This window comes from Carassius carassius, chromosome 33, assembly GCF_963082965.1.
Source record: "Carassius carassius chromosome 33, fCarCar2.1, whole genome shotgun sequence".
NCBI classification, from domain to species: Eukaryota; Metazoa; Chordata; class Actinopteri; order Cypriniformes; family Cyprinidae; genus Carassius; species Carassius carassius.
In genome coordinates this window covers 5,570,598-5,631,545 of record NC_081787.1, presented here as the reverse complement: position 1 = coordinate 5,631,545, position 60,948 = coordinate 5,570,598, and the positions used below count along the sequence as shown (strand labels likewise).

Here is a 60,948-nt window from a genome sequence, read left to right as displayed (position 1 = left end):
TCTCATGGTGCTTTTCTATCATTTTTGGTCACCCTTGACATTCATTACATGGGAAAAGAGCAGCATGAATGCCTGAGTTCTATGAAAGAAAGAAAGGTTTGTAATGGCATGAAGGGGAGTAAAGGAGAAATTTCATTTATTCTTTTAAAATGTAACCTAATACAGAAGTTTAGAATAGCAAATTTGAAGGCCTCTCTCTTGTCATGACGTATGAACGTACAGCACATACCACTATCAAATGATGGTCTCTTTTTTGGGTTGAGCGATGGGTGGTCTACATGTGTGACAAGGGCACACGTGCCTGCAGTGGCTCTCTGAAAGCGAGACATGCATCTCCCACATAAGCACATGCTCACAGTGTCTCCTATCTGACATTTATGCAGCACTTTGCCTCTGCAAATGAGTTAAATAATGTAATAATGAGATTAAATGACAGTGTTCCTATCATAGACCATCCCTGAGATATTCAGCTTGTGCTAAAACAAGTCAGATATTTTCGGAGTAGAGTCACATGGGCTGTTAATCCATCACTAAAAAATTAGCAATCTAGGTCAAACTAAACAGTGGTTTAATTTATTACAATAGCCCCCCTATGAGTGTGTGACTGCTGTTTATTGCTGGCAACAAACTCAAAGAGATGTTAAGCTCTGACACACCAAAAGTGGTCATGATCTGAGAATGCGTGCGGATGTATGGTGTGTATTTTGATACCGTGCTGCGTGTTTCTGAGCTGAAATGCCAGGCTTGTATCACCTTTCACTCTTGGGCCTCATATCCCAAGAGGGATGTTAACCAGTCACATTAGACACTTGCTAGCATGCTGGCGAGACGGGGAGAGACGGGACTCCTGTACCACGCTACCTGCACTCATACATATTCTACACATGGATAAATCAATTTTTTACTTGCCAAGGAGTAAGGGTTGCTGAATCTTAATGATATGTCTTTCAGGACTGTGTGACATCAAGACACCACAAGAAGGAGAGATCTTCAACATGAACACAGGTAAGTTCAAATCAGTTTCTCTTAGGTGGAATGATTTTTTTAAAAGAAGTCCCTTGACCAAGGCTGCATTTATTTAACAGTAAAACAGTTATATTGGTAAATATTATTGCAATTTAAAAAAACAGTTTTTTATTGAAATATAGTTCAAAAAGTAGATTATTTCTATGAGCAATACTCTATTTTCAGCATCGTTACTCCAGTCTTCAGTGTCATCAGAAATCTATCTATCTATCTATCTATCTATCTATCTATCTATCTATCTATCTATCTATCTATCTATCTATCTATCTATCTATCTATCTATCTATCTATCTATCTATCTATCTATATATATACAGGTCCTTCTAAAAAAATTAGCATATTGTGATAAAGTTCATTATTTTCCATAATGCAATGATAAAAATTAAACTTTCATATATTTTAGATTCATTGCACACCAACTGAAATATTTCAGGTCTTTTATTGTTTTAATACTGATGATTTTGGCATACAGCTCATGAAAACCCAAAATTCCTATCTCAAAAAATTAGCATATCATGAAAAGTTTCTCTAAACGAGCTATTAACCTAATCATCTGAATCAACTAATTAACTCTAAACACCTGCAAAAGATTCCTGAGGCTTTTAAAAACTCCCAGCCTGGTTCATTACTCAAAACCGCAATCATGGGCAATCATAAGCTGCCCAGAAGGCCATCATTGACACCCTCAAGCAAGAGGGTAAGACACAGAAAGAAATTTCTGAACGAACAGGCTGTTCCCAGAGTGCTGTATCAAGGCACCTCAGTGGGAAGTCTGTGGGAAGGAAAAAGTGTGGCAAAAAATGCTGCACAACGAGAAGAGGTGACCGGACCCTGAGGAAGATTGTGGAGAAGGACCGATTCCAGACCTTGGGGGACCTGCGGAAGCAGTGGACTGAGTCTTGAGTAGAAACATCCAGAGCCACCGTGCACAGTCGTGTGCAGGAAATGGGCTACAGGTGCCGCATTCCCCAGGTCAAGCCACTTTTGAACCAGAAACAGCGGCAGAAGCGCCTGACCTGGGCTACAGAGAAGCAGCACTGGACCTTTGGACAAATTTTGCATGTCATTTGGAAATCAAGGTGCCAGAGTCTGGAGGAAGACTGGGAAGAAGGAAATGCCAAAATACCTGAAGTCCAGTGTCAAGTACCCACAGTCAGTGATGGTCTGGGGTGCCATGTCAGCTGCTGGTGTTGGTCCACTGTGTTTTATCAAGGGCAGGGTCAATGAGCTATCAGGAGATTTTGGAGCACTTCATGCTTCCATCTGCTGAAAAGCTTTATGGAGATGAAGATTTCGTTTTTCAGCACGACCTGGCACCTGCTCACAGTGCCAAAACACTGGTAAATGGTTTACTGACCATGGTATTACTGTGCTCAATTGGCCTGCCAACTCTCCTGACCTGAACCCCATAGAGAATCTGTGGGATATTGTGAAGAGAAAGTTGAGAGACGCAAGACCCAACACTCTGGATTCCCGACCAAGTATTGAGAGCATAACTGAACATAATTATTTGAAGGTTGCCTTTTTTTGTATTCAAAACACTTTTCTTTTATTGGTCGGATGAAATATGCTAATTTTATGAGACAGGCATTTTGGGTTTTCATGAGCTGTATGCCAAAATCATCAGTATTAAAACAATAAAAGACCTGAAATATTTCAGTTGGTGTGCAATGAATCTAAAATATATGTAAGTTTGATTTTTATCATTACATTATGGAAAATAATGAACTTTATCACAAATTTTTTGAGAAGGACCTGTATATATATAAGCTTGATTTTTCTTGAATCACAGCTAAATGAAATGGCAGCGTTTCCGCTGTAGTCCATACCTATGTCTATATCGATTTTCAACAACAACACATACAAACTACCAAAGTAAACAATTAACCTAAAATTTGTTGAAAATGTATCTCTCACTTCACGCAGGCTCAACAGGACTTGTTTTTGTAGGGCAGAGTATGTGAATTTGTATTCATCTCAGGGATTCTGAGAAAAGCTGTGCAGGGGGTGTTCTTAGTTCTTGGCTGACCTTCTCTGAGAACTGTCTTTTCAGAGTCTGACAAAGATTCTGGCATCCAAACTGCCTTTTTGACATCCAGAGGTATAGCTGTCAAAGAAAAGGAAACCCATCAGACCATGCTAACACCCCACCCCGTCAATCCATGAAATAGTCTCATGGTGTTCTCACTTTTAGGTTCTGCTTTGGTTGTGGCAAGCTTGGATGCAAGGATGCTTACAGCTAATACAAAATAAGATTCCTGCTTTAGATGTGATGGTATTTTATTTCTATTCTGAATAGATATACTGTTCTATCATTTTGATACTCTGCAATATTCACTACTATTCAAAAGTCTGGGATCATTATAAAACTTTTGTAAGTTTTTGTGTCTCTTATGCTGCACAACACATTTATTTGATCAAGCATATAGTAAAAACTGTAATATTGTGAAAATGATTATAATTTAAAAAACTTATAACTTGAAGTTTTTTTTTATTTGTAATTATTTTCAGTGTTACAGAATACAGTTGTGCGGCTTAATATATTTGTGGAAACTGATACATTATTTCAGGATTGTTTTTTGATAATAAGAAGTGTAAAGAGAACATAATTTTAATTAGAAATTAAATTTTTGTAACAATGTAAACTATATTTAATGTATCCTTACTTAATAAAAATATATGTTATCATAACAATAATAAAATAAATAATCTTACTGACCCCAGAAAACAGTTACCAGGGAAAAATATCATTTAATTTTAAAAGTGATTTCCAAGTCATGTAAAAAACTTTTAAAAAGTTAATTTCTAAAGTCAATACACTATACATTTTTGTTTATTCTAAGTTTCATTTCATCTGCTAGAAATTGCCATTTTTGAGCGCAGTCTCCAGTAATATCTATTTACAGGAAAATTTAAATGGAAAGGCATTCATGGAAAAATCATAGACATTTATTGGTCAAAAGACACACTGAAAAGAAATGTTTAGTCAGTCAGCCCACGATACATCCACCCATTCAGCATGCCCAGATACAGTACACCAAGCATGTGCATCACACAAAAAATCCATCCTGGCATGTGAAATAATTTTGTATATTGTTGTGTTGCTAAGAACATTTCACATTGCTCTGCTTGCTGAGTCACAGTTATCAGCAGTACTGATGCATGTGCATTTGTGTTTGCATGTGCTGCTGCGCTTTTCACAGACAGTGGAGGACATGTCCGCAAAAGTGCCACGCTTTCACTCACTCTAACCCCCATGAAGAGAATCCAGAGCTCACCAAACCTATACACGCTCACAGGTATTCAGAACCAGATCACACTCATATTCATATTCATGTTTGCCTGTTTATTATAAGCATTATACATGAGCAGTGGAGCTGAAGACATTGCTGCTGGTGTTTAATGAGACGATGTGGTGAGCAGGAATTCCTCTTCACTCAGTGTCACTCGTTCCACATCTGTGTTTTTTCTTGTGCATCTTATGTCCTATAGCCTCCCGCCCTCACTGTCTTTTTCTCATCTCTCCTCTACTCTTGCTCACGTCTCATTCTTATGCTCACAGCTCCTTAAGGAATGTTTGAGAGCAGTAGCTCTCCTTTCCTTTGTTTAAAGGGAAAGAGCAGCTCATAGCTGCCAGATTGTTGCCATAGTAGTGCACTTCCATGGCAACAATTGTATACTTCAGCAGCCCCCCCCCCCCTACATCTCTCTGACACAGTTTACTCTGGGGTGACCCTTTTAGTTTGAGCTGTGTCATGAACTATAACCTCAGCCACACATATTCTCCATTGTTTAATTAGTCTGCGAGCGGTCGAGGTGCTGCAGGAGCGAGCTAACTGAACAAACTCATTCAGGACAGTTAGTCTGCTGTTCATTTAGCAATAACCCTTAATGGGTAAGGGTTATTACATCAAATTATACACAAAACAAATCAAAGGAATAGTTTTTCTCAGCCTTTTGACTTTTTGAAGACTAAAGTTTTTTTTTTTAATACAGCCTTTCTGCATTCGTTTTCAGAGATGGTAATCGACTGCCAGATTTTCATTGTAAAATATTAAGGGGAACCTCCTTAGGGGAACCTCCTTTATATATAAATCTGTCTTACTTCATGCTGTCATATATTTTTCTGTCTTGCATTCTTTGGTTGTTTTAAAAGCTGAAGCAGTGGTTTGAATAAATTAAGGATGTTTTTTATGCACACATAGTCCACTAAAAACATGAATCACTAATGAGTGAATATCTTCTACCTCATTTTTCTTTTCTTATTTTAACCCATGCAGACTCTGAATCACAATCTAAAGATTCAGGTAAGCAGCCTTTATTATTATTATTATTTATTTTATATTATTATTAATGATTTATTTAAAATTTGCTTAGGAAAAATGTATCTGTTCTTGCGAGTTTTCTCAAAATTCTTCATTCTCAATAATCAACAGTAGCATTCAGTGGTCAAATATTTAGTATATATGGATATGAAACACTTTGAAGTGTTTTGTTTGTCTGCTGTCAGATTTGTGGAGGCCCGGCAGCAGCACCAGTGATGTTCTGAGAAATAGTGACGTGTGCTCTTCTTCTCTGGCAGCTAAAGGCTACAGAAGTGTCAGGCCCACCTTTCAGGATAAAAAGTCTACCACACCAGTACGTTTTGCTGGGTTTACTTCACTCATTGGTTTTTCTCATCCTAACTGTTGCTAGAGGTTTTCCTTCCTCAGGAAATGTCTGTGGAAGTCCATTTGACAGGTTTTATTAATGGCATCTTTAACTGTACCATTCACAACCATGTCTAGTGTTTGAAAACTGCACAAAACAAAGTTATATATTTACGTTTTGCGACCATCTGGTGCAACTGCAAAATTGTAATAAAATTATGTATAAAATTAATGCACAGACAATTTCGTTAATGGTACATTCAGTCAGTCTCTGTTTTTGAATATTGAGGAAACGATGGATGGTTTCTAAGCTAAAGTAAAGTAAAAGACTGCTTCTTAAACGAGAGAAGGTGAACATGTTGGTATTCTTCTCACCAGCAGCAAGTTTAGTTTTAGTTTTCTTTTTGTTTTCATTTTGAAAAGTTGTTATCTTTACTGTTTACCTCACATTACGCTATGGGGGCTGTCTTTTATTTGATGTTATTTTTTTATTTGATTCCTCAGTGTTTGCTAAACGTTTTTGCAGTTTATTAGTAAGTATATAATGCATGTGGCGTATGCCATGCCTCATCTTATTTGTCTTTGTTAATAAACGTTTTATACGCTAGTTCGTCATTGTATCTTACTGTTTTATTGTTGTTGTGCTTTTTAATTAAGAATAACAATGAATCCATCTTTTGTTTTAGTCTTAAAAGGGGAAACAGACAACTTTTTTTGTTTTTTTGTTTTTAAATGTGACTGATCGTGATTCTGATTGAGAAAGTGAAAGTGAAAGTACCCAAAGCCTGGCTTATTTTTCAATTCAATTCAAGATTATTTGTATAGCGCTTTTTACAAAGCAACTTTACAGAAAATTACGTTTCTACAATATTTAGTAGTATCTTATAAGTGGTGACTGTCAGTTTGTGCACATATGACAGGATTTTTCAGAAAAATTTATATTATAACTTATAACAAAAGAGGAACTCCCTTTCACAAAATTCAAATCACAAATAATACTATTGATGAAAAAGAACGGGTTGAATGTTAACCACTTTCTATAAACTATAAACTATGATAAAAGTTAATCAGCATGAATCGATCAATCCTATGTTGTGGCGCAAAAGAAGAAGAAGAAAAAAAAACCATAAATAAAAATATTGCGTCCAAATCATGTGCAAAAGAGTGACCAGTGAGTCTGGAGCCCTGCTGTTACCCAAGTTAATGTGAGAAATACAAATACAAAATTAACATTTAAAAAAGAAAGTAAATACAAGTTTAATAATAAATTACAGGAACAAAACAAAACAAACAAACAAAAATATTTATATATATATTAGTCAAATATATTTATTTATAAATTATTGAATTTACTTAATGAATATAATGAAATAAATAAACCAAATCGAGAAAAATATTTCTGTTTCCTTTCCAGTTGCGGATAATTTCTGAATTCTAATATTATTTAATCTACTTTCTTTCCTCACTTATACTTTCATTTGTAGTGTTTGTGTTCTTCGTTGAGAAACGTTCCAGTTGTGCCTGTCCTAACTTTAACACTCAACTGTTAATCTCAGAGAGTTTATTCTCCAATGCAACCATGTCCACACCCTCTTATTCAATGAGATCAACAGTATCTGAGCCGTGCTCTAATATCCCAATGCCCACTCTCCTCAATCAGGCACAAGAACATAGTGCCCACTCCAACAGACTGCTGTCCACAGAGGACAAAACCTCATGCTCTTTACAAGCAGAGCAGACCTACTCACACCCTCCATCCTGGGAGCTGGAGAGACATGTAGCTTCCGTCTCCATCCGCATTAACCCTAGGCCTCAGATATCAGGACGGCGCTCCCAGACAAGGTCTTTGAGACCCCCTACCCCTCCTAAAAGGATGGACCTTTTGGATAGCCGCTCATTCCCCTGCCCTCCACTGCCACCTACAGCCCCTCCAGTGGTATATGTCACGGATTTCATAACCATATATGCATAAGCTTAATAACAACCTGTCCTACACCATGCTGTACCTTAGCAAACATAACTAATCCCGTTCTCCATTTTGCTGATCAATATTTAGGTTCATGTCATTGTGAAATGAGATCTTTCCTTTTTTAATTATTATTATGCTCAAATGCAACACTGGAATATAATTTTGATCTCATATCTGTAATACCTCTTTCCTCTCTAACGCACAGCCGTCAGCAGCATCTCATCACTACTTCTCTCACACGAGTTGTGCCCAGCTGCTGAATCTCATCTGTGCCACTCTCCTCTCTGTCATTCAGCCTGAGGTGCCAGCCTTCCTCAAACAAACCTATCCCGGAAAAGCACTGTCCTCACAGTCACCACTTATCCGGCTCAGACTCTCCCTCGGTTTCATCAGAGCTGACCTTCACCCTGAGACCCCTTCTCCAGGCCCTCCCTCTCCCGGCCCGGAGCCTCCGCTGGGGCAGTGCCGCTACTCTTCCTGCACTCAGAACGAAGCGTCCACAGCAGTGCTGGAGGAGTTGAGGGTGTGTGGACTAGGCCCAGAGGCTGGCTCTCATACCCCTTCTCCAACCCTCAGCCCGATGAGTGCAGTCACAGTCAACATGGGGTTACACTCCCCTCCAGCTGGCACCGCTCATGTAACTATTCACCGGCAGTTCGACACTCTGTCCCGTCTGTAACTTACTGCTTCTTTCTTTGACCGTTCTTTTCTTCGTACATCTTTTTCTAAAGAGGCCATAACATTTGTTGTTTCAAAAAAGAAGGGTCATCAATTAAATCAATAATTTAATTCTGCAACGACGCAAGGAAATTAATCAAAATTGACAGTAAAGACATAAGATTTCTATTTCAAATAAATGCTTTTCTTTTAATTATCAAAGAATTCTGAAAAAAAAAATTATATTATAAAACTCATAAGAAAAGACTGGAGTAATGACTGCTGAAAATTGAGCTTTGCCATCACAAGAATAAATTAGATAAAAAAAGAAAACCCTGATTTTTTAAATTATAATAATATTTTGTAATATCTATGATTTGACCATAATGTATATCTTGCAGCTTCGGTGAGCAAAAGAGATTTCTTTCAGAAACATTTTAACATTTTTACAGACCCCAAATTGTAGCATATATATATAGTATAATTCCACTTATAATGTTTTTAGCACCAATTTTCTTTTTTTGCATCTCCTGTCTCACCCTTTTTTATGATATGTCCCCTTTAATTGTAGAGTACAAAAGCTTTTTTTCATTCATTTTCTCTTATTTTTCTCCTCTTTGGTTTCATTGCTCTGCATTTTTAGGGGCTGGTTTAACTGACACCATATCAGTTGTCCACTGTTCACATTTAACGGTTTCACCATTTCTTCTCTGTGTAACATCTGGGGTTATACCAATACAAACATATTCTTAAGAAAAACATCAAATCAAGGGTCCCAAGGGTCTTCACTAACACCTTTTGCCATACTGATTATCTGTATTCTAAGATTCACAGTATGTTTTTGTAAAAAAACTTCAGGTGCAGGAGAACATGGTTTTGTTGAGACTTCTTGTACTGTTCCTATGGTATCTCTTTTGGTATAATAACACTTAATATTAACAATTATTTGTCCTGGACATCAATAAATAAATACAAATACTAAAAGCCATTCTACGATAAAGCATTTAATATTTTTTTTGATCTGCCCAGTGGGTGGGCACTGTATTTGTAATGTTTATTTTACTAGTCAATCCACAGATCTTTAGGGGATTTGTTTTCATTGTTTTTATTCCATTCTTTATCCTCTGTCAACTTTCATTATGGCTAACAGATGTCATCTGTGACAAAACGTCCGATCTCAATGTAGTTTATTATTATAGCTAAAGATGTTAACAGGGATTCTCTGTTGTGATATACAGGGCCAGATGACTGTGAACGGGGGTCTGAGTGTGCCAGCAAGTCCTCATAGTCACTTCCAAAGACCCTTCTCTCCTTCAACATACCCCCCTCCTCCTTCTCTGAGCCCTAGTATTACAGCCATGCAGCAGGCTAGACGCACTGGTGAGTACTGATGCACTTCCACATGCTCTTGTGTCAGTGACGTTCACCGTCATTAATAATTAAGATCACGGATCATCTATGATCCGTTGCACCCCTATTAGTTTTAATCAATCGGAAACTCTCACATGTGTAATTTACAGCATAAGCAGAAGGAAAATGTTTTTATTTGATTGGAAAAAGGACATTAGTGAAAGTGAAAGTCGTGACATTTGCCAAGTATGGTAACCCATACTCGGAGTTGGTACTCTGCATTTAACCCATCCAAGTGCACACACACAGCAGTGAAATAAAGCACAACTGAAATAAAGCACATCAACATCTAATTCTGAGTTTGTGAATCAGAATTGGGTCGAATCAGGAAATCTGTTCTGATACCCAGCTGTAATAAGTAGCATAAGCTGTGAACATGGCTTTATTAAATAATCAAAGACATGATATGAGGTAGCAGAGCTATAAAAATACTTATTCCAGAATAGCGTTTTTATTGTCCTGGAAATATCCGTACAGCCAAATGTGTGCCATAAGCATTACAGAACAGCTGTGCAAATGTTCTCTCTGGTCTCTGATAACTCACTGGTGTGATGTGCCAGACTCTAATGAAGTACTAATACGTAAGAAATCGTGAACTGACAGCAGCAGTGTTTTCCACCCGTGTGACACTAAGCGTATCTCGACTGGTCCGCTCTGAGTGTGCGTCCGCCATCTCTCTAATCCCAAATGGTGAATTCCAGGGATTAAGCTCAAATCTGAGCCCCGGAGCGGTTGGGGTGAGGGAGGAGCTGAGACATTGGGATTAGAGCGTCCGTGTGCGTGAGGCTGGCATTTGTCTCTGAACCAGCGCCCATTTTGCTGTTTTTCCCCAAAAGGCTTCCATCTGAATGCCAGACTGTATGTGGGGAGCTGCTTTCTGTGTTTATTATTCTATGCCAGAATACTGGAATCAACATATTTATGGATTATTTCTCCTGATTTGGAATTACATTGTGCACTGCATCCCTGAGCTGGCTGTATTTCTATGTTCCATGGGAATTACTAAAAACACACACACCCCAACCTGACCCTGTCTTCCTCCCATCAGCCTCTGAGTCTAGAACTCCGATCTACGCCAACGTGGATCCTCCCGCACGAGCGCCACAGACTGACAGGAAAGAAACAACAGGGAAATCTCCGCTCTATACTGGATTCAGTCCTGTGGATGAGTCTGGGATTCCCATTGCCATACGGACGGTGAGTGAATTCTGTTCCAGGATGTTAATCTTTTGTTTCCATATTTATACTGTGCAGCTAAGAATAAATATAATCCTTTGGTATTATTGTTTACATTTCTGTCATGCACCCAAGGCAGAGGAGCAAATTATTGTGCAAATTATATATATTTTTGCAACTGCGTGCATTTATGGCAGATTTTTTTTTAACATTTTTATAACATTAAGAACATTTCTACTACAATGTATTCTCTTACCAATTATAATGTACTGTGTTTTAAAGGATTTTCTGATGAAAGTTTAATTTTTGCAGTAAAATAACTGCAAGTTTAGCTAGTATTTAGGCATGTATTTTAAATACACAAATACATAAGAAATACATTATATTGTTACACTTACACTTACATAATTACACCAGAAATTGCAAATGATGCACAAGAAAAAAAAAATATTATGCTTACAAACTATATTTCTAGATTTATATAAATCATTTTAACAAAAAATATTAAAATGGTTTATGATTAATTTACTTTTTAGATGATCATTGTTTTAACCATGTAATAATTTATAAATATTTTCATAGTTAATTTTAAAAGTCTGGATCTGGGATATGGATACAGTAAAATTCTATAATCTACATTTACATTTATCAGACGCTTTTATCCAAAGCAACTTATTCAGGCTAACATTTTTTACCTAACATATGTTCCCTGGTAATCGAACCCACAACCTTACGCTGCTAACACAATGCTCTACCACTTGAGTCACAGGAACAATGAAATGCATCTATAACAATGCATTTGAAAAGTAACAAATATAACGATGAATGCATGCCAGAATGGCAACGAGACAGTTTTAATGTGCTATTTTTATAACAAAAATGACTTTTAGTCTATTTTTGTGTGTGTGTGTGTGTGTGTTAAACAAACCTCTGGCACATAAAAGTGGCAAAAGATGAAGAGACACCTATATGTTACTGGAGAATGTCATACTGTAAACTGTTTAGAATTAATCAACAGCATAAACAATTATATACACATGTTTGCCTAAAAGCTTAGCATTCCTTTTGAGAAAGCTGGCCTCTCTGACTCTTTACTGGCTCTGGAGACATTGTCGGAAGTGCATACCTATAATTGTTCATTCCAGAACTAATCTTCAGTCGGTCTCTGGTCACATGGGACTGGCTGTTTTGATTTGTGTGCTAAATTGCATTTTCCCACACAGAGTTTAATTTAGCCCCAGGGAAACAGGGGCAGCTGCGCTCAGCATCATTGATGGGCCAGCAGACAGACAGTGATGTGTCTCTCCCAGCTTAATGTAGAGAGGCCAATTGCATCAGCATTTTTACAGGAGTCTTATCCAGAGTTTTGGACTCAAGGTCATGGAGCACTTTCGGGTTGCTATTTGTTTGCTCAGCTTTGCATCTGAACATTGGAATCTTAAGCTTTAAGTGCTTGGGCTGCCTGAAATCTAAAAAAATGCTTGCTTTGTGTGTTTTATTAGACTGTTGACAGGCCAAAAGATTGGTACAAGACCATGTTCAAACAGATTCATGTGGTGCCTAAACCAGGTAGGACTGGATTTTTACCGTTATTACTTTAAAAATGCATGCTTTGCATTCCCTGTTAACATATTATGTGGTTATTGGAAGGATTTTTTTAGAGCATGTATGCAACATAGAAAGGGAAGGAACATTTTTTTGCAGACTAGACAGGATTACAATATCTGTTGGTTTTTGTTTATTATTTTATGCTGTAATTACAGATATTTACTGTTTGGTTTTATAAATGCAACGGATATACAGAATCTCTTTGCTATTGTGATTTTAATCATGTCAGACTAGATAAAGCCCTGTATTTTCAGTTTGATTATGGACCTGTCTTGGAAGTTTTTTTTTTTTTTTTTTTGCAGAGAAGGGCATCCTAGGCCCACCTAAAAAGAATTGACAATTAAAGAGCTTTGCTCAGCAGGTTGTGGATTACAAGTGTGTTCATTACTGGAAATGGACTGTCAGGGGGTTTGCCTGAGAGATTTCAGAGGTCACAGGATCAAACCCTTCATTTTGTGTCCTCTTATGTCTTTTTAATTGTCTCACTCCCACATCCTGCTTACAAATGAGTTTGTTTTTGTTATTATGTTTAAAATGCTTTTTAAGATATATTTAATCCATGTTAGTCTTATTTGTTTTCACAGAGAACGAATGGTTTGGGTCTCATACTGCCACAGATCCTGTTACAAGTACTGGTGCAACTATTTCCAAACAAGGTCTCTCTTTGATTCGGTATTACTTTATTACCAAATAATATAAACCAGTAGCAATATGCAAAATATATATTTCTTTTTTTTGGGGGGGGGGGGCAATTTATTTTAGTGTCCTTGTTACATGTTACATGTGACATGCACTTGCCATAGTAAAAATAATTATGCATTATTCATTTTATGCATCATTTATGTATTTTTATTTTTATTGTTTAAAAAAAAGGTAAATATATTTCTGTATAAATGAAAAAGTTATGGATTAATGTATTCAAGATTTGAATAATTAAGCATTTTTAACGCTTTGTAAGTCTCTTATGATTACCAAGGCTGCGTTTATTACATACATCAAAATACATTGTTTCAAAACTGCAGTTTTGTATAAAACGTATACCATATCAAATAAATACAGTCTTGGTAAGCATATGAGACTTTTAAAATGGTGCAGCTTTTAAAAAATGTTGTACAGTATTATGAAAGGTTGTCACAATTTAAAATAACAATTTTCAAATTGAAAATATTTTACAATGCTATTTATTCCTGTTATTGCAAAGTAGAATTTTCAGCAGCCATAACTCCAGTCTTCAGTGTCACATGATGCTTTACACTAAAAAAATCCATAAAAATAGGGTACTGGTTTTGATTTGTTTATTTATCAAAATATTATATTTAGTGTTATATATTTGTTATTATTTCTTTCAGATAAGCATGCTCCACCTAATGCTGTTGAGGCCCATCCTGCACCAAAAACCAGCACCTACCGGCCCATCACCAAGAGTGTCTCTGATAATGGCGGATACGGTTTCAGGATGCCTGCCTCCTCTTCTCTCCCTTCTCATCTACCCACATCAGCATCCACACAGCAGAGATCCAATGAAAGGGAGGCACCACAGAGAGGCAGGAGCACACCTGACATGTGAGAACCACCCATCCATGCTTATTCAGTGACAACATTTCTCAGACAAATTTTTTAAGGATTTTTCAGATATAAAATCAGCTGCTACATTATTTTTTGTTTTTGTTGTTGTTGCAGGAATGAGTGGGGGCCTCCAGACAGAAAGGTGGACACACGGAAATACAAAGCAGAGCCGAGAAGTATCTTTGACTATGAGCCGGGAAAGTCATCTATTTTAGAGCAAGAGAGAGCAGTAAGTAATCAGTGACTTAATGTTTAATACGTTATCATTTTTGTGTGAACTTTTAAAATGACACTTAATCCAATGAAATGAGCTACATACTTTCTGTGAATAGTTTTAAAAGTAACTTAATTATTTATGATTTGTTTAAAGTTGGTTACACAAAGTGTATTAAATTTATTTTACAATTTGAGTTTAGTATTTGAAGGCACAAACGTATTGATCTTGGAATTAATGCCCCATGACTTTATGGGTATAGACAGATCGTAAACCAGATGCCACTAATGAAATACTATCAATCGGCGAATCCCAGTGTCAGCAGCGCTGCAGGCATGAAACACAGAATGCTGATTGACTAAACTGAGTTTCACTGATAATATTCATGGAAATACAACCCGAATTCCGGAAAAGTTGGGACGTTTTTTAAATTTTAATAAAATGAAAACTAAAGGAATTTCAAATCACATGAGCCAATATTTTATTCACAATAGAACATAGATAACGTAGCAAATGTTTAAACTGAGAAATTTTCTTAATTAGCTCATTTAAAATTTAATGCCTGCTACAGGTCTCAAAAAAATTGGCACGGGGGCAACAAATGGCTAAAAAAGCAAGCAGTTTTGAAAAGATTCAGCTGGGAGAACATCTAGTGATTAATTAAGTTAATTGATATCAGGTCTGTAACATGATTAGCTATAAAAGTTTTGTCTTAGAGAAGCAGAGTCTCTCAGAAGTAAAGATGGGCAGAGGCTCTCCAATCTGTGAAAGAATGCCCGTGGTCTTCGGGCTCTCAGACGACACTGCATCACTCATCGGCATGATTGTGTCAATGACATTACTAAATGGGCCCAGGAATACTTTCAGAAACCACTGTCGGTAAACACAATCCGCCGTGCCATCAGCAGATGCCAACTAAAGCTCTATCATGCAAAAAGGAAGCCATATGTGAACATGGTCCAGAAGCGCCGTCGTGTCCTGTGGGCCAAGGCTCATTTAAAATGGACTATTTCAAAGTGGAATAGTGTTTTATGGTCAGACGAGTCCAAATTTGACATTCTTGTTGGAAATCACGGAAGCCGTGTCCTCCGGGCTAAAGAGGAGGGAGACCTTCCAGCATGTTATCAGCGTTCAGTTCAAAAGCCAGCATCTCTGATGGTATGGGGGTGCATAAGTGCATACGGTATGGGCAGCTTGCATGTTTTGGAAGGCTCTGTGAATGCTGAAAGGTATATAAAGGTTTTAGAGCAACATATGCTTCCCTCCAAACAACGTCTATTTCAGGAAAGGCCTTGTTTATTTCAGCAGGACAATGCAAAACCACATACTGCAGCTATAACAACAGCATGGCTTTGTCGTAGAAGAGTCCGGGTGCTAACCTGGCCTGCCTGCAGTCCAGATCTTTCACCTATAGAGAACATTTGGCGCATCATTAAACGAAAAATACGTCAAAGACGACCACGAACTCTTCAGCAGCTGGAAATCTATATAAGGCAAGAATGGGACCAAATTCCAACAGCAAAACTCCAGCAACTCATAGCCTCAATGCCCAGACGTCTTCAAACTGTTTTGAAAAGAAAAGGAGATGCTACACCATGGTAAACATGCCCCGTCCCAACTATTTTGAGACCTGTAGCAGAAATCAAAATTGAAATGAGCTCATTTTGTGCATAAAATTGTAAACTTTCTCAGTTTAAACATTTGCTATGTTATCTATGTTCTATTGTGAATAAAATATTGGCTCATGTGATTTGAAAGTCTTTTAGTTTTCATTTTATTAAAATTTAAAAAACGTCCCAACTTTTCCGGAATTAGGGTTGTAGTTGAAATTACATGATGGCCTTTTTCTATATGCTAACAGAACCTCCACAAACATTTGCCCTGATTGAGCTGAAGTGCTTCAGCAAGCATGTACAGACACACTCAACAGAGCAGATAAATTACGGCTCCAATAGAGCGTAATGTGGTCAAGGTCACTAACAAGGTTAGAGGGACCAATTTGCTCCTGCCAGTGCAGTGAGCATTTATTGTGTGCCACTGCCCTCTGCTGGATAGGAGAGGAAAATAAAAACCAGCCTTTGCTCTGTTGCTATTTTCAACATAGTAATAATAGTTTTGTGCTCTGCTGAACTTCACTAATCAACAGCGTTCACTTGTGTCTTGTCTGATGAAGGCATTCCTCGTTTTACATCTGTATCTGTCACATCCACATGATTATCTCATTTCATCCCTTACTTTCATCTTCTTCTCCCACCTGCTTTCATTTTCAACACCAGACAAGTAACTTAAGGCCAGAGGACTTAGATTTAGAAAATGAGCCGTGGTATAAGTTCTTTGCTGAACTGGAGCTTGGGCGGCCGGTAAGTGTGGCTTTGGTTTGGTGCTGCTAGCATGCCGCTCGTGATCGGTGTGGGGGTGGAAAGGTCAGATACATGCTTCATATGCTGTCAGCCTGAGGTGGACATGTCTGAAATGACTGAGCAGACAATTCTGGACACTGTAACATACAGTGGAGTGGGATAAATAACTGGAGTGTGATAAATGAGAATTCTGCATATTAGGCTTTGATTTGCAGACATGAAACTACTGTTTGCTGATGATAAAATCAGTTGTGGATTAATTTGAGCATATTGCATGACTGTACTAGATTTTTGACTTTTCACTCTTTATGCAAGGTGTGTGTAGTTTAGTAGTCTTTGATGTGGTGTGCTATAGGTTGTGTTTCTATAAAAGGAGCTGTACTGCAGTGTGTAGTGTTTTTGATGCATATTTGCAACTTCATAGTTTGTGGTTGTCACATTGTCGCTCTCGTAGTCATGTGACTTTACTTTCTCTCTTGTTATGTTACTATTTCACTGCTGTTCCCTGCCTCTATCCCATCTCTGGGTGAAGCCTCCAAAAAAACATATCGATTACAATCCAGAGAGCTCGCCTCGATTCCGATCGGAGGTAAAGAATGACTGAAGGAGTGATTAACTGAGTGATTAACTGCTTTACTGACCAACTTAGGGAACGAACGAGAGAAATTAACTGAAATAAGCTAGCGCCTACCTTCTCAAACCATCCTCATTAAGACCACTTAACCTCAATTGTTTCAACTAAAGCAATGCACTAATTGGTTCTTAAGATATGCCACATATTGGACTAAAGTAAAAGAAAAAAGTAAAAGGTTTATGCAAAGAGCAACTACTTGGAAAAGTCTGTAAATCATGTTCAGAGGTGTTGATTAATATTTTGTATTGATTTATATAAATACATACACACACATACATGCATATTTTTTTTTAAAGTGATGGTAGTTGTGTCCCGAGTAATGTATTATACCTTATGCACTTACACTACTTAATATGTACACAACTGTCTAGTGTATAAATTTTATAAGGATATTTTGTAATTTAGCATTACAGTCCGCTATGTAAGGAAAGATGTGACAGTTGAGTATCCATGAAGTATGCAACATAACACCAGTGTTGGGAAGGTTACTTTGGAAATGTAATAGGTTACAGATTACAAGTTACCCTGTTTAAAATGTAATAGTAGTGTAACTTTTTCAATTACTTTATTAAAGTAATGTAACTAATTACTTTTGAGTACTTTTTGATTACTTTTCTAAATTTGTGAAAATTAAAGAATAATAAATGAAAGCATATACATCAACTTAAATACATTTATCTAATAAGCATGTGACGTATTCTGTGTACTAAACTCCTGAAACATTGGTGTTTTTTTAAACTGCTGTCTCTTTGTATATGATGATAGTTTTCTCAAAATAAGTAAAATGCACATGAAGTGACACAGAGCAGTTCTAGAAATTATGTTTATGTGCTCGTGTACTCCTACAGTATATTGAGATGGCAGAGGTTGAAAACACTGCGAGCTTCAGTAGGCCTATGTGTAGTAAATGAAACCATGTCTTTGCCATTAATTTACAGGAGGGGCAGACTGGGAAAAAAATTCAGACTGGAAAATTCAAACTCATACAAACAAATTCATGGACAAAACTATTTTTTGTATGGACCTGACATAAAAAAAGGTTTAAATCTTTAATTTGGGGACATGCAAAGTAATTAAAAGTTCTCTCCTGAACTGCACCTTCACTTCCATTTTTCTCTTCAGTCTCTTTATTTTGCCCTGTTATCCATCTCTCTCATGACTTTAATACTCAAGATTGAACAAAACTATACTTTACAATACAATACTCTACAATACTACAATATCTTTATAGAAAAATCCTAATACTGTACACAAGTCATGTTTTTCCCTTACAAAAATTAACCTTGCTTTTATTAGCCTATATAAAAGTAAAATAACCTTGTTTTGTTTTTTTGCAAATGGATTTGTATTTATTTTTAAATAAATACATTTGTAAAATAATTTTACATTTTTGGTTACCACAGTTAAACAATAGTAACCATTTTCTCTGGATTTATAGTTAAATATTAAAATGTTAATTTTCGTAAGGGTTGTGTTGTTGTCTCTCGTAGCTCCCCCTAAACCTATAAAAAAAAATCTGAATTTTTTTCAGCTAAATTCCTACTGTAACATTACAACAGATAATAATGATGTCCTTTATATAGTATTTTGAGTGATGGCTGATGAGCAACGTGCTGCTGCTTGATTAATTAAATATAAAAACAAAGACAAAAAAGCATATTTACAGATTAAACTGACCTAAAACCCTGAACAGTAGTTCTGCTTCTCTGCTCCAGCTGTGCGCTTCCACAGTCCACTCTTTTCTCTCTTGTTCTCTCGCATTGATTACTCTGATTGATTACATTGATTGAGTCTGATCCAACCCGTTTGGCGGAGGCGCGGAGAGCGCGCGAGTCATGACTAACAATTCATGACTTATTAGAGATTTAATTATCAAATGGCGGATTCGCAAATGATCGCTTTAGTATACAATAATGATATTAAATAGTGGGGCAAAATCGGCTGCCAGGCCACCGGGAATTGTCCAGGTTCTCCCGGTGTCCAGTCCGCGCCTGATTTCCACAGACACGCAGAATGTGCAAGTCATATATTGCATTTTTGGGGCTTGATATTCACAGACACTAGTCCATGTCATGTTTTGATTCAAGTGTACTGACCTACTTTTGATTTAGTTATCCAAAATGTGGCATATTCCGTCCGCGTTAGGCATTTCGTTTTTATGACTGGATTCTACGAACCAGACTGTATTTCCGCATCCCGGAAATTATTTGGGCGGTATGTCTCAGAATTGCCAGTGCAATTTGGGAAAGAAATCAGTTAAATCTGTACGTGGATGTGTGTAAATATTCAAATGTAATCCCCTTTGTAATCGTTAAAAATTTCATAAGTAACTGTAATTTAATTACTCATTTTTTCGTAGTAACTGTAACTAATTACAGTTACAATAATTTTGTAATTAAATTACGTAACGCCGTTACATGTAACTAGTTACTCCCCAACACTGCATAACACACTTAGTTTTCTTATGTTAAATAAGTGCATCAGCTGGTTATTTGAAGCACACTTTTTCTTTTTTGAATTTTCAGTGCAAACACACTACTCACACTATTTGAAAATGGCAAAGAATTGTGCATAAGTATTGGGACACATCTAATGTCTTTTCATAATTTTGATTAAATAGTTACCTGCATATAAGGATGGCATGGTAAATTTTAGTTAAAAACATTGTAATGATCCTCTGATTATTATTAAAATATAATTGCTGCTACTTACAAAAGCAATCGCAGGTGATAGTGTGGGACATGTTTTGTTCAATGTCTTAAGAATCTGTTTAATGCGTCTGCATTTGCTTCTCTTATCATAATTACAGTTCTGTCTATTATTACATCATATATTTATCGTGAGATATGAGCATCTCCTCCTGGCTGTCATCTGCCGATTCTGTACAAGTGTTTGTAGGAGGTGAAGGATCTATGGACATGCCATCTACATCTATATCTATAATGTTTACATAGAAAGGAGGCCTGATTGAAAGAATGCCATGATATAGCGCTATTTTGGTGCATTTTGCACAAATTTGCTACTGCTAAAGATGTATCTACCACATAGTGGTAGTGAATTTGTCTTAAAAATGCTGCTGATTTTTTAAATCGGTTCCTCCTTATGAATTGCTTTAAGGAGAGAACGTAACATAGAGGCCAGTGTAGTAACAGTTATGATTTAAGGAATGCTGTAAATCCAAACAACAAATTGCACAAAATTGTCACAGAGGATTTGCAACCAAATTTTGAGCCTGCTAGTGTGGTATCTGTCACTCAGAGCTGTATTTATGTTGACTAAATGTAAATGTGCCACACTGAGGAGACAGTTCTGGAACTGCATGCTTGGGCTACTTTTAAAGAGGGTTAAAAAAACACAAGGGGCGTCTGCTGCGGGTCTGGAGAGCTGTTCCAGATAACACTGCTCAGAGCTTCAGCAAACAGGAAGATGATTATCTACTCCAGCCATGCGTACAAGGAATTCCCTGCTTTGTTCGACATAGAAACCCTCGTAAGTGATCTTACGCATCTAGCTGTCCTGGGAATGGCTGGGCTTTTCAAGAGACAGCTGGCCCATGTCACTATGTCCAGACATGGAGTTTTTTTGACACTTTTAACCATTGTTGGATTTGTGAAGGAGAGTGCTGGGTGTCAAGGAACCTACTGTAAAATTAGTGTGGATATTAAGCGAGGAATTCACCCTGCTTTTTCTCCTTCATCTGTTGCAGACCTCCCTTTTTCAGCCATCCACACACAGGAGCCTTGAAAGGCCATCATGGTAGGTTCACTGTAAATGCATTGAAATTATTTGAAAGTCACACAAATCTCTACACTTTATTGCATACATTTTTTTTCTTTAATATGTTTAGAAAATATCAAACAAAGTGACATCTGAAAACTGACCTTTTCCTCAAAAAATTTTTTGCAATGATTTTTAACCAGCTGATCCCAAGGTCATTCTTATTGGATGCATGGTGCAGGTCATGACCTTACAGAACTTGTTCTTTTAAGTTTAACATTCAGAAAGTGTCGGACTACTTTTTGTTGTGTTTTATAATATTCTCTTGCTTGTATCAATCACTAAAGTATTTTATAATATAATATAATTAATAAGAAAATGTTATATTATATTTATTATATAATAATAAAATCTAATACTTTCAAATCTAACAAACTTAAATCTCACTTGGTTTGATTTTTTTTCTAATATATTTTGAAGTCACTATAGGTGAGAAACCATGGCATTATTTTCAGATGGAGATTAGGATTATATTTCATTCTAAACCTAGGACTCCCTTTTCTTCGTTGTTTATAACAATTTACATTTTTTATTGGTTAATATAAATCCTCAGTCACAGTGATAACAAGAGACGGAAATCTGAACCTGCAGCCGCTCAGCCCAGGGTTCAGAGCAGTGTGGGCACAACACAAACGTCTGTCAGACTACAAGAGCTACCCAGGAGCAGCAGCACCCAGAGGAATCCCCTCACCAGCCCCAGCTCCCCCACCGCCATCTGGACTAAAGGTAGATGTCAGACAAGCAGCCACAATTGTGCACTTTACAGAAAGAATAAGCAACACGAGAAGGTTCGCAGACAATGTTCATTTTGCTCCTCGCAGCGCAAGCAGAATTTTAAACAACTTTCCCTTTGCATTAATAAAATTCAATGAATTATTTAGTGTTTACAATCTTGTCTCAGTGTAGTGTAGCATATCAATTGCTTGTTGATCAAGATGTCTGATTTCTCTCCAGTTTTCCTCCAGGTTGTAGTATAAACATCCTTACTTTTCACTCCTGTGCGTCAGTTACCTTTTAATGTCTTCTCATGTCTCTTTTTTACCATGCTGCTTGTCGTGGATATCTAAGGTGGGGATGTGAGCAATATGCACACAGCACATTTAAATGGTAAAAATCCAAACCGTGCTACCTCAGAATCCACATATCAAAAGAAAGGGCAAAATGAGAACAGTTTCATGGCTGTCTCAGAAGGCTTCTCCAGCCTCCCTGAAGGCTGGAAAACAACACAAGAGCACCCAGAAGACTGGATGATCTCAGAAGAGACCACATCTAAACTCAAATCCTGGAGCTGTGATGACCTTCTCTCTGATGGGAGGGGAAGGAAAGTGCGGACCCATTTGGAAAGCACCGGCTCCTTGTTGCACAACAGTGAACTAGAGGCATCACAGTGCAGTGACGCCCAAGAGTCTGAGGATCATAGGGAGAGGACAAGGCACCGCTCTGCTCACGATGCACCAGGCTTCCTCAAACTCTACAAAAAGATGCATCACATCAACCGTCAAGAGCTGATGAACTCTACGGTGATATGCTCAGTCAAAGCCAGGATCCATAAGTATGAGAGCAAACAGCGGAAGGACAGATGTACTGGCAACAAGAGCTATAAGGAAGAGGTGCCTAGGGACATGGTGCACAACAGGATTTCTGAATTTGAGAGTCTGATCCAGAAGTCTAAATCCATGCCAAATCTTGGGGATGAGTGCCTGATCAGGGGTTCTTGGAGAAGGGGCAGCAGCCCCAAGCGTAGCCTTTCTATTGAGTCATTACTGGACGAAGAACCACTAGCCAGAAATCCTCCTGAAGGACGCCCTCAATACCCCAAGATAAAAACCAATGTGCCAATCCACATTCAAGTCACCAGTGACCAATTACAAAACTCTACCATGCAACACGACTACTCAGACAGTGAGCATGATGCTGTAGTGTCTGATCTTAGTGACTTCATCCAGATTGAGGGCTCATCCTTCTGTAGCGAGAGGGAGTTTGACGTGTGTTCATTTGCCTCCTCCGAGAGCTTCTGCGGACTGGGGCACCACCATAATTATCACAGGCAGCTTGTGAGCTCTTGCAAGAGCCGCTGTCCAGCTTCCTACACACGCTTCACCACTATGATCAAGCACGAGAGGGCCAAGCAGGACCGGAGGCAACATTTGCGTGTAGAAGAATCTGAGTTTGGTCTCAGCAAGCTCGCCTTCCTGGTCAGCCCAGTGCCTTTCCGCCGGAAGAACCTGTCACCTTTGAGTTGTTCCCGAGTGCCAAACTCCAAGAGCTGTATGTATGAGGCTCTAGATTCGGCCCTGAAAGACATCTACGACCACGTCTGCACTGAGAAGCACAGGGGTAACTTGCCAGACAACAACATTCTTCATAGATTGCTGGTGGAGTTGCTTCCTGACATTCCTGAGAGGAATTCATCCCTGCACGTGCTGGGGAGAAGCAGCCCTACAATTCAGCCTCGCTCTTACCACCCGCAGCCTGACGGCATGTCCAGCCAGGACACTCACCAATCCGAGTACTCACGCCTGTCCCATAGTGCCTCTCACAACCATATAGACAGCAACAACAACCAGAGGAAACACAACTTTGAATACTGCTATCAAGGTGGACTCTACTCATCCATCTCTGGTTTCCCAAATCCCCCTCTGTCCCTCGTGTTTGAGCTCTGCTCCTCCACCATTGCTATGTTCCATCTGTGTTTGTGAATGTGCTTGCTTAGAACAAGGGTGTTCAAACCCACTCCTGGAAGGCCAACATCCTCTAGCCCAGTAGTTCTCAACTTCGGTCCCGGGGATCTACTGCTCTGTACATTTTGTATCTCTCTCTCATCTAGGGGTGGTGTTAGCGCAGTGAATAAGACACATGCTTTTGGTGTGAGAGACCTGGGTTCGAATCCACTGTGAGACACCAATGTGTTCCTGAGCAAGACACTTAACCCCTAATTGCTCCAGAGGCATGCAAGCTCTGACATGTATAGCAATTGTAAGTCTTTGGATAAAAGCGTCAGCTAAATGAATAAATGTAAATGTAAATCTGACACATTCAGTTCATGGAGTTCCCTCTTAACTAGCTGATGATCTGAATCAGTTGCATTAGATAAGGAAGACATACAAAATGTGCAGGTCCCCAGGACTGGAAATGAGAACCACTGCTTTAGAGTTTAGCTCCAAGTTGCTTGCACGTTTTGATTAAGCCTGAAGATATTTATTAGCTGGTTCAAGTGTGTTTAATTGGGATTGGAGCTAAACTTTGAAGGGCAGTGGCCCTCCAGGAGCAGGACTGGACACCCAGTCACAAGGAACATCAGAGAGCATGACTCATACCAACATCTCCTGCCTTATCAATTTTTTTTTTTTTTTTTTTTTTTCCCTTTGTCTTTTATTTCCTCATTTTGTCACATTGTATTTTTGTTTACTTTCTCTTTGATCAAACATTTATTTAAAGTTATTTCCCTACTCCATTTAAAAAACATTGCTGTATTGGACAGACACACGTTTTAAGGTATATATTTTATTAAGTTCACACATTCTCTGGGAATCAGAACACTAGGTAGTGAGTGAAATATAACGCTGTGAAGTTTCACTCTATATAAATAGCATTGGACAGATGACTTGAGCAGCAGAAGCATGCGATCTAAAAACAGATTTGAGATTTTATTGGCTTGGGAAGAAACATTCTTTCTTATAAATCTCAAGTATTTACTGTGTCAAACCTGACATAGATGATGAGATCAGCCTCAGTACCTAAAATTTTAGTCATTTGTTTTTTGGAAAAGATGATTGTTTTATGATTTCTTTATTTATTTTTTAATCATAAAGAAATGCGACACTGTATACTTTTGCATAGTGCACAGTGTTTATAAATGAAAGATTGTTCGGAGCAAGGGGGCTTGCCCACAGTTTGCACAGGTGCCAGCTAACCATTTGCGGGTCTATTATAAATACACATGGTCTATACTGGGGATATGAGTCTAGAGGATGGGTGCAGCAACTTATGAGATGATTCATGGAAGATTATGTACTTCATTATTTTGGAAAATTTTTTTAATATATTTTTAATTTACATAATTTACTTTTTATTGGTCAATAAAATACATTTTGTATTTGTGTTTTCTTGTTTTCTTTTTATTTTGTCTGCATTTTCTCTCATCAAGCCCCAAATCATTGTTTCCTTTGCAATTGCTTGTTCCCACGCATGTACTGTCATAGTTTTGGTTATTTGTGAGACTTGTCTTTGAATCTTTTTACCTCTCTGTTCTTTCTAGATCAGGACACATCCAGAGAATACTCATACCCTGACGTGGGCCGCCACACACCTCAGAGCAGGAAACAAACTTCTGATGTCAGAGAGGTAGGGAATATGCATTACTTCGTAACATGTTCCTGCAAAATTATAGTAGAATCACAAATATTTTATCTGAGCTTTGATCAAACTGCAAATAAACCCACCTCATGACAGCATGTAATTAAGTTTGATTTCTCTGATTCATTCACTTGACAGAAACTGCCAGCCAGAGCAATATATGACTTCAAAGCACAGACAGCAAAGTAAGAACCACTTACAAACCATTGCTGCATTTGATATGCTACAATCATTCAGTTAATCTTCATGTATTATTTATGTCTTTCCTGTACATACTTTCCCCATGTGGAATAGAGTTAACTTGATATTTATTTTCTTCTAGAGAGCTAGCGTTTAAGAAAGGAGAAATGGTGTACATCACTCGGCAGATAGATAATAACTGGTATGAAGGAGAACACCGTGGACACATGGGCATCTTCCCCATTTCATATGTGGAGGTGTGTACTTTAAACAGATAATTAACACAAAAATGAAAATTCTGTAATTTACTACTCACCTTCATGTCGTTCCAAACCCGTAAGACCTTTGTTCATCTTTGGAACATGAATTAAGATATTTTTGATGAAATCCATGAGCTTTCTGACCCTGCATAGACAGCAAGGAAACTACACATTCAAGGCCTAGAAAGGTAGGAAGGGCATTGTTAATTACTCCATGTGATTCAGTGGTTCAAGAGTAGCACATATGCGTGTGGTGCTGCTGACACAGGAGCCCGAGTTCTGATGTAGAACCTGGATGTGCTGCTCCTTGTTTGCAAGCAGAGGGTGACAAACGGCGGAAAAGTCGTAATTAATAGTGAGTAAGTGTTCCCTATTCTAAAGTGTTTTCTTTGTGTGCAAAAAGTATTCTCATAGCTTCATAAAATTAGGGTTGAACCTCTGATGTCACATGGGCTATTTTAATGATGTCCTTACTATGTTTCTGGTTATTTTGAGGTGAACTATCCCTTTAAAAATCCCGCATCCATATCACCCTGGATAGGGATGGGTACCGAAACCCGGTATTAAAATGGCCCCGGGGCTAAATTATGAAAGACCGTAGTATCAGTAAGATCTGACGGTATCGGTTCTGCTTTCGGTACAGGAGGGGAAAAAATTAATTTACCATGTATTTTTGCTTAATAATGTTATCGTGTACATTTTATCTCACCAAACATTTCTAATGTGCGATCATATTAAGACGTTTGTCTGTGATATCTGCAAGATCTCTCATGCGCGCCGTGGAGCCGAGGCTGTCTGTCAGTCACACACACACACCACAACGAGCGCGGCGCACGCACAGATATATGAAAACTCCCGCTTAATAATAAAGAGTGACGATGGCGAAGAGATTTGCTTAATAATGTTATCGTGCACATTTTATCTTACCAAACATTTCTAATTTGCGATATTATTAAGACGTTTGTCTGTGAAATCTGCGAGATCTCTCATGCGCGCCGCGGAGGCTGTCTGTCAGTCACACACACACACACACACACACACACACACACACACACACACACACACACACACACACACACACACACACACACACACACACACACACACACACAACAAGCAGTTTTTTGTGCTGCAAATCCATTTATCCTTTACTGAAATTTCCGCGTCTTCATGGAGAGAGCAGGTCATGGTTGCTTAGCAACGGCAGACTCCTCAGGAGCGCAAGTGCCCGAAGGCTTTGGGGGAAAAAAATCAGAAAGCGACGGGCCTAGCGTTTTCCACGTATTTTTAGACGCGATATGTGAACGGCCCCTTACAGTATGAAAACTCCCGCTTAATACAAAGAGTGACGATGGCGGAGACAGCAAAACGTTCCAAAGTGTGGTTATACTTTACTAGAGTTGATGCAGACAACGCTGGTTATCATAAGTGCAACAAAAAATTTGCATGTAAGGGCAGAAACACAAGCAATCTGTCAAAGCATCTTTCAAAAGTGCATTATGTGCAGACAGAGAAATGCAAAGTTTTCGACCGAGTAACACAACACAAAGTAGCGATAAGAATACCGTTAAAGTACCGGACCGTTAAGCAGTATCGGTAAGAGTAGTAATACCGTTAAAACCTTAACGATACCCATCCCTAACCCTGGAGCCCAAGACCGGTTTCCCACTGAAGCTAAGCAGGGCTGAGCCTGGTCAGTACCTGGATGGGAGACCTCTGGGGAAAACTAGGTTGCTGCTAGAAGAGGGTCTGTGTGGGTCCTAGCACCCCAGTGTAGTGATGGGGTCACTATACTGTCAACAAGCACCGTCCTTCGGATGAGATGTTAAACCGAGGTCCTGACTCTCTGTGGTCATTAAAAATCCCATGTCTTTCGAAAAGAGTAGAGGTGTGACCTCGGCATCCTGGCTAAAATTCGCCCATTGGCCTCTGACCATCATTACCTCCTAACAATCCCCATATCCGCTGATTGGCTTCATCACTCTTGTCTCCTCTCCACCAGTAAGCTGGTGTGTGGTGGGCGTTCTGGCACAATATGGCTGCCGTTGCATCATCCAGGTGGATGCTGCACACTGGTGGTGGATGAGGAGATACCCCCTGACTATGTAAAGCGCTTTGAGTACCAAGAAAGCTATATAAATATGATGAATTATTATTATTATTTTTAAAAGATAGTCTGGTTTAGCTTATTGGAGATATAGCTAATATACTGCCTCTTTTAACTTCTGTCTCTTCACAGAAAATCCCTCCTTCAGAGAGACATCAGCCAGTGAGACCTCCACCACCAGCCCAAAGCAAAGAAATTGGAGAAGCAATTGCCCACTACAACTTTAATGCTGATACTAATGTGGAACTTTCATTAAGAAAAGTAAACATTTTCTTAGTACTGCTGTCATAAACATCTTTCAGTTTCAGCATGTGCTCATTAATCCGCCTCTTAATGTGTCCAACCACTTAAGAACATGTTTTTTGCTAAATAATTATAACTTTTTACTGAATGCTTACAATCTAATGAACTATTGATAAGAAATAAAACAACGAGACAAAAAACATCTTCAAAAAATAAAAGATGGAACTTTTGCCTCAACCATCCACGATTTCTCCATATAGTTGAATACATTATTAATTGGTTATGATGTTGTCATTTTGCACAGAAATTCTGATTTCGATCCACCAAATACCCCACCTGATATCTTGTGTTGGTGTCTTCCAGGGCGAGCGTATTGTTCTGTTGCGGCAGGTGGATAAGAACTGGTTCGAGGGCAAAATCCCAGGTACGAACAAACAAGGGATTTTTCCTGTGTCGTATGTGGACGTCGTTAAGAAGACTTCAGTACAAAGTACCGGTCAACCTCCTGGGCCCAGTATACCCACCAGCTACTCCAGTGACAGACTGAACAGTAAGGTATGTTTTCATCTGCAATACCACTTAAAATGCACAAAAAAAAAAAAAAATACACCTAAAAATGTATCTAAAACACAACTTATTTTACTCATGAGGTTTAAATCATGGTGACTATAGATATCTGGATTTCAGGTTATATACATACACAAAATATACTCTGATCCAGTTAAGTGACTTTATAATCTTATCTGGGTAAATACTGACTTATACTTTAAATACATGATCCGTGCCGACAAACGGTGGCTTTAGAGGCAATAAGCCTCTCATTTATATCATGTTACTCATATTGCCATAACTCATGTACAGTAATATTGGTGCCAACAAGGTGGCAAATATAAAATTAATCCTTTCTCAGATGGAACCTGTCCCAGTACCAAAATAGATCACCTCTGTCATCTTTAGCTTACCTTCGGCTTTTTGTGTAAAATAAGCCTGATTTCAGATTCAATGCCCTTGAGTTGTAATTCCATCTAAAGAACAAAGGCTAAAAAAGGCTAAAGGCTTATTCCTTCGCTTACACGAGATGAGTCCAGCAGGATTATATCAGATTGATCACATGTCCTGACAGTATCCAGTATAGCTAATTAAAACATGGACATGACCTGCTGTGCTATACATGTGCTGCTCGGCTCCTGCTGTTACTGAAAGGGAAGTTTCTGATAAGGTGAACTACTGTGACTGGACTGGACTGCTATAACTTCTTAACATTGCAAACATTGTATCAAAGACATTTTAACTTTGTACTACAGTACATACATTGACCTCATAAAGAATTTGGACACTTAAGCCACACTTAAAAAGATGAATATTATTGCATTAAATAACAAAATATCAAACCAATGTCATTAATTTAAAAAACAATAGTACAAGCACACTTTTTTTCAAGCACTGGAGCTGGTACGATTTTTTAGGTTGGTAATGTTTATGATCAACAAGGTGTTCAGGAAACATTTCTTTTTATCTTCAATGTTGAAAATAAATATTTTTGGGGAGAAGAAAATTCAAAGGAAGTATGAATCTTTTGTGACAATCTGAAAGTCGATCAATTAAATATGCACAACCACAAACATGAACAGTAGTGTATTATTAAAATGAAAACGTATTTTGACACCTTTTGGTTGTCAATTATTAGTCGAAGATTCAAACATGTTTAAACATGGCTTAAGGATAAAAACATTTTGGAGACAATGTAAATTCACAATACACACAATCAGAACAGACAGAAACTGTCATCCTAGGTCATTTTTGTCCAATATCTTTTCATTTCACAGGAGATGAAAGTCCTTGAAAAGCCCCCGGGTAGATTGTATTGTCTTATTGCTGGTTTATAGATGACCTCTTAGTGGCCTTGTTGTTGTTTCCACCTCACAGATCAATACAGACAGCAAGTGTGACAGCATATTCTTCCTTGTAGCTCATGACTTTTGTCTTAGGCATGTTTTCCCACATACTGCACCTGCAAAGCCTTTACAATAATTTGAATATGTGACTGGATAAGGCTTTCACAGTGACAGAGTATCTGCTGTGTGGCTATGTACAAATGAATTTATTTTGATAATGGCCATAAATTATGTGAAATCTAATTTACATGATGTGTGGATTCTCTATATATCTAAACAGTAATGAATCTATGCATAACGGAATCCAAACCCCACACTCTAGCTATAAACTGATCAAATCATCTGGAATTAGTCAGATTTACTGAATAAAAAGTGTTGTTTTTGTACCATGGTTTTCTAGGTGGGATTTTCTTGTAACTATGCAGAATGCTTTTTCATCTATCTTCCTGTCACTTGTATTATCTTTTCCATCAGTTCTCTTAAATTTCTTTTTTCTTACTCTCATCTTTCCTTTCTCCTTTTTTCTCTTAAGTCATCATCTGCACGTACCCTCTTCAGCTCTCCATCCCCATCTGTCCGTCCACTCTCCTCATCCTCTCCCAGTCCACAGAGAGCCGCACACCTTCAGGCCCTCACCAGCGAGTGGTTGGCCCTTACTCTGGGTCTGTCTCCTTCAGGAACCCCTGCCCCAACACCTCCTCCCTTCCCTTCCAATTTCCAGCCATACTATGAAGTATTGGATTCTGCCATCTCCTCTTCTCCCGCCTCCTCCATGCTGGGCTGCTCTCCTGCCCTCACACCCCGCACCTTCACTCCTGCGCTCAAAGAGGGTCACTTCATTCCCATCACCTCACAAAAGTCCTACATGTCCCCTGATCCCAGCCCTTACCTCACCTCTGCCTCCTTCACTCCTTCGCCCACCTCACCCATATTTGACTCCAGCCCCAGGTCTAGCAGTGCCATAGACATCCTCTCCAGCCAAAAAGCAGATTTAGCTGAGAAAGAACTGCAGTTGGTCTCGGATAACAAAGACCTCCACAAACCAGATGGGACAGGCCCCGCTAAATTGCATTGTCCTATTGACTTGGTTGTTTTAGAGGCACACAAATCCCCATTGGACTTTCTTCCACCTAAAGACCCTGAAGATGATCTGTGTGAGGAGTTAGTGTCAATTATCAAGGCCAGCCAATCAAATGGCACGTTCAAAAAAGAGGAGGGATTTTATCGCCAGGAACCAGATATAACAGAAAAGCTTCCCAGACTGTTTATAGAGGAGGAGCCGAATGAAGACAGAAGCTTCTTAAATGAACCATTGACATCAAAAACATTTACTCCAGTCCAGACTGCCCATAGTGAGGGGTCAGATATCGAGGTAGTGCTCGCTGTGTGGTCATACTGCCCAAATGAACAGCCAAAATAGATTTTCTTACAAGAGAAGTGTCATTTTTACTTAGGTTTTTATTTTTATTGGTTACCATTTTTGCTAATGGGCAATTAGTAATCAGTTAATTTAATTTAACAGTCAACGCTCAAGTTGTATATAAGGCTGTTTTTGTATCAGTTGTGGCTGTAAAAAACTTGTTTCTTTTCTTTTTTTTAATCACAGATGTATTGATTATATAATAAAGACTGCAGATTAAGTAACAGTTAAAAATAATATTGTGCATATATTTAGCCAAAATGCTCCTCTCTAGAGTTATTTGCTTCTGGCTTCCTAACAAACTATTGACATAGAACATTACATTTGCCTCAGGAAAGCCATTCAATGACGTCGTTTTGAAGCTTCTTTATTTAAGTCTTTCCACTCAGAATCAAAAGTAACACATACAGTAGTTCACTACAAAATCATGTTTTGTGAAACTTTTAGTCATCAACAAAAAGAAAACAGCATAGATGAAAAAGATATTGTCTCATCAAAATGGAGATTGATTAAAAAGGAGAAATCAATATTGCCAATCCAGCACTATCGTCCACCCCAGTTAACAAAAATAATAATAATAAATAATAAAATAATTTTGACTTAAAACAAATGAAGAGTGATGCTGCATTTTGACTATGAATATTTTCAGTTTCCAAAATTCCAATGCATCCCTCATTTTTGGAATTCTGCTTGAAGTTAACGGAACAAAAAAATGACACTTCACATTTAAACTCTGAAGCATCTGTAGAAGATGATGAACATATTAATTTGGCATGCATAACTGTTTTCATCTCCACACCAGCAAGGTGAAGTTTCCCAGACTGCCTCTCCATGTCTCTCTCCCCTGTCCTCACAGATGTCATTGCCGTTCACACTGCCCTCATCGACTAAATACTCTCCCCCTTCCCTGCGCTCCACCCCCCCTCTGCCCGGGGTTTCACAGTCGCCCCCTCCCTTTGCAAAACTGTTCTCTCGACATGACCTCCGCTCCCCAAAGGTCAAGGTAAAGACAAGGTGCTTGTTAGTGACTGTACTAGCTCTCATGATCCTCCACCCTTCCCCCAGTCTTACCACTTCATAATACAGACACTAACATTCCCTATTAAAGTTAATGTAATTATTAGTAAGTCGTAGACATGTTTAAATCACCCAACCCCCACAAACCAAACCGTATAAAGAATATTCACTCACTCGTGTTAACCCATTTTTTTATAAATATATTACTCTACCATTTGATCAGAAAGAGAACAGTGATATTTTTAAATATTATTACAATTTAAAGGAGCTCCTTTTTTCTTTTAAAAGTTATTTTTTTCTGGGATGCCAATATCTCTAGTCTTCAGTGTCACATGATCCTTCAGAAATCACTCTACTATGCTGATTTACATTTTAATAAATTTTTTATGTTCATAGATTTTTTTTGGGGTGAATAGAAAGCTAAAAAGGACAACATTTATTTAACATTCAGATTTTTTGTTACAATGTTTGACACTTTACTTTTACTTTTGATCAAATTAATGCACTCTTGCTAAATAAAATAATTGCTAAATAAAATAATTAATTTATTTAAAGAAAAATAACATACTGACCCCACTCTTTTGGATGGTAGTGTATATTTTGGTAAATTGTGTTTATTTATGACTGCACATAACATTCATGTCATCTTCTCTTGGCTCTGCTTCTTTCAGTCTGTGCTTAGGCGTGATGTTGTGGTTGTTGGTAAGCCTCCTCGTAGCCCTGTGATGTCTAGGAGGTCCTGCGGATCTCCGGTTAGAGGTCAAAACTTTTCACCATCTCATAGGGTAGGGAGTATGTGCACCTTGTGTGGAAATGGCATAGCTGACTCAAGGGAAATTCAGTTTTCTGTCTTTTCAATGTATCCTTGTACAATGCATAATGTCATTCACTGAATTTGACCTGGGAATTCACTGTTTTGAGTGCAATTCTTTCCATTTTTGCTGCTACAACTGGATATAATGATATTAGGAGTGATACAATATACTGCCATATATTTGTGTCAGCGTATGGTCACGTAATGCTTCCGTACGCAATATCATTCCATCAGTAAAGTATGGAGGAATGCTGAGTCTTAACACTATGGCCTTGTCTGTCTGTGTGCATTAGTGCATTTTATGGTCGAGAAAATAACATTTAAGTCCTAACATCGTTTTAGAGTGATAACATTTTGTTCGGTTTGCATGCTGGAAGTGTCTCTGGAAATGGTTTTCCTGCATGTCTATGACTTCCTGGATCAGTGGTTTTCTGCTGTTTTTGTGTTTTTTTGGCTCAAAGCTGCTGAGAAGATTGGCTTGTTGATGCAGTATTGGTTTAAGCAATGTATAGAGAGTGTTTGGAGTGTCTGGATTACTCGTGGGACTGTCCCAATGATCTTTCCTGTGTGCACAGCTTAAACCAGGTGTACCCCCTTAAGACCAGGCAAGCAGCCTATTCCCCACATTTCCTTCCAAACAAGGGGAGTACAATCCTCGTTTTCAGGATTTAAGGCATTTCCCGACTGTTTCTAAGTCCACCAATCAGACATGTTTTAGAAAATATATTGTTTGATGGTTTAGAAACCCGTAACTTGAGCCCCGGGGGTCCTGGATCTCACATGTATTTAAAAAAAGTGCAATTTCTATTTTTTGTTAACACCTTTAGGCAGGTTTGATCATGTACATGGTTCAGATACAAAGCTGATCCAGGTCTGGCCTCAGGTTTTGCATCAATGGTTCTCCATGAGCACTGTGGTACTCTCAGTATCAGATGGACATAGAGCAGAAAGAGAGATGGAAACATTTAAATGGTCTTTCCTGTTTTCTCTCTTTTCAGTCCCACAGACAAGCATATGTTCATGATCCGCTTCAAGGTACAGGGGAACCGTAAGTATTTCAAATCTTTTTCTGTTTCACCAATCCATGCATTTAAAGTAGATTGTTATTTATGCTAACATTATTCCATTGTGGGAGCTGGTCAGTATTACAAGACCCGATTCTGTAATATAACCTAATTTAGAAAGCACACTTAAATAGCCTTTCCTCTCGCAGATTTCAAGCCCTGTATAACTACATGCCACGAAATGAAGATGAGCTGGAACTGAAAGAGGGCGATGTTGTCGACGTCATGGAGAAGTGTGATGATGGATGGTTTGTGGGTAAGACTGTAAACTCCATTTTCATCAGGTTGCTGGTTACTACACAATGAGTGTTTTAGTGATGTTCATTTATTTGCCACTAGCTGGTGCTATTCTCCAACCCAAAAAATACTGTCAACACTGTCATGGTTCAAACAAGCCCATGGATGTTTGGAGAGATAAATATTGAAATATATACTTTAACATATATACTGTATGATATTTTTTTACCATACAAAGTTGGCCTCATTCCATATTTAATATTTCAGGAACGTCCAAGAGAACCAAGTTTTTTGGAACCTTTCCTGGGAACTATGTGAAGCAGCAATAAATGGACTTTTCCAGTACACGTCTCTGATGGTCCAACATCTACTGAAGAGAGATAGACAATGTCACCTACAGCTTCCTGCTGGAATTAGCATGACATGTTCCAGTCATTAACCTGTGGAAAGTAATGAAACTGATGAAAAGCCAATGGCCTTTATGTCATTTGGTTCAAACATGATAATTACATTCTAAAACCATTTCATTAATTAAAATATTCGGTTGCGTAAATTTTTCCTCATAGCTGAAAATAAAAGAGTTTGCTTGCCTTCTAGTTACGCTGAAGAATTTCGACATAATGAGTAATCAAGTGCCCTATTTATTTATACTCTATTAAGAGGCACATTTTCTTTCATTGGAAGGATGAAATACAGTAGGTGAGGAATGATCTACTGATGGTGCCCCTTGTACACTGGACCTGATGTCTGATCTGATCTAGATTGTATAGACTCAACAGTATTGCAGTGTCATGTTTGTGTCAGGCAGTGGATATTACAGAAGACCATTCCTGCCAGCATGTATCTTTTTAGTATGTTATTAACTCTCTGGTTCAGAAGAATGAACTCCGGTTCTCTAGGGCTCTATGTTCTTCCTCCAAACATTCCTTTTAGCATTTGAAGGATTTTACAGATAAGAGAAAAATATTTTTGATATTTTTCAATCTAAAGAGATAACGTTTTTGAGATTGCAATATCCCGAACAAAAAGCATTTTGGCAAAATGGCCATGTTGACTGTAGTAAACGGACTCCTATTAATGTCTCTACTGCCTATAAGAAATATTTCTGTGTCCTTGCACATCGCTTATGGTTTACACACTGTAATCTATTTATGGCCAATAAGAGTAGCACATGATGTCCTAATTACTAATCTGCAATTGGCAGCCATGTATTTTGTATGTCACCTTCTGATTGGTTCAATTTAAATGAGGAAATGTATGTAAAAATCTATTTTTGTTTATTTGATCATTCAGAAAATGTTTTTTCATTATGATATACTTAATATATTGTTAATTGTTCACGTTCTATGCTTGATCTGTTCAGCACAATGATTACGCTCATATTCAAATGTTCAATTTAAAATATGCAGCGTTTCAATTTTCCTGTGAGACTATGACTAACAGTTTTATTTCAGTCAGTAAAAAGCAAGAAATGTAAATGTGTCAGTCAGTAGAACCATGAACCAATAATATATATAATTTAGCCAATATTATACCTCATTGAATTATACTGTCTCTGTGTCTGTCAATGTGCTTAATGTAGCAGTAACATCCTGCACATGCTGTTTCATAAAGAACTGCTCATCAGTGCAAATGTAATATTGTACCAGTATGAGAATTATTAACCACATGCTGCTCTGGTTTAAGAGATGCATATGGTGGTACTGGACTTTATCTGGATCTGCGAACCATCAAGACTACCAGAGACCTTCATTGTGGTTTAGTTAGGAGTTGGCAGACAGTCTTCCGTTCTTAAGCACTAGCTGATCAGAAGTGAAGTAAACTGTGCTGTTCCTGGTGCATAAATTTACCACATGCAATTTATGTAATGACGTGGATATTTGTTATATTTAATAATGCACAATTCAGGAATAAATGTTTATAAAGTACAGAACACTGTGATATGTTCAGTAAATTATAACTGAACATTGACTGAACATTATGTTTGGTGCCAGAGTGTTGATGGATTCTGATTGGATAAAAAATGTCAATTGCTCTAATATCATTGGTTAAGAATAGAGAGAATAACGTCACTGAATTATATAATGGAACGACAAGACATAAACCATTGCTGCTGCTTGAATCAACATGTCCACCCATTGATTAATAAACAAAAAGTGTCTGATTAGACTCTCCACAACGTCAAAGCAATCATTGATTTTTATATATTTTTTTGTCTTTTCTTTCTCTGTGGAATAGTGCATAAATGAATTCTGTCACTTCTCATGTTTTCGTCAGACTATGCTCTCAATGGGATTCACAGTCTCCGTAGATGCATAGGATAATTGTGCCATCCTGGATGTCTTCCTTCTGCTAGCAATCTAGTCCCTGCAGACCGTCCAGTCTATAAACAGCCACATTGTCCCTCCTGCTGCCATGGCGACACAGTAAACAGAGGGACAGTGGAGAGCCGACCTGAGTTTCTGTCCCAGAGAAAGAACCAAAGCCATCCAAGAGGCAGGGGTTTCTGTCTAGACTGTGATTTTCCCGCATTTGTTTTCAAAGGAGCAAATTCTCACATGCTCTTTTATGCACTTGATAAATATATCTGGGAACAGAGTGCAAACCCCAGTTAACATCCATGCCAATCTGCTCAAAGTTAAAGGCACAGTTTGCCCAAAATCATCATGTACTCACTCTCATGTTGTTCCAAGCCCCTTGGCTTTTGGAACAACACGAGTTGAGTAAATTAAAGAAATTAAAATTTTTGGACAACCTGTGCCCTTTCATTACTAGAGTTTACATGATTTGACAGCTTGGGATAGAGAAAGATTTTCTGGTGTTAAGGTTTCCTATGTTTGATGTAGCTCAGGCCATGACAAATAGCTCACCAAACACGGAGCTGTTGAAGCCTACAATACAAGTGCTCTTGAGCTAGAATGTTTGGCTTTCAAATGAAGAACACAGTGCTGCAGTGCCTTGTAAAGCACAGTATACGCTCCTCTCTGTGTAGTTACTGAAACTTTACTTTGGAAACAAGTATCACATGCACGTTACTAGGTCTTTCCAGTGTTTGTATGGCACACCTATAGTTCATAAACAGGATGGTAGACAAAAGCATCGCTACCCTCTTACTATAGGTTAGAGTGGGGGAAACCCCCCCCCCCCATTGTTTTTCCTAAAATAACAACTAGATAAAGTCAAGATAATTTTTTTTGTTGTAACTATGGCCTACAATAAGATGAAAACTCTAGACATTTTTCATAATTGGTTTATAATTTATGTCATTGTAACTAAAACTATGATAACTATTCTGGACACATTTAATTTTTGTTTCACAGAAAAAAAAGTCCTTATGGAGGTGTAAAAATAAAAATACTTCAGCATTTCTAAATCATAATTTTAAGTTTAATTCATTCTAATTCATTTGTAATTAATAGTGAGATGTACTAGCAATTTCTGATTTAATTTCTGAGAAGTTTAATACATTGCCTGCTACTATATTAGTGGTATATTTAGTTACCACACGAAAGTATCTGGACACTTAAAGGGATACTCCACCCCAAAATGAAAATTTTGTCAATAATCACTTACCCCCATGTTGTTCCAAACCCGTAAAAGCTTTGTTCATCTTTGGAACACAATTTAAGATATTTTGATGAAAACAGGGAGGCTTGTGACTTTCCCATAGACTGCCAAGTAAAATACACTGTCAAGGTCCCAAGAAGTATGAAAAGCAGAATAGTCGATCTGCCATCAGTGGTTCAACCGTAACGTTATGAAGCAACAAGAATACTTCTTGTACGCGATATCAAAAAGTCGCCGTAGTGGCATTTTGGAAAATATGAGTTGAACGCAGGCAGTGTATGCTCTTCAGTGCCAGCCACGACACAAGGATACCTTTTTTACATGTATTTACGTTTTGATTTGAAAGAAAACAGTGCATCCTTGTGGCACGGTTGACACAGCAGAGCATAAGCTGCCTGCGTTCAGCTCATATTGAGAAGAAAAAAAGGCATAACTTTGATTCTAACTTTTGCCACCGGCGCACCTGGTCACCTTTGCCACCTTTGCCACCTGGTCTTTCAAAAGAGGACACAACTAGAAATCAGTGGTTAAGTTGTATTTCCAACACTGTTCCAGAACAGTTCAACCCAAATATTCAGATGTGTTTTTTAACCATAAACTGCATAAACACATTTCATTACACCAAATACACAAAATAATGTTCTTTTTAGCTAAATCATATGACCCCTTTAACGCGCTTCAACAAAATAATCCGATCTCAGTATGCACAATGTGAACTCTGGAAGGTGAATATGAATTACTGATTTTTTTATTATGAAAATGTGTGTGAAATGTTTTGAATTGAAATACTGACAGCTTATATTAACAACAGTTAAAAATGCAAGCCTTGAAAATGCAAGGCGTAAAAATGCAAGCACTGTTAATACAATGGATTATTTTTTTCAGTTAGTGCAATTCAACATGCTTTTTTTTTTTCAAAGACATTTGTCATTATTTAGCTTGCATAGTATGTGCAAAAAAAAAAAAAAAATCGCCTGACATAACTGGTTTAACAGTAATGGCAAAAAAAAAAAAAGTTAGTTCGGAGAAAAGGTTGGTCAGATGTTTCATCCTCTAATGCAATGACATTCATATATTTTAAAGCGTGTTTTATGTGTCCACAACTGTTTTTTGGAGCCACTTTATGTGTAATGTAACTCTGTGACATCTACACACTAGGCTAGGTCAATTAATTATTATTATTTTTTATTTTTATTAAATGAAATCCAAGCCAATCCTTATGTGGCTGTGTAATTGAAATTGTTTACATTCCCGAGAGGAGATGTTTAAAAGAGCAACACATGCTGTGTTGATATGAAAATATGACGTTCTGTTATTGTGCTCTGTAAACAGTTTGTAATCTGCTCATCAGCAGCAAGGGCTCTGACTCAACACTCAGCCTCAACTTCATGATGGAGTAGTCTACTCCTCTCAGTCAGGCACAGGTGTCTGGCCAGCGGTTAGGAAAGAAAAGTCTAGACAGCGCAAAGGGTGATGACAGAGCAAAGGGAGTCACTGGTGGATGATTTTAGTTATCAAACCGCTAAGACTTATGAGAAAAGAGGATTAATCATAAAGGGTGTAAGGTTGGATCTGAAAGAGGTGGGGAGAGAGTTTGACCCCACAGTTTCTCAGTCAACCCTATGACCTCAGAGGGGTGTGGCATCCAGGCATCATCTTTCTTTCATTCACTCTCCTAACCCCACACTCATGCTTAAAAGAGACTCAGAGACAGGCACTGGCTTCCAGTCGTGGTTGGGTGAGTCATTCATCCAGGGTAGAAGTGAGATCTCTCGTCAGTAAAAAAGAGATTGAACTGAGGAAGCAAGTTCAACTTTTGAGAAAGAGGAGGCTGAAGAAAACAAGACAGATATGCCAAAGAACGTGGTGCTGGACGGGCCAGCCCCTTGGGGATTTCGGCTTTCAGGAGGCAAAGATTTTAACCAGCCGCTGACCATAACTCGGGTAAGTGAATGCCTTTGGCTAAAGTCTGCTGCTTCACACATTCCACTCAGAGATAAAGATGCTTTTGATGTGCTGGCTAACACTGCCGTGGGCATGAGACACCAGTGGGGTGGATCACAAAACAACATTCCCAGGACCTCACTTTAGACATAACTGAGGAGTACTGTGAGAAAAAAATATATTTTTAGAGCCACAAGTTCGAACTGACATTCATTTTTAGAAACATCTGTGGTTGTCAGGCAATCATTTCCCAATAGAGCCTTTCTATATTAGTTATAATTACCTAGTTTTTATCTTCATGCCATTGTGATTTACTCTAATATTGCAATTTAAGAAATTAATATTGTATTCACCAAGGATGCATTATATTTATCAAAAGTAAGTTCCAATTGTTTTATTCAAATAAATGCTGTTCTTTTGAACTTTGAGAATCGTGAAATAAATATACCGTATTATGTTTTCCATAGAAACATTAGGCATCACAACTGTTTTAAGTATTGATAATAAAATAAATATTTCTTGAGCATCAAATTAACATATAATGATTTCTGAAGAATCATGTGACACTGAAGACTGGAGTAATGATGCTGAAAATACAGATTTACCATCACAAGAATAAATAGCATTTTAAAATATACTGAAATAGACAACAGTAAACGGTTTCAAATTGGAATAATATTTCACAATATTACTGCTTTTACTGTATTTTTCAAATGTAGCCTTGGTGAGCAAACGAGACTGCTTTCAATAAACATCTTCAAGAAAAATCTCACCAACCCCAAACTTTTGAATAGTGTTTATAATTTGAATATTATTGAATTAATATTTAGATGTCTAACGCTGTAATTAATTAGCCAAACTGATAATATTATACTACCTCCCATTGCTTCATGGTGTTTGTGAATTTGAAAACACAGATTATTCACAGCTCATCTGAGTCATAAATGTGGTTATGTATTACGGCTGTACCTAAAAATTTATATTACGTGTCGTGAACTTTTAGGCATTTTCTCTTCCAGTTACTAACAAGTTCACAAAAAGTCAGGGACAGACACTCTCTCTCTCTCTCTCTCTCTCTCTCTCTCTCTCTCACAAACACACACACACACGCTTCGGAGAGGACACCTGTTGTCTGAATGAATCGCAAAGCTCTTAGTCCAACAATATATTAAACAGCTGATGAAGTCTGAACATTTGTGGTAAAAGAAGAGGTCAAAGGTTAACTGAGCACTGATGTGTGAGATGAACTTGACAATCTATTTAATTTAAGCAATTATTTCAGCACCATCTCAAACCTCATATCCTCTCATATTGTCTCATAAATGTCTAAAACTGACTAATACTTGTAGATGGTTGTGAAAGTGCCCCATTTCAAAGATAAAGTTATTTTGAACTGAATAAGAGGCATGCTAGATTTATGCTCAGCAACTAGAAAGTTTGTGCATTTTGGTGAAGGCTAAGAGGGTCCTAAGGCTCCACCTGACTAAAACTATGAATTTCCCTTATACAGTAACTGTAACTAATTCGGTATGTTAAGTACCTGCAATATTATTAGTTGAATGCCAGTTCTGACATTCTCCATAAATTGTGGAAAAAACACAGCAGAGAACAGACAGGTCGTCGTAAAAAGATACTTCCCATACTCACTGATTAGAGGCAGAAGAGCAGGTCTTACAAAATATGAATTGCCCTAACAGAAAAAAAAATAGGTGCTACCACATTACAGTGATTTACTGGTATCAGATGGTATAATAGTATTTTGATGATTGCCTTATTAATATACAATGATACTTCAAGATTCTTCCAAGAATACTGTGGTATTTACTAACTATTAACATGTCTAGAAAGTATATTTTTCTGCAGCAGCACTGGTTTTGGACACAGTATGGAAATTGGAACTTCCAGGTGTACAACGTAGACTTAAAGTCTCAGCTGAAAAGAATGATGTCATTCTTAAATTCAACCAATCAGGCTTATTTAACATTCCTAGCTAATGACTTCCTTGCAGAATCCAAGTAAAATGAGACTGGATGTGATTTCAAACTAAAACAATACAATCCACTCAAACATAAATGAAATGGATTAGAATTAGCATTTCTTATTTTGGTGTACCAGAACCTGAAAGCTACATACAGTGGGTAGAGAAAAGTTGAAGTTGCATTGAGTATATAGAGCTGGATAAAAAAAAATAAAAAAACTCAGGCTTTGTTGCAAAGCAACAAAGTGTGATTATTTTAAAAGGGGTGATTCTTTTCTATACCCACTGTATATCCTGTATATTTCATCTTTAAGCAGAGAAATACTGATCACTAATGCAGAATGTGTGTGGTTTCTTTGTAAAACCGCTGTCTGTAATCATACACTTATTGATGCCAGCAAGATGGCTCTTTTCTCATTCTATAAGCCCTGATGTTCTTATTCCAGTAACATTAGTCTCCATCGATGCGGGCATGCCAGCACAGATGGGGCTTTTTATGAGAAGCAAAATCAGACCATCTTAATTATACTGTTAAATTACAAATGTAAACGACTGTTATATATCTAAATCCAGTCAATGAGCAGACACCTTTAACAAATCATTCATTTCAGTTCAGACAGTTCTTGGGTTTAGTGCTTTGCTCAAGGGCATGATGGGGGTAGTTTATGGTTGAGTGTCAACCTTCAGCTTTATCCACTTCAACCAAAAAATGACAATTCTGTTATTTACTCAACATCATGTCAGGTTTCTTTTTTTGGTAGGGTTACTCACCCTTATGTTAGCAGAATATAACAGTTTAAATTTACTTACCTTATGTTGTTCCAAACCCATATGATTTTCTTTCCTGTATGGAACACAAAAGAAGATACTTTGTAAAAGTTCAAAAGGTTCAAAGCAGTGATGTCATGGAAAAACTATTTTTGGTTCCCCACAAAACCCTTCAGTTTACACTTCTTTTTTTCTGTTCCATTTTTTTTTGAGTCAAGAACTATTTAAGTATTCTAAAATAAAAAAGAAAAAAATAAACTTTTTCCAGAATGTTTTGTGCATTGAAATGTTTCATGGATGTTAAAGGTTCCCAATGGAACCGTAGATGGCAACAAAGAACCTTTATTTTTAAGAGCGCATAATAAAAGTCAATGAGATCTGATGATGTTTTGGAGCCAGTTGATTTTCAGTGTATGGACAAAACAGTTCAAACATGCTTCAGAATATCATGTTTTGTTTTGTTTGGGGGTTTTTTTTCACAGAGGAAAGAAAATCGTGCAGGTCTGGAACAACACAAGGACAAATAAATTTGAACTTTTAAGGGAACTATCCCTTGATTTATTCTGCCTGATGTTGCTCTGCTCATAATGTCTAATGTTCAGCGTGCCCTTACATGCTTCTCTTGTGGGTTTGTGTGTCACTTGGGGATTTTTTTCTGCACAGGTTATGCATAGCTTACAAAACCCCAATTGTTCTATTCATGTTTCTGTTTATACTGACAATCGGATACATATCACTCAATGGTTTCATATCAGTTCATAGCTCCTTTTGTTTCAATCTAGTAAACAGAGCGGCTTTGTTGGTGAGCCAAACACATCCCTCATTTGCTTAAATAGTGCCAAGGGAACAATCTCATTTTTATTGTGTCCATTCTGAGACATTTGGATGCTTATTTCTTTACAGTAACCCTCTATTTCTACAGACGCCCCATAATGGATGTCTACAGGGGAAATAAGGCCTTGTTTTCATTTGCTGAATTAAATACAGCCAGGCATCAGTGTCTCTTATATGAAGTCATATAAATGTATTTTGAGATGTATTCACTCTAGAAGATACAGGTGGACAAAAGTGATTTTGGTGTGTACACAAAGTGAGAAAGGCAGATGGAAATGAGATATTACAGTCTGTCTGTTATTTGACAGAAACAGAGATGCTAGCTTCGTAAGTCAATAAATGATACATTAGGAATAAAACATCACAAATGTTTCTTAAGTCGTTAGTATGTATTTGTAGCAATAGCCAAAAATAAAATAATTATTTTATGCCAAAAAATAAAGATTATGTTCCATGAAGATATTTTGTAAATGTCCTACTGTAAATATATCCAAACGTAATTTTTGATTATTAATATGCATTGCTAAGAACTTCATTTAGCCTTAAAGGCTTTTTTCCCTCAATATTTCCTTTTTTTTTTTGCACCCTCAGATTCCAGATATTCAAATAGTTGTATCTCGGCCAAATATTGTTCTATCCTAACAAATCATGCACCAATGGAAAGCTGATCTTAATTCAAAATCTTAATTTAGAAAAATTGACCCTTATGACTGGTTTTGTGGTCCAGGCTCACAAATGGTAATGACATTAAACACTGATGATAGAAAACTAAAACCCTCTGGTCTAAGATAACTGGCATGACTTGACCTGGTATAAATCTTCCTCTCTTGAGAGGTGGACTTAACTAGAAGAAGGTCAGCTGTTGGGATATACAGTAATAGAGCAGCTGAGTCAGAACACAGGTAGAACGAGGCCTGCACACAGGATGAGGTGATGAGATAAATGACTTGGGGGATGAAGAGAATACCCAAGAAAATGAGCCCAGCAGTGATGAGAGGAATAAGGGATGATGTCAGACTCCATTAATGAAAGAGAAGATGATGGAAAGAGAGGCCAGAGAAGCACCGGGCGGCAGGCTGAATGCCAGAGCAGTCAGATCAACAACCGCCAGACCTGACTCGGCTCCCCCGGAGGACGATACCCGGCCATGACTGACACATCCACAACGTGCTATTTTTAGTCCACTTCTAAACCACAGAGGGTCAACAGATTGTTTCTACCCCCGTCACCTTCTGTTTATGTCTAAACTGCTCCATAGCTTGCTGCACACTTGTAGTGACTTTGAAAGAAGGCTCCTAAGAATCTGATTCTTTTTTTTTTTTTTTTTTTTTTCAAATCTTTGCTAAATATATAAACAAACTGAAGCATATCTATTCACAACTTTTATCCAAAGTAACTCAGATCACAATTAGTCCTATTTTAGCCACGTTTGGCTTGATGGGCCTGCATACTAAACCACTCACATTTACACTGAATGTCATTGGCATATAAGGGCCATTCACATAGAATGCTTATTTTTGTTAAAAAAAACCAAGATGCTGGGCAATGGAATTAAAAACTTTTAACAAAGTGCTGTGGTTTTGGAAAGCAGCGCTCATGAGTGAGATTCTGAAAAAGACAGATATCTTTCTAATGCATATTCACATTGAAAAACAATGGAAAAGCAACACAGTAAAATTCAAAAATGCCTTCTATGAGAACAGCCTGTAAGCATTTTCACATATTTAAAACTAAAGTCTAAGAAAGGCTTTCTTTGTATTTATGGTGGCTTCTTATGGTTTTGAAATCGTTATACTTTTGAGAAAAGCTTCAATACTCTAAAAACACGTAGTAAAACCATCAAGATAAAAAAGAAATGAGAACACACACACACACAAAACATTATACTTACACCTTAAATACATAAGTACAATATTTTTTTTTAGGGAAAATTATTTTGTTATTTTATTATTTATTTATCCTTTGAATTAGATTTATATTTTCAGTTTTTATTTTACTGCGTTTTAGTAATTTTAATTGCTTTTGTCATTTCTATTTAATTTTAATTAATCTTTACTCGTTTAATTTGAATAATTTTACTACTTCAGCTTAAACTTGTTTCAGTTATTTCAAAGTTTATATTTTTCATTTTTTTTAAATATTAATATTTTATTTCAGCTTTATTTCAGTTATGTTTGTAGAAAACCATGCTTATTATAAAAGGTGTATTCAAGTCATCGTATTTGCATGGCCTTTATCAAGTCTGGTTCTTGTTTTTAGGTGACACCAGGCAGTAAGGCATCTCGGGTCAACCTGTGTCCAGGAGACATCATCCTGTCCATCCAGGGAGCACCCACTGAGAGTATGACTCACGCTGAGGCTCAGAACAAGATCAAAGCCTCCAACAATCAGCTTTTCCTCAAGATCGAGAGGTACCATGAGCTTTTCTCATTATAGGATAGTATTACAAACAGGATTAGGGGTCTTTCAACAACTTTATATCACATTCTCTCACCTCCTTTTAAAGTTGCAGCCAGAGGGAGGACTGTAAGAATTTGTCTTTACCCACCGCTATGAAAGTGTCCATCAGTACCCCCAGAGCCTTATTTACTACAACGATGAATGTGTCTTTCCTCTGTGATTAATACCCTCCCCATAAACCATCTGGCTTGTACATGCCAGTCTGTTGACATCACTATCTAGAAGTGGTCATGGCCCTGGTGCACAGTAATGACCCCCCTTAGTGCTCTTTTATTTTTTTTATGATTTCACAGGAGGCGATTACCTCGTGTCTAACTGTGTGCATTAAATGTGTTGCAGGCCAGAAACTAAATTGTGGTCACCTCTGGTTATAGAAGAAGGGAAAGTGAACCCATTCAAAATCAATTTGGAGTCAAAGAAGCAAGTAAGTGTAACGGAAGAGAACAACAAATGCACAGCTCTTTATTTTTTATCTGCTTATAATATGCAGCAAGAAAATGTATATTATAAAACAAAAAAAACAACAACAACACTAGAGTGCACAAGGCATGTTAAAGGGATACTTTCACCCAAAAATAAAAATCCTCTCATCATTTACTTAAAAGCGTAAAAGCAATAAGAGTCCATATTATGCAGATGGATAAGATGATGCTTTAAAAAGCACTCAAAAAAGTGGATCACTTCTGTGTTTGTTTTGAGAGCTTTTTAAAGCATTAGCCTATCCACTTGCACTATACTGACTCACAGACATGGATTCTTTTTCTAAAAAATGTTTGTTAATGATAAGAGAATTTTCATTTTTGGGTGGATTATCCCTTCATAAATTGTGCAAAGCTGCCAAGTTTTGTTTGATCTGTCCTTGTCCAACACAATACGTTTATAGGAAGAGTTCAATGGAAATTTGCTTAAGATACTGGATCCTCTGCAGTGAATGGGTGCCGTCAGAATGAGAGTTCAAACAGCTGATAAAAAAAAATACAAATTCACAATTAATCCACCTAACACCAGTGCCTTTTTGTAATAAAAATAAGAGAGACGTATATTTCTCTCCTGATTCAGTTTTTGTTTTTTCCCCACTGGAACCAATATTATGGAAAGAGGACTTAGCTTGAAAGAAATGGGTTGAAGTTAAAAAAGTTAATTGACTGGAGTCGTGTGGATTACGTTAGGATTATCCTCTGCGGAGGATCCATTGGTGAGCAAGTGTTGCAATAAAGAAAGTAAAGTAAAGAATGTTTCTTAATGTGACAGTTGGAAAAACAACAAGATAGTTTAGTTTTGAGTTACTGTAGTTTATGTTGCATCTTCAGGTAATAAAATGTCATATCTGTAGAATCTGGTATGCTAATGTGGTGTTTGTGTGGGGCTTTGAGTATGTAGTGTCTGTCCTACACACGCAGGAGTGTAAACCTATTGGCACAGGTCATAACAGAAGAGCACAGCCTTTTGTGGCTTCCGCCAGTCTGGATGACAAAACGCAGGTGGTGAGCTCCACCTACAACACTCCCATAGGACTCTACTCTCAAGATAACATCCAGGACGCCCTGAAAGGACAGATCCGGGGACTGGTGCATGAAAAGCCTGAGGGGTGAGTGCCAACATGGATCACCCCAACCATATGGACTATGAAACTTCTCTCTGCTTGCTGTCGACCGGCTGCCCACTTACCACTAACACACACTCTGATCCTCCAGAAGTCCTCACAAGTGTTCCAGCAGCCTAAGCATTTGGATAGAAAATTATGATAGAAAGAAGTAATGGCAATTGGGTTCTGTTAGAGATAAGAATGGGCAACCCCTTATCTTATACTTTTGTACTAGTATATTATAGCAGAACACATATTCACATTTGAACCTGCAGTGTTGGATCTTGGAGGACTTCTGCTCCTATTCATACTTCTGGCCTATTCATATCTTCATATCTTATGTCTTACAGGACATTGATTACTTCGAACACACGTTTAATGTCAAACCAAAGCTCTTCACATCTGCAAGCCAAAAGAGGTCATTAAACAAAAGCATCCTTACATGTAGTCAAATAAGGTCAATTTTTTTTTACATTCATGCATACAGCTTAAAACAAATTTGCTGATTATAAAGCAGCAGAACAGTATACTGAAGCTCTATGTACATCTCTAACTCCTCCTTCCATTATTTTCTGTCTTATTTATCCTTTTCTGTGTCCTCTGTGGCCCTTTTGATTTGATTGCTTTCTGGTTCGGTTCACCTGGCTATTATAAACTGACCTTACACAACTCCAGTGACAGCACATCCTAGACGCTGATCGGAAATGTACCTCAAATGTCTGGCACCCCATCGGCTGGGTCCAAGGCAGCTCCTTATGCACAGTATAACTCCCCCATTGCATTATACTCAGCAGACAATATCTCAGATACACTGCAGCAGGCTCAGATGTCAACTGTAGTCAGGCAGGCATTGCCCAGGTATCCAGAGCTTTGTTTCCATACAGCAAGCACAGCTGTATAAACCTGAAACCTGAAAAATACTTTGGGGGTAAAAAGGAAAATATTGCAAATGTGCACTTTTAAAAATAAAGGTCTTCAATGGCTTCGGTGGTTCCAGATACAGACATTCATGGAAACTTTCCATTGGACAGAAGGTTCTTTAGATTTTTAAAATGTTCTTCAAACTAAGAAAAAAGAGGATATTTTCAACGGTTCACTGAATGCTCTTTGCGAACCCAAAATAGTTATTTCAGCGGCATCACTATATCTAAAAAAAAGAAAAAAAAAAACATTTGGAACCTTTCTTTTCAAGACTGAAGGACTGGAAAATCACTGAAATCAAATTAATCAAATACAAGTAATGGAAACTTTTACATAGGGAATAGGTTTCTGGTCAATATGCTATGAAACCGAATTAAATACAATAAAAAAAGCTACAATGAAAGGCTATGGGGCAAGGCGCATATGTAATAACATTTAATGTAAAAAGGCGGGGGGGGGGGGGGGGGGGGGTAATAAATTAATGTTAAAATAAACAAATGCACACACTATTGACTTAGAATAGTAGTTAAAGTCAAATTATTTATTAAATTATTAAAACTATTAAGACAGTTCAAACAACTCAAACTGTAGTAATGGACAGCATGGAAATTATTATTTTTTTAATACCAATAATAATAATTTTAAAAAAGTGTTTACTTTTAGCCAGCATATAATATTTATAAAGTGTCTTCTTGAGCACTGTCAAACTTTTATATAAGACAACATTATGTTTTCTCTTAACGGACAAACATTCTGGGCTTCTGCCTTTATCTGTTTTCAGCCCTAAATCCCTGAAGTCTATTGAAGACTCTCATGTGTTCCGTATGCTCCAGGAGAACCAAGAGCAGCCACATGAACCACGTCAGTCTGGATCTTTCAAGGCCCTGCAAGACTATGTGGAGAGTGATGGTGAGCTGCCCCTTATCTGTTATTTGGGGCGATTCTGGCTTCATAAGACAGAAATTACAGCTTGCTGCACTGATACAGATGTCAGTTTAAAATTCAGCAAATTTTCTGGTGAACTACAAGTGCACTGGAAGAGTAATAGTTTTGCAGGCTCTATTTAACTTAAGCATTTCATATTGGCAAGGTGGATCTGAGACACTTTATTCCTTTGACAGGCACAAGGCCCATGGTGACTAGAAGTGTAAAAGCCCCAGTCACAAAAACCCAAGCCACCACATCCTCACTGCAGAAGCTGCCTCTCTGTGATAAATGTGGCACTGGCATTGTGTGAGTACAGCATTCAGCATGAGACCATACAGATTGTGTCTTCTTTGAGAATATAGTACCAGTTTTTATGAAAATTGTTCTATGCTGAATAGTTTTCATGCATTTTAACAACTTCATTAAATGAAAGTTTTTCTACAATTGGCTCACAGTGGACCGGTGGTGAAAGCTCGGGACAAGTACTGTCATCCAGCCTGTTTCGTGTGCTCAGACTGTGGCTTGAACTTGAAGCAGAAGGGCTACTTTTTCGTGGAGCGACAGATGTACTGTGAAGCCCATGCTCGAATGCGAATGACCCCACCTAAGGGATATGATCTAGTAACGGTATATCCTACTGCTTAGAGGGATGGACAGTCAAAATTAGACAACTTGTATTGTTTGCGTTTATTGCTTCTTGATATTCCATTATTAATTTCTTCATTTTAGTTTATAAAGGGAAATACAAGGCCAATTTAAAGTGTACACCTGGTATTAACACATTTTTAGTGATCGAATCATTACTACATTACTGTTTACACCTGTTTTTTAGCATGCATTAGGCATTGCTTCACTATGGTTCAGGATGGAATGATTTAAATGCAATGTGGTCACGTGTTTCTGACTACCCCTGTATGGTTCACTGATTCTCACATATTAGCCTTCAGTACAGAGCAAATCCTAAATTTAGACACAAACTAATCCCTTTAGGTTTCAGTTATTCTCAAAATATGAAAGAAGGGGAATTTTGTTTTTAATAGAATTTAAATATCCCATCATCTATGTATTGTACAACGTATTTGGTAATACACACAAATCGTCAACTGGCAGATCATCACAAAAAATGCAATGCAATCTGTTTCCCAGTACAATTATTTTTTTCTCTTTGTTTATATTATTTCTATGAATATTATTTGTGCCGTATTTTTTTAATTCTCATGTTTCTAAATGAAGCTAAAGTCATAGTTCAAACAAAATAGAAAACTCTGTTGTCATATGCTCAACTATCCCTTTAAGGTCACTTTTACACGCAGCAAGATTTTAACATAAGCAAAGGTTTTAACCATAATAAAAAAGAGAATGACATAAATGCTGTAAAAATTTGTGATCTTGGCCAACACCTTGCTGGTTAAACACAATATCAGAATCAGAAATCAGAATATGTATTTTTAATGCTTAATAACTAATAACTGGTTTTAACTTTAGTTTATTTATTTATTTATTTATTTATTTATTTTTTCTGGGGTAGTATTAAGTATAAGATCTCTTAAAAGAGTGTATCTTTATCAATTAAGATAATTATATAAATTCAATTTAAAAAAAATTGCAACTTTTTGATCTAAAAAAACAATATATAACATTCATTTATTCACCTGAAGACATCACCAGTTCTCAATATGCCATTACAGAGGGGATTCGATTATAGTTTGTGGAACTCACAGCCCTGTAAAATAAAGAAAGTCACATAACTGTGAACCTGCAGTGTCTTTGCCTGTGGAAAATATTCAGCAACTGATATTACTGATTATTGTGCAAACATTAAGCACTGTTTGGAGTGTAATATGAGTGTCTTGGTGCTAGTTCCTGGAGCCCAGCTTACTTTTTGACGTTGAGACTGATGATGATCTTGACAGGTGTGCTCTTTGGACCAGGGGAGTGGTGAAATATTTTGACTTCCTTATTTGTCATTGCTGATTTGGCCTTTTTGGTACCATGGGGTTCTGCAGAGTAGGTGGGGGAGCAATCAAATGTACCTGCATTCATGCCTCCAGTCTGCACAATAAAAAGAGAAGAAAAGATGGCACAAAATGTTCCAAGATGGAAACTTAATACAGTTCTTTCCATATGCACTTCTTGAACATTTTTACACGGTGTATGATCTCCTTTATGTACCTTTTTACTTGGCACACTTAAAGGATTGCTGTTAAAGCATTCAACTGGATGAAGGTTCAAATGAAATGCTCCATATTTTAGCATAGATTTGTTTGCCATGATCTCACGATGGTAAACAAGTTATCTCTCTCATTAGAGAAAGAGAACACAGTCATCTGCTTGCATAGAATTATACTGTCAGGTACTCAGAGGACGCCTTATCTTGATTAAAACAAGGACCTTGGAGTCTGATTAAAAATCTCATTTATGTCGACCTAAAAATACCTTTAGCATTTCCTTGGCTTTGTCATAGGGGTCTGAGGAATGGGACACCATCTTGGAGAGGGTGATGTCAGGATAGCTATTATTGTGCAAGGACAATTCAATACGTCTGACAACAAAACCACAGAAACTTGCACATCTGCTTACCTGTAACCACTTCCCTTCTTGGGGGGACTGGTGTAAAAGTTTTTTCCAGGTGATTTGTTTTGGTTTCCTTGGATTCTGTAGGGCACTTATTGCTTGAATGGGGCCTCCAAATGTCCCATAATAGCTTCCCACTTCACATCTACAAATCAGAGAAAACTATTAAGCAACTGTAGGGACAGTTTCAGGAACAATTGGAAAAACTGTAATCTGCATGGCAAACATCTAACTAGTTCTGTGACTAGCAGCCTCAATGGCTCACTCAAGCTATTATTCCTCTGGGTTTGTGTTTTTTTTTTTTTTTTTGCATTCGATGCTTTGCACTATTGCAACCTGGTGAAATCCTTGTTTTCAAAATCTTGTTTTCAGGTCAACAAACATCATTAAAAAGCACAAAGCATGTTTCTTTCTAAAAAAAAAATCTAGGTTCTGGGGTCTTTTTCATGTCTTCAGACTTTCATAGACCTTGACAACCAATGCCTACTGTACCTCTCACTAATGAAATATCCTTGATCAGGTGCAACTTTGTTCTCCTTGCACCAGTACACTAGTCAATAGTTTTTAAACACCTTATAAAGGAAAATTCTGTCATCATTTACTCAGCCTTATGTCGATCAAAGCTGTATGAATTTGTATCTAATGTTGAACAAAGATATTTTGAGGAATGTCTGTTTTTCCCCCCTCCATACAATGGAAGTCAATGGTTGATAAAACAACATTCCTCAAAATAATTTTTAATTATAATTATATATATATATATATATATATATATATATATATATATATATATATTTTTTTTTTTTTTTTTTAAAGGAGAAATTAATATTGGCTACAGTCATGTGTCACTCAAAGAAAGAAGGACTCATTTTTTATCTCTCTGTTACTGGAAAGAAAGGCTTTGTTCTTTCTGGCTTGTTGTATCCTATACTGTCTTTCTATATTTTGGCAGGGTCTGTGAGAGCCTCTCTCTCAAAGATCCTCTTAAACTGTGTGTCGAAGTATCCCGCCGGGAGTGCGCTCTTCTATTTAACTCCTCCTGATAGCATCTGTTTGTTCTTGTTTTACCTCAAAGGCCGATGTGGTTTCATAACATTTCAGTTCAAGACAAGTTACTGAAGCCAAGACTTGTGCCTTTATAGAAACAGTCATGAGAAATTTTAGTTGGTGTAAAGTGTGACTAGTAACAACAACTCTCCAAAAACTGGCGAAACTACGATTGATTGACTACAGTATGCTGCTAAAACCATTACTTTGGCCAAAAGTGTCATTGATAAATAAATAGAAATGATAAAGAATTTGAAAGCTGCCCCGTTTATCAGGAAATATCATGTTCATTTTCGATTTTTCTGTGGTGAAAATTATATTTTGGCGTAAGTTACCATGGTAGCCTATATATAGCCTTGTTTGCTGGTGTGCTTACAACAAACTCAGAACACTATACCAACCACTGCAGTCCATATTAAAGTTTAATGTTGGTTACACTTAATAAAAAGTGTATATTTTTCCCCTATTGATATGCATCCCAATTCTTTAAAGATGCCAATCCGCTCTATGTCAGATTTCCCTTCTGGAGGCATTTTCTATGCAGCACTTGTTGAAAAAAGCTGACGACCATCACGCTATACTTCCTTCAAACTCTAAATCCAGTATGCATTATATATTCTTGCACTAATACATTTAGCTCCATATACAAACCTTCAATTATGTAACGCCTTGTGTTAAACACTCAGTTATTTGAAATAACTCCACTGTTGTGGTGTTTGTGTAGGTTGTGAAGGTTGAGTCCAACAGGTCAGTTACTCAGTAAGCTAGACTGTCAGAGTCATTCTTTATTAGTGAAATAGCCAACGAAGCAATAGTTTCATATGATTTAACAGTATATTTTAACAAATATCAAAAATCTAAAAGGTGTGCATTATAGCTGGCACCTAGATGAACACTTTATAGTTGCTCTTATGATTGTAATGATTATATTCAAATATTATTGAGCTTTAAATTATGGCATATTTTGTGTATGAGCCCATTTACAGTATATTGCAAATAGCAATTGTACAGATTATTTGAGTTTATTACTATAAATATCAAAAATCTAAAAGATGTGCATTAGGCTATTGCTGACAACTGGATTAACACGTTACAGTTGGTTTTATTCTCTTCAAATGATATTGAAGTTAGAACCTTGTAAACCAGGGGTGCCCAACCCTGCTCCTGGCGATCAACTGTCCAGCAAAGTTTAGCTCCAATCCTAATCAAACACACCTGAAGCAACTAATTAAGGTCTTCAGGCTCACTTAAAAATTAAAGGCAGGTGTGTTTGATTAGGGTTGGAGCCAAACTTTGCAGAACAGTCGATCGCCTGTTGTAAACCAATGTCGTAACTTTGGAGACGATCTCTAAATTTGCGAATATCGAACTTCCAACGTCAAACAGGTAGAAACATTTACTGTACAACATCAAACATTTAACACATTATATACCTAAACCAAACGTTTAGAATAAATGCTATTTTTCTTCTCCTGTAGGCCTACACCAAAGCCTGTGACGCAAACTAAGAGGAAGTCTGGTTACCGCGGTGAAAAGTAAACCCTCCACACACTGCGGTAATAAATTACAACATTAAAAAATGTTTAGGAAAAATATTACAAAAGCCTATTTAAGGAAACCAAACTCATTTATACAGTATAGATTACATAAAATTCAAAATTTACATTTCTATATAATGAACATGAAAACTTTATAGGCTGCTATAAAAAATGTATAAAACCATTTAGATAGACTGCAAATGCAGTTTAAATGAACCGTCAAGAGAACTCCATCCTTTTCAAGTCATCCATAGTGATGGCAAAAACCTGCAATAAACGTAAAGCAGTTGTTATCATTACACTTTCGAGTCTAGATTAATAAGAACAATAAGGCAAAATTAACTTAACTGTATATATCTCACATTTTCGTGACAGGGGTCGCCATAGTCACAGATTGTTTGGAAAGATCTCTTTGAGCTCAGCTGGGTATACGTTAGTGTGTTTGTCACGTGTGCTACAGCCGATCCTGTTCAGCTGTCAACATTTGCATTAAGATCACCCATAATAAAGAAAAAAAAAGATAATAAAATACAAAGTGACGCTTACTAACTGAAGCCGGATTAAACGAAACTTTTCTTCGTTTTATCCGGTCTGTCATCTTCAGCCTGGAGGGCGCGTGGAGCAACGCCCCCACCCAGAGGGGCACACTATATAAACATCTGCTGTGAGTCATCATGACCACGAAACAATTTTCATGTTAGGGTGAATAATTGACGTTGAATGCACGAAGAATCGACTTAATTGAATTGAATTAATTCACACACGCGTATTATGTTATTCTAACACTATATCTAACCTTAGAGACAAAACAGAATAGGATATTACCCGAATAGCCTAATTGGCAGAGATCTGTGTAAGTGTCCATTAATTAGCACCATATCAATATTTCGCTTAGAAGTGTTGGTGCATGGTGAAAACTGATGCGCACGGCGGATTAAAAGAGGTAAAGCATCAAAAACATTGTAACTGATTCATCAGTTATTGAATCAGAACTGGTTCGGACCGAATCAATGTAATTTTTCATACATTCATACAAGGTAATTTAAAAAAAAAAAAAGTGACATGACATTCAGCCAAGTATGGTGACCCATACTCAGAATTTGTGCTCTGCATTTAACCCATCCGAAGTGCACACACACAGAGCAGTGAACACACACACACACTGTGAACACACACCCGGAGCAGTGGGCAGCCATTTATGCTGCGGCACCCGGGGAGCAGTTGGGGGTTCGATGCCTTGCTCAAGGGCACCTAAGTCATGGTATTGAAGGTGGAGAGAGAACTGTACTACACTCCCCCCCACCCACAATTCCTGCCGGCCCGGGACTCAAACTCACAACCTTGCGATTGGGAGTCCGACTCTCTAACCATTAGGCCGACTTCCCCCCACAATTTTGTTGTTTGAATTCACTTATTTTATGTAATTACATTGTTTGTATGGAATTACATTTAGTTCAATAATAATGAACGTAACATATATATTTATGTATAAAACTGACTAAAACTGTTAACAGTGATCTACTCTGATTGGATAGTGAGCTTTTGATGGACAGGTGCGCATATTGGAAAGCTTCTAGTGGTGATTAAATCTGGTGTCTACCGCAAAAATTATTTTTCACAGACAAAGTGAAAGAAATGTATTTTAAGCTCATACACAGGTTTACCTTGTAAATAAGTTTATACAAAGATTTAAATCTGACATTGATCTTACATGCTCTTTTTGTTCGAGTTCTGAAGAAACTGTACACTTATTTTGGTCATGTCACTACACTCAGAAACTTTGGGATGACATTGGTGTGTTTATCAAGTGTACAATTTTGCCAGGCTTCTCGGTACATATGAAAAACATTATATTTGGGAATTATGACTCTGACCCCACAAACGAAAATATCAGTTTTGTTATTAATTTTATTTTTTCCTAAACAAATTTCACATTCACAAATGCAAATTCTCCAACTGTAAACCGGTCTTCTCTGTTTTTCTAAAAGAAATGGAAAACTATTTGAATGTAATCTCAGTATCTACTTATAAGAAAACTATAAGGACTGTTAGAATTTGCTCCGCCTTTGATCATGTGTAATTTGTTTAGATTTTGGCCCTCTTTTCTTTAGTTCTATTTTATTCTTTATTGTTTTGTTTTTGGTGGTTGATATTATGTGATGTATGTTTATACTTTTGTATGTTTTTGTTCTCTGCATTACTAAAAGAAAAAAAAGCTCTCGCGGTGATTTGTATGCAATACGTCGTGCCTTGTAGCCTATTACTAAATATGTAAATAATATTTGTCCTTCGATCATCTCAGTCTGTAAAGATGAGCTTTCAGGAGACACGGAGCGGTATTCCTCCATTTGTCATTCAAGGCAGCTTAAAGTAAGCTTGTGTTACTGAAGTAACCAATAACGCCGATACAAGTTTTTCATGTTAGCTACAGTGCAACAGTTGTTGCGGGTAATTATTGTCATTCAGTAACACAAGCTTACTTCAAGCTGCCTTGAAGGACAAGATTATGGCAAGCCGAATTGACTTTTATTCATTCGCAGGATATGTATTCTTGATATCAACAATTCAATTTCCACTAGTAACAATTATAATTTTTGATATCAACAATTCAATTTCCACTAGTAACAATGTTAATTCTTGATATCAACAATTACATTTCCACTAGTAACAATGTTAATTCTTGATATCAGGAATTATATTTCAACTAGTAACAATGTTAATTCTTGATATCAATTATTTTTAACCTGGGAATGCCAATAGGCAAGCCAAATTAACTTTTATTAATTCGCAGGATATGTATTCTTGATATCAACAATTCAATTTTCACTAGTCAAAATGTTCATTCTTGATATCAGGAATTAGATTTCTACTAGTAACAACTGCTATTTTTGATATCAACAATTCAATTTCCACTAGTAACAATGTTAATTCTTGATATCCACAATTCAATTTTCACTAGTAACAATGTTAATTCTTGATATCAACAATTCAATTTTCACTAGTAACAATGTTAATTCTTGATATCAACAATTGTATTTTCACTAGTTAAATGTCACCATAGGCTTCCATTCAAATTTAATTGTTGATATCAAGAATTGCTTTCTTACTAGTAGAAATTCCGATTTCACATATCAGAAATACAATTCTTACTAGTAAAGAAATTTATTTTTGATATCAGTAATCACACGGTTACTAGTACCGACGTCAATTATTGATCAACAATTTAATTCTTGATATCAACAATTTAATTGTCACTAGTGACAATGTTCATTTCTGATATCATGAATGTGATTGTTACTAGTAAGAAAGCCATTTTAGATACTAGAAATTATATTGATATCAGAAATTATTTTTCAGATATCAAAAATAACAATTGTAACATGTTGAAATACATTTACTGATATCAAGAATTAACATTTCAACTAGTAACAACTAAATTGGTGATATCAAGAATTCACATTTTTACTAGTAACAAAGTAATTATTGATATCAACAAAGGCAGTTGATATCTGAAATTGTCCTTGCAACTAGTGAAAATAGAATTACTGATATCTTAAATAACATTTTAACTAGTAAAAATACTTTTACAGATATGTAGAAATGCCATTTTTACATGTAAGAATAGCTATGGTAATGAGATCATGAATATTAATGAGATTTTCCGACACCCCTTGTTCTAGCGTCAGCATTGGCCAAAGATGGCATAAGAACGTCAACGTGCAGAAACGGCTCCTCCTTTATTTATTTGTTTTGTTGTTTTAAACTTGAAAATTATATTACGGCTGGATTCATCTTTGTAAATCGATGCTGTTTCTTTTTATTGGCCACCAAGTCCTTCGGATAATTAAAAGGAAAAATGAACAAGGCATTCGTTTAGTTTTAAAAATAACTTCATGTCGTTTGTTCAGGGTTTTATTTTTGGTTTTATTACACTTTCTTCTAATAGCCTACATCAAAAAAAAAAAAAAAATACAACCAAAAGGAAAAATATAACAGGTAATAATGCATCATACAAACATTTTACTGGACTTTATTATTATTATTATTATTATTGATTGTAATATCGTTGGCTACATGAATGAGTCGTGTCCTAATAGGAATTATTTTTATATAACGTGTTGTCCGGTTCTTGAAGCATCGGTGGACAAGAGGACAAGTTATACAAGCTGTACACTTGTAGCAAAGTGTCATTTCTTCTGTAGATACTGTATATTTAATCAAGTTTGTTTTATTGGGATAAATGATCTACAAGCATTTAACATATTTCTATGCACACTAGTAATATTAAACTACTGTTGCTACACTACAGTTATACACATGTATTGCATTTACTTTCAACGAGGAATTTGTTTTCGTGACAGAAGCTCCGCAGAACAACAGAATGACAGCGACAGAACATAAAACACATAATAAAAGAATATAAAAATACAAAAAATACAAATAATGCAATTACAAAAAATACAAATGGCAGGCCTATTTGAATACAATGAATTATATTTACACTAAGTGAAAATAGCATATTTTATTAGCAATATATTTTATTTACCCTATTTAATAATATGAGCATTTTCTTACAGTAGTAGTAGTTTGATGCTGTTTGTGCTACTTATTGCAAGTAGTGACCAATATGTGCACCTCATTATTGTATTAGGCTACATTATAAAACAGTATAGGCTACAATAATAACATATTGAGAGTAAATTATAATTGTTATTTACAAATGATTAAATGGACACCGCCCCTACAACTAGCCCTAGCCTTACATAATATCCACATTATTTTCCACTTTTCGATAATTTCGTAGAGTTTTATTGAAAATATATGCCTTTCGAGGTGATAGGGGATGTGAAAAGGGTGAAGAAAAAGCTCGGCAGAAGGCGAAATCGAACCCGGGTCTGTCGCCTCCAAAAGCGATTGCTTTGTGCTCTACCATCTGCGCCACAGAACACAACAGAACTCCAATGTCTTTTTATATTATTGTTTAACACTACCAGACATTGGTAGGCGGAGTTAGATAGGCTGTGCCAAAATAAAAATAAAAATAATTATTAAAAATAGCCTACAGGAGCATTTTATTTTCACGAGAGGGCAATCGAATGTGCCCATTCTCTGTTGGACTCTTTACCTTGTCGTCTATCCTCCATAAACATTCATAAAGGGTTGGACTCGTCATTAAATTATGCACATATCCAAAAAAAGGGGTTCATTGATATGCACATATCCAAAAAGGAATTCATGATATCTTAAATTACAGTTTTTACTAGTGAAAATGCAATTTTAACACGTAAGAATTAAGTTACTGATATCAAGAATTAAGTGTATTACTAGTTGTAATTTCATTTTTGATATGATAAACTTACTTCTGCGAGTGATGACGTCATTGTTGATATCAAGAATACCTGTTGTTACTAGTGGAAATGTAATTGTTGATATCAAGAATTAAATTGTTGATATCAACAATTCACATGTTTAAATGTTAAAACGGCGCCAAAACTATTACAGATATCAAAATGCATTTGTTACTAGTTACAATTCTAAATTCACATATCAGCTTTGTATTTCTTACTAGTAGAAATATAATTTTTGATATCAACAATGATATTTTTACTAGTATAAATGTGAATTCTTGATATCAACAATTTAGTTGTTACTAGTTGAAATGTTAATTCTTGATATCAAAAATGTAATTGTTACTAGTGACACTGTTCATTTCTGATATCTGAAAATGTATTTCTGATATCAACAATTGGGAGGGTAATTTCTGATATCTAAAATGGCTTTCTTACTAGTAACAATTATATTAATGATATCAGAAATGAACATTGTCACTAGTGACAATTAAATTGTTGATATCAAGAATTAAATTGTTGATATCAAGAAGTAAATTGTTGATATCAAGAATTGACGTCAGTACTAGTAACAATGTGATTACTGATATCAAAAATAAAGGTCTTTACCAGTAAGAATTGTATTTCTGATATGTGAAATCGGAATTTCAACTAGTAAGAAAGCAATTCTTGATATCAACAATTAAATTTGAATGGAAGCCTATGGTGACATTTAACTAGTGAAAATACAATTCCTGATATCAAGAATTAACATTGTTACTAGTGAAAATTGAATTGTTGATATCAAGAATTAACATTGTTACTAGTGAAAATTGAAT

At 37.0% G+C, this 60,948-nt stretch overlaps 2 protein-coding genes and 1 pseudogene across 2 annotated transcripts; 2 read left to right on the top strand and 1 right to left on the bottom strand.

Moving 5' to 3' along the window:
• Nucleotides 1-598: 598 nt before the first annotated feature.
• Nucleotides 599-35,292, top strand: LOC132113554 (sorbin and SH3 domain-containing protein 2-like). Its single transcript, XM_059521371.1, has 28 exons — nucleotides 599-1,005; nucleotides 4,230-4,325; nucleotides 5,307-5,333; nucleotides 5,537-5,664; nucleotides 7,336-7,611; nucleotides 7,940-8,281; nucleotides 9,540-9,681; nucleotides 10,760-10,908; nucleotides 12,390-12,456; nucleotides 13,080-13,151; nucleotides 13,845-14,058; nucleotides 14,176-14,290; nucleotides 16,552-16,635; nucleotides 17,168-17,224; nucleotides 20,976-21,025; nucleotides 21,600-21,772; nucleotides 22,115-23,644; nucleotides 25,305-25,390; nucleotides 25,541-25,587; nucleotides 25,725-25,839; nucleotides 28,082-28,210; nucleotides 28,556-28,747; nucleotides 30,620-31,459; nucleotides 32,310-32,510; nucleotides 33,196-33,309; nucleotides 34,337-34,386; nucleotides 34,552-34,658; nucleotides 34,907-35,292. The coding sequence occupies exons 1-28, from the start codon at nucleotides 936-938 to the stop codon at nucleotides 34,966-34,968; spliced, it is 5,535 nt and encodes a 1,844-aa protein (XP_059377354.1). The 5' UTR covers nucleotides 599-935; the 3' UTR covers nucleotides 34,969-35,292.
• Nucleotides 35,293-39,693: 4,401 nt separating this feature from the next.
• On the top strand, nucleotides 39,694-50,544 carry LOC132114201 (PDZ and LIM domain protein 3-like). Its single transcript, XM_059522314.1, has 7 exons — nucleotides 39,694-40,150; nucleotides 45,990-46,141; nucleotides 46,530-46,614; nucleotides 47,591-47,778; nucleotides 49,478-49,605; nucleotides 49,818-49,929; nucleotides 50,079-50,544. The coding sequence occupies exons 1-7, from the start codon at nucleotides 40,058-40,060 to the stop codon at nucleotides 50,266-50,268; spliced, it is 948 nt and encodes a 315-aa protein (XP_059378297.1). The 5' UTR covers nucleotides 39,694-40,057; the 3' UTR covers nucleotides 50,269-50,544.
• A 639-nt stretch (nucleotides 50,545-51,183) lies between these two features.
• On the bottom strand, nucleotides 51,184-53,815 carry LOC132114111 (UPF0602 protein C4orf47 homolog; annotated as a pseudogene).
• Between the last annotated feature and the right edge of the window lie 7,133 nt (nucleotides 53,816-60,948).

Bases quoted from the DNA above. Each gene is read 5' to 3' on its own strand.
- LOC132114201 (XM_059522314.1), top strand. From the start codon at position 40,058: ATGCCAAAGAACGTGGTGCTGGACGGGCCAGCCCCTTGGGGATTTCGG. The intron at 46,142-46,529 runs GTACCATGAGCT...AATGTGTTGCAG, and splicing joins CTTTTCCTCAAGATCGAGAG to GCCAGAAACTAAATTGTGGT. The intron at 49,606-49,817 runs GTGAGCTGCCCC...TTCCTTTGACAG, and splicing joins AGACTATGTGGAGAGTGATG to GCACAAGGCCCATGGTGACT.
- LOC132113554 (XM_059521371.1), top strand. From the start codon at position 936: ATGATATGTCTTTCAGGACTGTGTGACATCAAGACACCACAAGAAGGA. The intron at 5,334-5,536 runs GTAAGCAGCCTT...GTCTGCTGTCAG, and splicing joins ATCACAATCTAAAGATTCAG to ATTTGTGGAGGCCCGGCAGC. The intron at 9,682-10,759 runs GTGAGTACTGAT...TCCTCCCATCAG, and splicing joins GCAGCAGGCTAGACGCACTG to CCTCTGAGTCTAGAACTCCG.